This window comes from Sapajus apella, unplaced genomic scaffold, assembly GCF_009761245.1.
Source record: "Sapajus apella isolate SASKATOON/1434 unplaced genomic scaffold, GSC_monkey_1.0 scaffold270, whole genome shotgun sequence".
NCBI classification, from domain to species: domain Eukaryota; kingdom Metazoa; phylum Chordata; class Mammalia; order Primates; family Cebidae; genus Sapajus; species Sapajus apella.
Genome location: NW_022437210.1, coordinates 1 through 72,089, shown reverse-complemented (window position 1 = coordinate 72,089; position 72,089 = coordinate 1). Strand labels below are relative to the sequence as shown.

The 72,089-nt window shown below is 43.0% G+C and overlaps 1 protein-coding gene and 3 pseudogenes across 12 annotated transcripts; 2 read left to right on the top strand and 2 right to left on the bottom strand.

Annotated features, from left to right (window-relative positions):
• Positions 1-18,102: 18,102 nt before the first annotated feature.
• LOC116545443 lies at positions 18,103-22,940 on the top strand (annotated as a pseudogene).
• A 1,659-nt stretch (positions 22,941-24,599) lies between these two features.
• Positions 24,600-25,262, bottom strand: LOC116545449 (annotated as a pseudogene).
• Positions 25,263-30,169: 4,907 nt separating this feature from the next.
• LOC116545445 (patr class I histocompatibility antigen, A-126 alpha chain-like) lies at positions 30,170-62,703 on the bottom strand. Of its 11 annotated transcripts, none has more exons than XM_032271975.1 (8): positions 62,625-62,703; positions 62,228-62,497; positions 61,712-61,987; positions 60,865-61,140; positions 60,611-60,727; positions 60,138-60,188; positions 59,984-60,031; positions 30,170-30,216 (listed from the first exon to the last, which is right to left on the bottom strand). In XM_032271975.1, exons 1-8 carry the CDS (start codon positions 62,686-62,688, stop codon positions 30,185-30,187), a joined length of 1,134 nt encoding a protein of 377 aa, XP_032127866.1. In that variant the 5' UTR covers positions 62,689-62,703; the 3' UTR covers positions 30,170-30,184. The 11 variants fall into 11 exon arrangements, 10 of the variants coding, with proteins under 10 accessions (XP_032127866.1, XP_032127867.1, XP_032127869.1 ...); XM_032271976.1 differs by having other exon boundaries at positions 60,138-60,170; XM_032271977.1 differs by lacking the exon at positions 30,170-30,216 and adding an exon at positions 59,663-59,818.
• On the top strand, positions 52,547-54,458 carry LOC116545448 (annotated as a pseudogene). Its single transcript, XR_004266318.1, has one exon. The product of XR_004266318.1 is annotated as a cyclin-G1 pseudogene (transcript).
• Positions 62,704-72,089: the final 9,386 nt, after the last annotated feature.

Genomic DNA, 72,089 nt, shown 5'->3' with positions numbered 1-72,089 from the left:
CTTCTCATGTGGGCATTTATTGCTATATATTTTCCTCTAGACACTGCTTTAAATGTGTCCCAGAGATTCTGGTATGTTGTGTCTTTGTTCTCGTTGGTTTAAAAGAACATCTTTATTTCTGCCTTCATTTCAGTGTTTATCTAGTCAACATTCAAGAGCCAGTTGTTCAGTTTCCATGAAGCTGTGCGGTTCTGAGTCAGCTTCTGAATTCTGAGTTCTGACGTGATGGTACTGTGGTCTGAGAGACTGTTTGTTATGATTTCCATTCTTTTGCATTTGCTGAGGAGTGATTTACTCCCAATTATGTGGTCACTTTTAGAGTAGGTGTGCTGTGGTGCTGAGAAGAATGTATATTCTGTGGATTTGTGGTGGGGAGTTCTGTAAATGTCTATTAGGTTTGCTTGGTTCAAGCCTGAGTTCAAGTCCTGGATATTCTTGTAAATTTCCTGTCTCGTTGATCTGTCTAATATTGACAATGGGGTGTTAAAGTCTCCAGCTATTATTGTGTGGGAGTCTAAGTCTCTTTGCAAGTCATTAAGAACTTGCCTTATGTATCTGGGTGCTTCTGTATTGGGTGGGTATATATTTAGGATCGTTAGCTCTTCTTGTTGCATTGATCCTTTTACCATTATGTAATGTCCTTCTTTGTTTCTTTGGATCTTTGTTGCTTTAAAATCTATTTTATCAGAGATGAGGATTGGAACTCCTGTTTTTTTTTTCCTTCTTTTTTTTTTTTCTCTCCAGTTGCTTGGTAAATCTTCCTCCATCCCTTTATTTTGAGCCTTTGTGTATCCTTGCATGTGAGGTGGGTTTCCTGGATACAGCACACTGATGGGTTTTTACTTTTATCCAATTTGCCAGTCTGTGTCTTGTGACTGGGGCATTTAGCCCATTTACATTTAGGATTAATATTGTTATGTGTGAATTTGATACTGCCATTTTGATGCTAGCTGGCTGTTTTGCCCATTAGTTGATGCAGTTTCTTCATTGTGCTCTTTACCACTTGGTATGTTTTTGGATTGGCTGGTACTGGTTATTCCTTTCTAAGTTTAGTGCATCTTTCAGGAGCTCTTGTAAAGCAGGCCTGGTGGTGATGGAATCTCTGAGTACTTGCTTGTTCGCAATGGATTTTATTTTTCCTTCACTTATGAAGCTTAGTTTGGCTGGATATGAAATTCTGTGTTGAAAGTTCTTTTCTTTAAGGATGTTGAATATTGGACCCCACTCTCTTCTGGCTTGTAGGGTTTCTGCTGAGAGATCTGCTGTGAGTCTGATGGGCTTCCCTTTGTGGGTAACCCAACCTTTCTCTCTGGCTGCCCTTAGCATTTTCTCCTTCATTTCAACCCTGGTGAATCTGACGATTATGTGCCTTGGGGTTGCTATTCTTGAGGAATATCTTTGTGGTATTCTCTGTATTTCCTGGACTTGAATATTGGCTTGCTTTGCTAGGTTGGGAAAGTTTTCCTGGATAATATCCTGAAGAGTATTTTCCAGCTTGGATTCATTCTCTCCATCACATTGAGGTACACCTATCAAACGTAGATTAGGTCTTTTCAAGTAGTCTCATATTTCTTGGAGACTTTGTTCATTCCTCTGTACTCTTTTTTCTCTAATCTTGCCTTCTCATTTTATTTCATTGAGTTGATCTTCGACCTCTGATAGCCTTTTTTCTGCTTGGTCAATTCAGCTGTTGAAACTCATGTATGCTTCGTGAAGTTCTTGTGTTGTGTTTTTCAGTTTCATCAATTCACTTATATTCCTCTCTAAGTCGTTTATTCTCATTAGCATTTTGTCAAATCTATTTTCAAGGTTCTTAGTTTCTTTGCATTGGGTTAGAACATGTTCGTTTAGCTCACAGAAGTTTCTTATTACACACCTTCTAAAGCCTGATTCTGTCAATTTATCACACTCATTCTCCATCCAGCCTTGTTCCCTTGCTTGTGAGGAGTTGTGATCCCTTGTAGGAGGAGAGGCGTTCTCATCCTTTTTGCCCTGGTTTCTTCCCATCTTTGTGTATTTATCCACCTGTCATCTTTGTAGTTGTTGCCTTTCAGATTGGGTCTCTGAGTGGACATCTAGTTTGTTAGTGATGAAGTTATTTCTTTCTGTTTCTTAGTTTTCCTTCTAACAGTCTGACCCCTCTGCTATAGGACTGGCAACCCATGGGGCTCCTCTGCCAGGGAATCTCTGGTATGTGGGCAATAAAAATCTGTCTGGAAATGTGGCATCCACTCATCCTCTGCCCTTTCACTGGGAACTGCAATCCTGAGCTGCTCCTAATCAGCCATCTTGGATCCCTCCTCAATATGTGGATTTTTAAATTACATGTAAAATGTGCAGTCTTTACTCAAAAAAGCTACCAATGTGGTTTGCATTCAAGTGAAGAAAGTAGACATACAGAGAGTAGGCTGATGTAATCATAAGTAGCCTAGTAAGTGGAATTGGATTTAGTGATAGGAGAGATTTGAAAGTATATTTATGCATATTTTGATTGTTTCATTTCCTATTGTGAGCATGAATTATTTTTACACTAACAATTCAATAATAGAAAGTTAAGAATCTTGAAAGCTCTGCAGTCAAATAAACAAATAAACATAGTAACAAATGATAAAGAGCTGTCTTGAATGTCTTCCTAGAGAATTGGCTGAAGCACACGCATGTAAAGGAAGGCAATGGCTGAAGAATCAAGGCAGGACAACAGTGGGAGATGAGAAGAAAAATGTAAAACATGTAAAAGATAGAAGACAAGAAGATGACTGATGCATGAAGTGGACATTAATACTGTGAAAACCACTTGGGGAGTCAGAAATGACCAGGTCTAAGTGAGAGGGAAACTGGCTTACAGCCCAAGATGGCCAGCCATCAGGGACACGGGACACAATCAGAAGGGCTGTCTAGTCATTCCCTTTCTTCTTCCTCCAGCACCCCAGAAAGATTATTGCCTAATTTACAGCTATTGCACATTAGAATAGAATCAGTACAATTTATAGGATTTCAGGCAATAGACAGAAATTTCTGGAGCTCTTCTTGGAGTAGTGAGCTGTTTTCCTGTACCAGACAAACAGACTCATCTGGTATTTCAGGAATAAAGTATTTAATATAGAAATAAGAGCATACATTAATGTTTGGAAACCAGGGGTAGCAAATATTGGCAAAGTCATGTGACAGGCAGAATAATGGTCTCCTAAATATGTCTGTCCTGAAACTTATAGAAATGTTTCCTAATGGAGCAAAAGGAACTTTTCAGATGTGATTAAGCTGAGGCTCCTGAGATGTGAAGATTATCCTGGATTGTCTAGGCAGCTTCAATGTAATCACAATAGTCCTTGTGAATGAAAGGAGTAGGGAGCAGCATCAGAGTTAGAGATGTGACAACAGAATCAGAGGTCAAAGTGATGTGTCTGCTGACTTGGAAGATGGAGGAAGAGACCAAGAGCCAAAGAACGCAGGCAGTCCCAAGAAGCCGGAAAGGGTGAGGAAAAAATTTTCCTTTAGAGCCTCAGAAGAAATGCAGCTCTGATGACATTTTGATTTTAGCCGATAGTGACCAACTTTTGACTTCATACCTCCAGAGCTGTTAGAGGATAAATCTTGTATCAGCCATTCAAACTAAATTTTGAATGCAAATCAGCCCCATATTTATTAATTTTTAAAAATGTCAATAGTTTTGGGGGGAAAGGTAGTTTTTGGTTACGTACGTGAGTTCTTTAGTAGCGAATTCTGAAATGTTAGTGCACCGTCTCCAGAGCAGTGTACTCTGTACCCAGAATTGTCTTTTATCTCTCACCCTCTTCCCAAGTTCCCCACAACAAGTCGCCACAGTTCATTATATCATTTTGTATATTTTTGCATCCTCATAGCTTAGCTCTCATTTATAAGTGAGAACATTCAGTATTTGGTTTTTCCATCCCTGAGTTACTTCACTTATAATAATAATCTCCAGCTCCATCCAAGTTGCTGTAAAATACATTATTTTATTCCTTTTCATGGCTCAGTAGTATTCCATGGTGTATATATACCACATTTTCTTTATACACCCACTGATCAATGGGCACTTAAGTTGCCTCAATATCCTTGCAATTGTGAACTGTGCTGCTATAAATATGCATGTGTGTGCATCTTTTCCATATAATCACTTATGTTCCTTTGGGTAGATACCCAGTGGTAGAATTGCTGGATCAAATAGTAGATCTAGTTTTAGATTTCTAAGGAATCTCCATACTTTTTTCCAAAGTGGTTGTACTAATTTACATTCTCACCACTAGCAGTGTAAAAGTGTTCTCTTTTCACCACATCTATGCCAACATCTACCATTTTTTGACTTTTTAACTATGCCCATTCTTGTAGAAGTAAGGTGGTATCTTATGGTCGACCCCACATTTATTTAGAAACATTTATTAGGCAGTTCTATGTGTCAGGCTCCCCTAGGCCTCAGTCAGTGAAACATCAAAGATTCCACAACAGGATTGAAAATGCAGGCTACTATAGTTAGTATGGGAAAACTGCTTCCAGGGGGATGCAATGTCTAGATAGAGACCTGGATGAGGAACAGTTAATCCAGGTGAATGGCAGGAGAAATCTCTTTGGGAACCGGTATCACAAGCACAGGCTCAGAAGAAAGAGCACGCAGGGAGTCTGGGGAACCGTCAGCAGTTCAGGGTGGAGATTAGAGAGAAAGGAGCACAGGGGCAGAAAGCAAGATTGGAGCCATGAGTAGGTTCAGTGGCTGGGGCTCATGGGTTTGGGGAGAACCTTGGCTTTTATGCCGAGGACAATGTGCAGCATTGGCAGCACTAAAGTTAGGAAGAACCTTGATCAGATCTGCTTTCCAGAAGAATCATTCTGGTGACGTGTGAAGAATGAACTGAGAGATGCTAAGCTGGATACATGGAGAAGAAGGGGTTCAGGGAAACCCTGGAGGGAACTATAGGGAGAATATTAGGATGGAAGAAAGGGTAGAAAGTGTTGGGAACCAACCAAACCCTGTACATGGGTGCCCTGTGTCCTGGTGTGACAAGGGAGTGAGAAAAGAAAAAAAGACAAAGACACAAGAGTAGAATTTTACGGCATGAGTCCAGGGGTCCAACATACTCTCCAGTGGGGTTATCCGCACAGGGCGATACATGTTGCCACTGAGCTCTGGGCTTCATGTGCTTTTATTGGGTGCATTATCTCATTAATCTTGCAGGCTTTGGGGAGGGGAGTTGAGAAGGAAGATAGCCTGAGGAAGAGCACTTGCCTGCAGCATTCAATAGCAAATGTGGTTCTCCTAAGAAACACCAACTAAGGACACTGAGATTTTACCACCCATTATCTATCCAGGTGTTTTGGTAAGAGAGGTGCAGTCCATAAGGCACCATAAAGTCCGACCACACACACATGCGTCAAGGGGCTTTTATCTCTGGAGTGTTATGGGCAAAGAGCAGTTAGAATTGCTCCATATTCTGAGAACACAGGCAGAGCCTGTGATGTTCCCATGATCTCTGCCCTGCAAGATTTCAGGCCTCACAAGCATCCATCTGCAAAGCCCCTCCTGAGTCTTGTGAGCAGAGGTTGCATTCCTTCCTCGAGTCTTTTGCATAAGCCCTCTTTATAAGACTCTCATGCAAACTCTATGTTGGGAAGAGATGTGGGACCAAAGCAGTTTTTCCTGCTCTGCAACAACACGGCAGTGTTCTGCATTCATAGGGCGCTCTCAGATGGACTTTATCATAGGCCTTCTGTTACGGCTTGATCTCTGCTTTTATTCTACTGCACCATAGTTTGGATTTGATCTGTGGAACACAGGTCTGCCCTTGGCCATCACTTCCTGTAAGAAAGGACCCTGAGTGATCAAGATCTAGTGTTTCACACTTGGAAAATGAGGTGGAAAAGGAGAAAGGGCCCCATGTGAACAGCACCCCACCTGGAAAAATGACATAAAACAGGGAATTCGGTCCATAACATAAGAGGTTGTTGGGCTCACATATTATTGAGTGATCAGGGAGGAGTTTAGTTGAGTTCACCTCTACAAACAGGTATTGAGTGCCAGCTATGGTGTCATCAGGGACATAAGGAAATCAAAGGTATATGCTTTATATGTTTGTAACCAACATGTCTGCTCCTGCCTCAGAACTGTGCCAATCCCCAACTTTCCAGGATGCCCACTAATTTCGTCTAGTGCCCATGTGAGAAGTGAGCTGAGGCTTGGCAAGAGGAATTTAGCTTATATGGTCCAAAAAATAGTAGAAAGATTTCTTTAGAAGACACCAATTCCCTAATGAAATTGACTCGTTAATCCATACAAGAGAAATAAACCACTAAAAAATGAACTGAGTGAAGGAAAAGAAATAAACAAAGTGTAATTACTAGAAGTAAGTTTGTGGGAGTCTGCATGAAAACAAGCTTGAAGAAGTAGTGAGAGCAGAAGATTTGCCTGACAGGATGACACTCGATAGAAAAAAACAGATAGGTTTAGTGGTGGTGCTTCTTTAGAGATACAGGAGGTGTGAAGAGTAATAGAGAAAATATTTAAAGATAACGCCATCCTTGCTTCACGGAGAATGCAAGACCAGTCTTTCCAGTGGGCATTTCTGTTCTTGTATCCAGGGCTTTGCTTTCACAAACACAGTTCAGCTCTGCAGATCATCTAGCCCAGCCCGGGACGTGGGTTTGTAATGATCTTGTTCAGTGACGGCCCAGCCTCTGCATATAGACCCTAAGATGATGCCCAGTGATTCTGTCTCTTGGCATCTCATCCAGCTGAGGACAGATGGACCTATAACTTGCTTCTAACCAGTAGGATGTAGCAAAAATGATGTCATTTCTGTAATGAAGCCATGTGACAGCCCCACTTCTGCATTACCAGATGACTCTGTCTTCTGCGTTCTTTGTTTGCAACTTTTGATGAAGCAGAAAGGCCTGTGTGTGTGGGAGAAACTCCACAAGAACCAAGGCAAGGGTCTGAAGCCTCAGCATGTTCTCATATAAACATAGAATTAGAAACAAATTAGAGAAATAATTATATAGTTATTCCTATATATATATATATAATAAAATAATCACATAGCTATTCACACGTAATCATAAATATACACATCTATATAATCATAGCATCTTTACTCTTACTTATAAGTCTCAGGTTAAGAAGCATGGGACTGAAGTGGCATTGGAAAAGAGGTGACCCTAAGGTAAGATGCTCTAAGTCCTCTGTCACACTCACATAAGGGTTGCTGGAGGACACCTCCGCTGTGGGACAGTGTCAGCACTGTGAAAGCACCCGCTGTTTAGCCAGCTGGGGAAGGAGACATCAAGGATGGCTGAGATGTCTCCTTCTTCGGGGGAGTGAAGAGAAAACTCAGCTCTTCCAAGCTCTTGTGGCTGGCCTGACCACTGTCAGGGAGGCCCACAGACATCGGGGACGTAATTGTCTCTATGTGGTGCTGTGCTTCAGCGGTCACGTTCCATGTCTACTTTCAAGTTCTGCTTCTGCACCTGGTTCCTCTTTTTCTTAGAAGATAAGGATGAGAGGTGGCCATGAGGTCAGGGAAACTCCCGCGGAATTCTCAAGAGAGGAAACTCTTCAGAGCTGCGGCTTTCGCTTAGTTTGTCTTACCCACCCAGCTACCTGTCCTCGAGCTGAAGATGCTTAAGTTTAAATCAGAGACTATGAATATTTTCCCCAAGTGACATAATCCTTGTCTTTCTCTCCTGGAATCATGGGTCCATCAGAGTGATCCACTCTCTTCAGTCTCCTTCTCTCACTCCAGTCTCTCTCCCTGAACTGGACTCTCCACCACCCTCACGTTCTGGAAAAGTGCGGTGGTGTGAGCACGGCCCTGGGGCAGGATTGTCGGGATGCAAACCCAGCTCCACTCCTACTTGTGTGTGAACTTTGCTCCTATTTTTCATAATCTATAAAAGAGAAAATAACAGGTACAAGCTGATGTGTAGTCAGAAAAAATTGGTATTTTTAAAGTGCTAAGACCACTGATTGACACATAGCACAATAAAAGTGTAAAATATTGTCACTATTGTCATTCTTTTGGGCTCTTTTTCTTGAGCTCTTCCTCTTCTCTTTGGGCTCCCATGAAAATTTATCCTGTTGGATGTTGATGTCAGTAAGAGACCTCCACCTGGGAAATGCTGGCTCAGGGTGGGGCCTTCCTTTTAGTAAAGGGAAAAACTGGTGGTGGACCAGCAGCTAGTGGGTCAGAGACCATTTTACTTAAAAAAATCACCTACCTAGGATTAACTCCATTTTGATAAGGACATGCATCTCACAGATAAGTCCAATGTCATTTGTCAGGAGACTGCTTTGATTTGTTTGTGTAGAACTTACTCTAATGCCTTTCACAGAGTCTTGCAACACATTTCAAATCCCTGGTTCTCATTTCACACCGTCTGCCTCATGGGGTGAAGATGATGAGCAGTGTCTTCATACTGTACTCCCACGTTTTTCTACCAGAGTCATAGTCATATATTACATATGTAGGTATTTTTCCTAGAAGTTTGAGTGTATAGATAAATATTTTAATCTGGAATAGATATTATCTAACATTTTTATTTTTATTACCTCTAAGTTACACATGTTTAAGTAAGTGGTCACTACTGATACCTATGCATTTTCTCTCTTGGTGACACTGAGATAAAAATTGTACTCTGTACTTTGGTTTTCAGCAATTACTAATTAGGTAATTTGGATCATCCCTCCCATTGAGTACTACTGAACAAGTGAGAAAAGAGTACATATTTGAAAAATCTGATCGAAGGTACGGATGTGCTAAACAAGCAGTGAAGATTTGCCAGGCCAGGAACCAGGAGAAGGCAGAAGTCTAGAAGCACAAGTGGCGCTGTGGGGCTGCTTTCGTCTTGGGTGATGTTTGCTGGTCTGGGCAGTGTCTGAGACCCTTGAGGGCTGGGGAGATAAAGGCTACATCTAAACGCTGCAGGGTGCATATGGGGTACCATGAATCTCTGGGTTTAGGATGGGTCCCAAACGGCTGACCTGCAAGAGCAACCCAGTCAGTTCTCACGAGTGACAGCTCAACTTTTGTTTGGTTGGTCCAGCAGTTTTCACTGCTCTTAGTCAACATTGTAACTGAGGATCTTCCCAGTGTTGTAAAGGAAGAAAAGAAATACACATGAAAATGTTTGAAAAGAAGGCACAGAACTCTTATAATTTGCAAATGGTAATATGCTGAATGCAGAAAATACAAATGATTAGAACATTCTTGTAGTAGCAGATTTGCATGGTAGGTAGAAAAAATTATAGAGCTATTTTGCAAAGATGGAAAATAAAATTTTAAAAAATTGATACAGCATAAGTGCATACATATAAACTTCTAAAACTAAACCTAACAAATTCTGGGCAAGGTATCAATTGAGTTACTTAAAAAAACCTACTAAGTAATTATAGAAGAGTGTAATTAAGGAAGACAATGAATTAACTGAAGAGATTTACCAAGATCCTGGCTTGGATGATTCAATATTATAATGACATTAATTTCCTATAATGCTCTAAGAACTCAAATACATCTCAATCAAATGTTTATCAAGCATTTTTGTGACGGTAAGCTGATTTTAAACCTTATATCAAAATATGAAAGACAAAAACTAGCTACAACACTCTAAGAATAAGCAGAGGGAATTTCCTTAGCAGATATTAAGACTTAATGTTAGAGTTATTTTAATTAAGAGAGTCCGGGTGTTGAGACAGCGGCAGTAAACCAGATCTTTTGAACAGAATAGAAAGCCCTGAACATGTGTAAAGCAGAGGTAGCATTATACATCAGATCAGTGGATAAAGTATTTAGTAAATAATTTAAGAACAATTGGTTATCTATATGGAAAAATGCAATTGAACTCATCTCTTGGAAAATGTTCCTCTGGGAAAGACCTGTAGAAAGAGTATACCTTAAACAGAATTATAGGGTCTTTTCTCAAATGCACCAGCTTTCTGCTCATTTGAGGGCCTCTGACATATCAACTGGCTTTGTTTTAGCTACTGGGTAAGAATTTCTGAATATCCAGGACTCAAGATTGGTGGCTATTCAGCAGACCTAGCAGTTTTTATACCTGTATGTATCAAGTGGCACCTTCATGCCTTGGTGAAGGGCCATCCTCTCAGCCCTCCAAAGAATGTGCTTAGGAGATGGCTAAGCAGGTTGCACATAGTGGATACATTCCCACTTTCCCATCTCTCAGAGCTTTGTTCAGACATCTTCCTTTGCAGCATGCCTGTGATAGGGATTGTGTTGATATAGGCTAGTGGTTTTCACAAACTGCTGCATACAGCAAAATCTGAGATGATTGAATAAAATCAGGGCTCCAGCCTGTTAAACTAGAATAATATCTGGGCCTCTGTAGTTTTACTACAATTCCCAGATGACTTTGATACATACCAATATTATTGAGAACCGCTGCTGTGAGCTACTACTTTTTAACTTGGCTGCTGATTGGACCCAAACCTGGAAAGTTTTATGAACAGTACTGTTTCCAGGATCCTACTTTTGCTGAATTAGAGTTAATTGGTTTTACTTGTTGATCTAGACCTGGGGCTATTTAAAATCTCCAATGTGTCATGGTGGTACATGCCTGTAGTCCCAGCTACTTGGGAAGCTGAGGCAGGAGAATTGCTTGAACCCAGGAGGCAGAGGTTGTGGTGAGCCGAGATCATGCCATTGCATTCCAGCCTGGGTAACAACAGCAAAACTCTGTCTCAAAACAAAAACAAAAAACAAAACTCCCATGTGATTTAAAGTGCAGACAAATTTGGAAACACTGTACTAGTCCACAGCTGTATTCAGGTTTTAATGAGCTAACCTGGTTGACTATTAATATCACTCTTAGGTGTTCAAAACAGCACATTCAATCTGACATACAGAGTGAAGATCCCATATTAAGGAATCTAGGCCAATCACTTCTCATTTCTCCCTGTGTCAGTACTAAAGCCAGGGGGAGAAATCCCTCCAACAGTGCTCCTCCATCAATCTCTCCATGGAGTCACTCCCATTTAGCCGATCCCAAATAAAAGCCAGACAGGAAGGTTGCCTGTGGAGGTTGGGCAGAACATACAACACAGTGTCCAGGAAACAGAGCAGGAAGAGAGTGTTTGGATCCGGAGGGCACAGGGAAGATACCAGCAGACCTGTCCTCTCCATTGCATTCAAAATTACACTGGATTTCCTAGCAAGTGCAATCAGGCAAGAGAATATATAAACTACATAAATTAGTAGAAGCGTTAAGAAAAATCATTGAATTAAAACCATACAAAAATTATTTACATTTATACATGCAACAACCAACACTGAAATTCAACAAAGAAAGAGATACTATGAACCCTAGCACAATATTTCAAGACCTTTGGAATAAATCTACTAAATGATGCACAAATAAAAATAGCAATACTTTATTTAGGGATATTTAATAAATAAACATTCCATGTTCATTAACTATAAGTCTCAATGTGGCAAAATTTGTCAATGGTCTCCAACTCTGATTACTGAACGAAATATCTATTAAAAATAGAATTTTTAGAGCAACTTGGAAAGGTGCTTATGAAGATAGGAAATTTTCCAGTGATAGAAAAAACAATCTTGAAGTGAAAACTGGAAGGAAAATTTATGAATTTACTTCACTGGGTAGACAGACATATCATATGTCTGTGTGATGTCTGCACATGGTCATCCCTCTGTATCTCTCTGTGTCCTAATCTTCTCTTTTTATAAGGACACCAGTTACATTGAATTAGGGCACACTCATATGACCTCATTTTACCTAAATGACCTCCTTAAAGACCTCTCCAAATGTAGTCACTTTCTCAGTTACTGGGAGTTAGGAAATCAACATGTCAATTTGAGGGGATGCAGTTTAGCCCATAACAGTCTGAATCATCCTTAAGATTCCATTTTCTAAAGAACAAAATAGAATAAATCTCTTTAGCTTGACTCTGGTGGGTGAAGGGAGAGCTCTTGGTGTAGGGTTTAGTCTTTATAATGAACCATTCTGTCTGGGCAGCTGGTTTAGCTCTGGTAATGCAGGAGTGTGATCCTCCTCCCCATTCAAAAGGTCAAAGTAGAGCAGGTTCTTGTTCATGGTGCAGTGAGTGAGAGAAGGGAAAATGAAAGAGAGCATTCTTTCACCATTTTGTGGCATGCATGTATCCAAGTCTCTGGTGTTTTAAATAATTAAAACTGAGACCTAGACCACTTATCTGTAAAATAGAACTGTGGAGAAGGGAAGCACATTATTCCCACCACTGAAGAGATCCCTAAAAAGAGATTTGTGAGCCCCTAATTTACCAAAAACGACACAAAATTTCATCAAAATAAGTGAAATTGTGGCTGGAGATGGGGCTTTATTTAGAGTTTCGACTCCACACCTACTTCCTAAGACATGGTCCTTCCCCAGGATACTGTATGTTAGGAACAAGCAGTTCCTCTTAAAAAGTTTTACTTCCTTGTTCTTTGGAAGGAGATGAGGGAAGGAGATGTTCTTTCTTCTCCAAAGCAACTTCCTTATCCTTATACCTCCTTGCCTCTAGTTACTTAGTCACCACTTTGTCAACAACGCTTCCCACCAGTCCCAATCTATAGAAAAATATTCCTCTCCGGTTACTTCTTTGTTCCTGACTTTGCAAGTAATCTTTCCCACCTTTGCTGTTCCTGGACATGCCTGGACATGTCTCCCCCCCACACACATTCATAACTGACCCATGCCTCCTTTATTTGGAAATTGCTAAACAATAGCCAGTTGCATTCCAACCCCAGCCAATGGGAGAAAGACACAGAGCAGGGACTGTCACAGGGATAAAAACTCCTTCTCTGCTTTTTTTTGGTGTGCTCTGCCAAAAACATGAGTAGCACCCTTCCGCACAAGTAAATTTCCCTTGTTGAGCAATCCTTCATTTAAGTGCTCATTTTCTCTGTGACTCTGATTAATTGTTTCCAAGATAGAGAATCACAGGACTTAGACTTGAGTGGTAAGGCATGATGGTATTCTGCCTTTCTGGGAGATAGGATGTTTTGGATTGCATGTATTTTCCAAAGAGGGCTGCAAAAATATCTTCCATCACACTTGGTTTTCTTTAGTCTGATCCTTCACTCCCTCATCAAGAGATAAGTTCTCTCCACCCCCTTAAACATGACTAGATCTGATATCTGCATTGCCAATAAAATATGGCAGAAGCGTGGTTGCATCAGTTCTGCACATGGCTATTTTTTTTTTCCATTTATTTATTTTATTGCATTTTAGGTTTTGGGGTACATGTGAAGAACTTGCAAGATTGTTGCATAGGTACACATGTGTCAGTGTGATTTGCTGCCTTCCTCCCCATCACCTACATCTGGCATTTCTCCCCTTGCTATCTCTCCCCAACTCCCTACCCCTCACCGTCCCTCCCTTATTTCCCTCCAACTGACCCCAGTGTGTAGTGCTCCCCTCCCTGTGTCCATGTGTTCTCATTGTTCAACACCCGCCTATGAATGAGAATATATGGTGTTTGATATTCTGCTCTTCTGTCAGTTTGCTGAGAATGATGGTTTCCAGGTTCATCCATGTCCCTACAAAGGACACAAACTCATCGTTTTTGATGGCTGCATAATATTCCATGGTGTATATGTGCCACATTTTCCCTGTCCAGTCTATCATCGATGGGCACTTGGGTTGGTTCCAGGTCTTTGCTATTGTAAACAGTGCTGCAATGAACATTCGTGTGCATGTGTCCTTATAGTAAAACGATTTATAATCCTTTGGATATATACCCAGTAATGGGATTGCTGGGTCAAATGGGATTTCTATTTCTAGGTCCTTGAGGAATCGCCACACTGCCTTCCACAATGGTTGAACTAATTTACACTCCCACCAACAGTATAAAAGTGTTCCTATTTCTCCACATCCTCTCCGGCATCTGTTGGCTCAGATTTTTTAATGATCGCCATTCTAACTGGCGTGAGATGGTATCTCAATGTAGTTTTGATTTGCATTTCTCTGATGACCAGTGATGATGAGCGTTTATTCATATGTTTGTTGGCCTCATGTATGTCTTCTTTTGTAAAGTGTCTGTTCATATCCTTTGCCCACTTTTGAATGGGCTTGTTAGTTTTTTTCTTGTAAATCTGTTTTAGTTCTTTGTAAATTCTGGATATCAGCCCTTTGTCAGATGTGTAAATTGCAAAAATTTTTTCCCATTCTGTTGGTTGCTGATTCGCTTTAATGACTGTTTCTTTTGCTGTGCAGAAGCTGTGGAGTTTGATTAGGTCCCATTTGTCTATTTTGGCTTTTGTTGTCAATGCTTTTTGTGTTTTGGTCATGAAGTCCTTGCCTACGCCTATGAGCCAAATCAAGAATGAACTGCCATTCACAATTGCCACAAAGAAAATAAAATACCTAGGAATACAACTAACAAGGAACGTAAAGGACCTCTTCAAGGAGAACTACAAGCCACTGCTCAATGAAATAAGAGAGGACACAAACTGATGGAGAAACATTCCATGTCCATGCTTAGGAAGAATCAATATCATGAAAATGGCCATACTGCTCAAAGTAATTTACAGATTCAACGCTATCCCCATCAAGCTACCAATGACCTTCTTCACAGAACTGGAAAAAACCGCCTTAACATTCAAATAGGAAAGGAGGAAGTCAAATTGTCTCTATTTACAGACGACATGATTTTATATCTAGAAGACCCCATCGTCTCAGCCCCAAATCTCCTGAAACTGATAAGCAACTTCAGCAAAGTCTCAGGATACAAAATCAATGTGCAAAAATCACATGCATTCCTATACACCAATAACAGACTTAAAGAGAGCCAAATCAAGAACAAACTTCCATTCACAATTGCCACAAAGAGAATAAAATACCTAGGAATACAACTAACAAGGAATGTAAAGGACCTCTTCAAGGAGAACTACAAGCCACTGCTCAACGAAATAAGAGAGGACACAAACAGATGGAGAAACATTCCATGTTCATGGTTAGGAAGAATCGATATCGTGAAAATGGCCATACTGCCCAAAGTAATTTATAGATTCAATGCTATCCCCATCAAGCTACCAATGACCTTCTTCGCAGAACTGGAAAAAACCACCTTAAACGTCATATGGAACCAAAAGAGGGCCTGCATAGCAAAGTCAATTCTAAGCAAAAAGAACAAAGCGGGGGGCATCACACTACCAGACTTCAAACTATACTACAAGGCTACAGTAATCAAAACAGCATGGTACTGGTACCAAAACAGAGATATAGACCAATGGAACAGAACAGAGGTCTCGGAGGCAACACAACATATCTACAACCATCTGATCTTTGACAAACCAGGCAAAAACAAGCAATGGGGAAAGGATTCCCTGTTCAATAAATGGTGTTGGGAAAGCTGGCTAGCCATGTGCAGAAAGCAGAAACTGGACCCCTTCCTGACACCTTACACTAAAATTAACTCCAGATGGATTAAAGACTTAAACATAAGACCTGACACCATAAAAACTCTAGGAGAAAATCTAGGCAAAACCATTCAGGACGTAGGTGTAGGCAAGGACTTTATGACCAAAACGCCAAACGCATTGACAACAAAAGCCAAAATAGACAAATGGGACCTAATCAAACTCCACAGCTTCTGCACAGCAAAAGAAACAATCATTAGAGTGAATCGGCAGCCAACAGATTGGCAAAAAATTTTTGCAGTTTACCCATCTGACAAAGGGCTGATATCCAGAATTTACAAAGAACTAAAACAGATTTACAAGAAAAAAACTAACAAGCCCATTCAAAAGTGGGCAAAGGATATGAACAGACACTTTACAAAAGAAGACATACGTGAGGCCAACAAACATATGAATAAATGCTCATCATCACTGGTCATCAGAGAAATGCAAATCAAAACTACATTGAGATACCATCTCACACCAGTTAGAATGGCGATCATTAAAAAATCTGGAGACAACAGATGCTGGAGAGGATGTGGAGAAATAGGAACACTTTTATACTGTTGGTGGGAGTGTAAATTAGTGCAACCATTGTGGAAGACAGTGTGGCGATTCCTCAAGGACCTAGAAATGGAAATTCCATTTGACCCAGCAATCCCATTACTGGGTATATATCCAAAGGATTACAGATCGTTCTACTTTAAGGACACGTGCACACGAATGTTCATTGCAGCACTGTTTACAATAGCAAAGACCTGGAACCAACCCAAATGCCCATCGACGATAGACTGGATACGGAAAATGTGGCACAAATACACTATGGAATATTATGTAGCCATCAAAAACGTTGAGTTTGTGTCCTTTGTAGGGACATGGATGAACCTGGAAACCATCATTCTCAGCAAACTGCCAGAAGAGCAGAAGATCAAACACCACATGTTCTCACTCATAGGCGGGTGTTGAACAATGAGAACACATGGACACAGGGAGGGGAGCATCAATCTCCAAGTTCTTCAACTTTGGGATTCAGACTGGCTTTCTTGCTCCTCAGCTTGCAGATGACCTATTGAGGGACCTTGTGATCGTGTGAGTTAATACTACTTACTAAATCCATATATATATATGTCCAATTAGTCCTCTTCCTCTACTTCCTCTAGAGAACTCTGACTAATAACAGGCAGGTAGTCTCAGTCCCATCCACCTTTGACCTCACAGCAGTGCACCTCAGCCTTCCAGGAATTTACCCTGGATTGTGTCCTAAAATAACCTCTCCCCAAACACAGTAAGAAGATGCAGCACTTACAGATACCACAGACACACATGTCTTCCATTTCTAGTTAAGATGTTAAAAATTCTGACAATCAAGAATGGGGGTTCAGGGGTGGTGCTCATGCAGAGGAGGGAAGCCATGGGGTGGGGGCTGTCAGGGGTGGGAGCGGTGGTGTCTCCTTCACCCCCACCCTCATGTCCTCTCTGGAAGGACAGATGGTCACATTCCAGAATTGGTGAGTTCTTTACTGCATCTGTTCAACTGAAGAGAAAATATGGCATGGTAAGTATAAGGCATGAAAAGTGGAAAGTGAGGCAGGAACACATGGCACACATGTAGATGCTGGTGTACTGTGTGGGTTCAGAGGACAGACTCGGGGATGAGAGAGGGGAAGGGATGTAATATGATGAGAGAGGACAGAGACCCCACACAGAGGCCAGGAAAACAGCCCAACACAGCATCAAAGGCCAGGGGGCATGAACCAGTCAAGTGTCCATTACACATCAGGTGCCCATGACCTACATCATGGGATTGAAGAAAACACACGAAGAAACAGGTAGGACCTAAGGGTTTCATAAGCTCAGCACTCACTGTGGAGAAGACGTCTGTCTCATCAGGCAGCTCCTAACACTCACCTCAAAGCGATGCTGCCCATCACTGAGGATCCTGGCATCATTCTCATGTGATGCAAATGTGATGGACAAGCCCTGACCAAACCAGCCTCCTCTGGTCACCTGAAAGGGGACAGAGAGTAGAAACAGAAGACCCCCAAAGAGGGAAGATACTCACAGGGGGGAAAGAGGATGTAAGGTAAAAAAAGATGCAAAAAAATAAGGAATGGGAGAGTGGGTGTCCTTCTGGGTGTGGGGCTAACCTGATGCAGATAGGTGTCGGAATCCTCATGCATGTCATAGATAAAGGCAGTGTTCATCCCCTTGATGTCTGTGACTTGGCCAAATAGGTTGGTAACCATAGAAAATCTTTTGGGGTCATTCTTGGACACACGTGCAGAACAGCAAACAATTGTAGTCACCTGAGGTGGTTCCTTGGCTTCCCGTTCAGTTTTCCTTAGGCCTCAGCTGCTGCCATCACCGCTGGCTCCCCTCCCCATTCCCCTAAATTCCAGATGGGTGTGAGGAGGTCAGGGTGGGAAGAAATAGTGGATTGTGGATTGAGGTGCCATTTCCTACCACTGGCGGTGGCAAGGGGACAGATTCATAAGCTGGCATTGAAGAGGCTCCTGCCCTTTGCACAGTGTGTTTGGTCACCCCAGTGCTCAGGCTGAACCCTGAGAAGAAAGAGGAACTTGACTGTCTACAGAAAGTGACAGTCCTGAGGAGTGTAAGTGCCTGCAGGGTGATCACTAAGGTCACCTGAGAGGGCGAGACAGGAGTCTGGTCCTAGACTCAGGGAACTTCTCCAGCAATTATGCAGCCTGTCATCTGTGCCCCGCATTTCCCTTGCATGTCTGACTTTGGCTTGGAGGAACAGGGTCTGAGGAGTGCGGGGTGAGGAGGTGAGGTCTGGGTGAAGCTCGAGTTGCCAGTTGGCAGGGATAGACCTACCAAACTGGTCCTTGTTGTTTGACCCATTTTCTTGTGCCAAGAGTCCTGGAACGTCGGGGCTGGGGAGCGGAGGGCAGAGGCCTGGCAGAGCCGGTGTCAGCAGGTCTCCTCCATTCTGACGTCACCACTTCAGAACACCTGGAGGAAAGCTGCTCCTCTGTGGAGTCCTCAGGTGTCCATGCAGCTTCTTCTGTTGTCAGCCTTGCCTGTGTGCCTGCGGTGTGTGCCGAGAAGAGATTGGTGGGGAAAAGCATCACCAGGCACTTGCTTGGGCAACCTCTTTCCCCCCTGAAACACACCCGGCCCACTACCCACAGAGCCTGGCCACTGCAGGGAAATTAGAACCATGGCTGTGAAAATCCTCCATGAGTCCAGCATGTCAGGTTCCCAGCCTGAGTCTAGAGGTGCCTCCTTCAATCTCTCTGCCTTTAGAGAGGAGGTGACTCATTATTTTTTCACTGCTTTGGCAGCATCTGTGATTCAACAAACTGCAGCTCTAGCTGTCTGAAAATCCCCCTTGCCTATGTAAACCAGAGTCTGCTGTTATGGCTTGCACTCAAATAACTCAAGCAATTTATTTAGGAATTGTACAGTCCCTGTGGGGAAAGGGAGGAAGAGTTAGATACCATTGCATCTTTCTACCTGCTAAGCAATTTAAAGTGAGATGTTGCTTTTTTTTTTTTAAGATGGAGTTTTACTCTTGTTGCCCATGCTAGAGTGCCATGGCATGTTCTTGGCTCACGACAACCTCTGCCTCCCCAATTCAAGAGATACTTCTTCCTCAGCCTCCCAAGTAGCTGGGATTACAGGCATGCGCCACCATGCCCAGCTAATTTTGTATTTTCAGTAGAGATGGCGTTTCTCTATTTTGGTCAGAGTGGTCTTAAACTCCCAATCTCAGGTGATCTGCCCACCTTAGCCTCCCAAAGTGCTGGGATTACAGGTGTGAGCCACCACACTTGCCTATGAGATGTTGCTTTTTAAAGCCATGGTCCCTCCTGCTTACCTCTTGCCTCCTGCCTTGACAGATGCATGTCTGTCTTCCCTGGAGACAGCTTCAGGCCCAAGGTAGGCACCTGAGCCTTGCACCACGCCCAGGGAGGGGAGGGGAAGATGCAAATAAATGGGGCAGCTGGAAAGAGGCAGGTGGCACTGATTTCTGTGTTTGTTCCAGAAAAAGGAAGGCAAATGTGACTGTTTTTTTTTTCCAGAATCCAGTGGACAAATTGCCAATATTGACAGAACTGTGAGAGATCAGTGTGGCATTCAGCCTTGGGACAGTAATACAGTCTGTGCAAACCACTGCTTCTTGATCCCCACATCTGATAAAGAAGAGGATGGGCTGGCCTACCCGAATTCTAGGTATAAAACTCAGTGTTTCATGTGATCCAGAGCCTCACCACTGCCTATACAGACGTGGGCAAGCAGAGAAGAGGTCTCGAAAATCATGTTAAACAAGCAAAGTCATACTTATGGGACTTATGGTGCAGTGGCACCCTCTTCTGCAGCCTCTTCTGGATTGGCTAATGGAGGTACATGAGGTCTATAGACTTCACAGGGAGATAGTTTACTTTGCACAGGATTGCTTTGAACAATACATGACAGCACAGAATGTTGTAAAAACACTTTTACAGATGACTGTGATTTTATCTTTATTTACTGCAGCCAAACTTGAGGAAATCTGTTCTTCAAAGTTGCAGCAGTGTGCAACTTTGGGGCTTGTTTAGGACATAAAATTCTTACTGTGGAATGAATGAGTATGAAGGCCCCTGAGTGGTGTTTAAGTCCCCTGGCCACTGTGTCCTGGCTGAATGTATACATGCAGGTGGCGTCTCTAAATGACTTATATAAAGTGCTATTGCCACAGCATCCCCAGCAAATGTTTACAGATTGTGGAGCTTTCAGATCTCTGTGTGCTGGATGTTGACTGCTTAGATTTTTCTTAGGATGTACTTGCTGCCTCTGCCTTGTATTTTTCTTCACTTGAATTGACACAAAAGATTTAAGAGCATCAGTGGTGTGACAGAGAGAACTGTGTCAAGTGGATGGTTCCATTTGCCATGGTCATAAGGGAGACTTGGAGCTCAAAACTGAAGCACTTCACAGGGGTTCCTGCTGAAGATACACACAGCATACAGCCCCACAGACACAGCTTGGATTTGCTGGACAAAGCCCAAAGAGAGTCACATCGTCTGAACAAAATAGGATTTCTCCTCTCCCCATTGAGGTCCTCACCCCTCACCACAGAGCAGTAAGATACACGACAGAGGACAGGGAACACTGTGGCCACACCAGCATTCTCCACCAAAGACAGTTGTGTGGAAGGGGCTGCTCAGCTCTGTTCTGTCTACGGCAGCAGAGGCGTGTGTTAGCTTTTACAGACATGTAAATGGAAGATTGCATCTATTCTGCAGTAGAAGTATTTCTGTGGATGGCATTGGACAGGGAGAAGTGGTTTTTATTGACTGCTTAGACTTTTTTTTTTTTTTAGATGGGATTTCACTTTTGTTGCCCAGGCTGCAGTGCAATGGTGAGATCTTAGCTCACTGCAACTTCTGCCTCCCAGGTTCAAGTGATTCTCCTGCCTCAGCCTCCCCATCAGCAAGGAATAAAAAAACACCTACCACCACACCCAGCTAATTTTTTGTATTTTTAGTAGAGATGGGGTTTCACCATGTTGGTCAGGCTGGTCTCAAACTGCTGACCTCAGGTGATCTCAAACTGCTGACCTCAGGTGATCCACCCACCTCAGCCACCCAAAGTTCTCAGATTTCAGGTATGAGCCACTGTGCCTGGCTGCTCAGACTTTTAAAATAAGTGAGTCAAATACATCTGCCTCCTCCAGACACCAGTGAGTGCTCCAGAGGCTGTCAAGGAGGATGACACTAGACTTGATTGGTTGTTGACACATAGCACTGGCTTGAAGGTGAGGAGCAGAGCTGTTGTTGTTGGTCTGTCCTTGGGAGTTCTGCGCTGTGTGGCACTAAGTGGAGCAGGTGGTGGCTGTGAGCAAAAGCATTTTGTGATGCAGAGCCCACAGCTAGCTGGACTGGGCCTGTGCTTCTTACACTATCAGTTGACAATGCACAATACCTTTTACGAATGTTTGTTTTCTAAGTGATGCTACATCTATCCTTTTATTTCTTTTCTTTTCTTTTTTTTTTTGAGATGGAGTCTCGCTCTGTCACGCAGGCTTCCAGGCTGAAGTGCAGAGGCACGATCTTGGCTCACTACATTTTCTGCCTCCTGAGTTCAAGTGATTCTCCTGACTCAGTCTCTTCAGCACCATCGATGGCAGTGGTGCCGAAGTCATTTCCGTTCAATGGGATTCTTAGGTATAATTTCTTTCCTAGTCCTGGCTAAAAGTCAAAAAGAATCTGTAATCAGCATTATTTAATACTCTTTTCTCCTTACCCAAATCTTATTGTAAAGAATAAATGTACTAGGCATGGTGGCTCATGCCTGTAATCCCAGCATTTTGGGAGGCCAATGCAGGCAGATCACCAGGTCAGGAGTTTGGAACCAGGCTAGCCAATATGGTGAAACCCCACCTCTACTAAAAATACAAAAATTAGCTGGGCATGGTGGCACACACCTGTAATCACAGCCACTCAGGGTGCTAAGGGAGGAGGCTCATTTGAACCTGGGAGGTGGAGGTTGCAGTGAGCTGAGATCGTGCCATTGCACTCCAGCCTGGTGACGTAGTGAGACTATGTCTCAAAAAAAAAAAATTAAATTTGTTTGGAGAACTTGTTATTGTAGTGGCCTAAAGCTGTGATTTTAAGAAGAAAAACACAGTAAAGTTCTATGTAGCCGAAGGGCATGGTGTCGGTATGGTCACTGGCCATTGATGGTACCACTAAGTGCCTTACTAATGGTCACTGTCCACCTGAAGGCCTAATGTGTACAGTTCACATCATTGTTATTAGTATTATTTTGAGATGGAGTCTTGCTCTGTCACTCAGGGTGGGGTGTAGTGGTGCAATCTCAGGTCACTGCAAACTCTGCCTCCTGAGTTCAAGTGATTCTCCTGCCTCAGCCTCCTGAGTAGCTGGGATTAGAAGCATTTCATCATATTTTGTTGGATATTATTGAGGTGGTGGCCTTATTGAGTCTTGTTTTTCACTTCTAACAATGCTTCAGCATGTATGCCTACATACAAGGGAGGCTGAATGAATAAATAACATGTATTTTTTTTAAAGCCATGCCTTTGGATTAGGGCAAGCTCTAAGATATTTAAGTGAATTCCCTGAGGAATGTGAACACTGTAAACAGGTGGGTGCATTATTCTCTGCTGCCCTCTCCCCAAAGAGCCATCATTCACCTTCCTCCACCCTACCCCCTGCACTGGGAGGTGACCACAATAGGCATGGCCTGTGCTCCTTCACCATCTTGCTTCTCTTTGTTGAATAACACCACCAAATGATGAATAACACCACCTGCTGATAACAGGCATGTGTAGAAGATGGGAGTGTGGAGGAGAAGTAACTCAGGGTTTCATTTCCCTCACTCCCTCTGGGCAGCTCTGCGGTTCTGTAATCACTTCAGGCCTCTACCTACAGCCACAGGCATGTGGGGCTGCCCTAGTGAAAGCTGCAGATTTCCCTGAGTTCTGGAAACTGTTCCCTTCCTTGTGCTTTTGTCATCCCAGGGAGCTTCTCTGCCTTTGTCGCTTTCTTAGCCCTGCTGGCACCTGTGTAAAAGGTGCCATCTCAGGCCTGGCACAGTGACTTCTTTCAAGCTGTGCTAAGATATTACAAACTATTAAGAGAACATGGAGGTTGGGCGCTGTGGCTCATACCTGTAATCCCAGAAATTTGGGAGACCGAGGTGGGTGGATCGACTGTGGTCAGGAGTTCAAGACCAGCCTGATCAACATGGAGAAACTCTGTCTCTTCTAAACACACAATTAGCCAGGCATATTGGTGCATGCCTGTAATCCCAGCTACTTGGAAGACTGAGGCAGGAAAATTGCTTGAACCCAGGCAACAGAGGTTACGGTGAACCAAGATGACACCATTAGACTCCAGCCTGGCCAACAATAATGAAACTTCATCTCAAAAAAAAAGAAAAAAAAAAGTGTCATCTCTTTTCTGCCAGGTCCCTGACTGACCACAGGGTTCTTCTACAAAAGGATAAGTAACAAGAATGTATTTAAGACATTGCACTAACATGTCTATTCACGATGTTAATTCAAAAAATTGACTTATTACAATTAAAGGGGAAAATAGGGTGTTCGAGAAACAGAGCAGGAAGAAAGGAAGATGAAGATGGAAACAATCAATTTGGGGTGTCTGAGAAGCCCCAAGTGCAGAGGCTACCTGAGTCTTTAGAGGAAAAGAAACAGAACACAAGACCCAAGAGCGAGAGACAGAGCCTGGCCAGAGCAGGATGGTAACGGCTCTCCTACAGGGTACTATTCCTGTAAATCTCTGATAAGAGGGATGAGGTCAGCATGTGAAAATACAGACACACACAACATGGAGCCAACAGAGGATGGAGAGCTGCCATTCTCAGCCCTTGGCCTCCATGGACTTGGAGAAAGGCTTAGCCTGGAGAAGTGTGAGGCCTCCGACCTGGAGCAGCACCCACCCCTAAAGATCAGGCACAAATCACAGCACAAGGAGGGATCCAGACAAATAGACAAGAAATGACCACAGCAGGAACTTTGTGGAGCATAGAGCGAGGGCGCACACCACTCAGCACCTGCCCCTCCACCCACCCTTTTCTCCCCAACCTGCCCCTGCCTCAGCACAGCAAATCCTCAGAATCCAAAAAAGAGAATCTTACCTCCATGTTCCTTTTTTTTTTTTGAAAGAGTTTTGTTCTCGCCACCCAGGCTGGAATGCACTGGTATGATTTCAGCTCATGGCAAACTCTGCCACTCTGTTCAAGTGATTCTCTCACCTCAGTCTCCTGAGTAGCTGGGATTACAGGTGCCCACCACCATGACTAGCTAATTTTTGTATTTTTTAGAGATAGGGTTTTGCCATGTTAGCCAGACTGGTCTTGAACTCCTGACCTCAGGTGATTCACCTGCCTCAGCCTCCCAAAGTGTTGGGATTACAAGTGTGAGCCACTGTGCCCAGTCTCCATGTTCCCTTAATAGTTTGTAATATCTTAGCACAGCTTCAAAGAAAGGATGTGAGAACAATAATTCATAGAGCAAGACATCTATTTAGGGCGAGTGAGTGACAGGGGAGATCTGGGAGGCAAACACTGTAACCCTTTCATTGTCAGAAAAGGAAGGCTGATCCAGGGAAGTGGCCCACAGGACTGAATATTGGGACTATGTGGAAGGGTTTCTTGAGTTCTGACTGGAGAGTTCAATCCATTTACATTTAAAGTAATTACTGATAAGGAAGAACTTAGTTCTGTAATGGTGATGTTGGTTTTATGCATGTCTTATAGCTCTTTCATCCCTCATCTCCTTTATTCCAACCTTCCTTTGTGTTTATTTTTTATTTTTTTCTTTTTTGGGGGGTGGGTGGTAAAAAAACCTTTAATGAAGATTCAAGGTTTGTAAGGAAGACACAGAGGGCCGGCGCTCAGCCCCAGCCTCCTAACATGCACATGGCTCCCTGAAGGTTCCCCAGTCGATGCTGCTGCTGCTGTTTTCAAACCTTATCGCATCTGTGCTCATCGTTAAGTGTCATCATCAATGAGCAGTTCATGGTGGCACAAGGGACAGAAATTTGTCTTGCTTAGCCAGGGCAGAATGCAGCTGGAATGGAAAAGGTTATGGCAAGGCATCTTAATGGCAATCTTTTCCTCCTCAAATTCCAAAAGACACACGGGGCACTTGAGCTCAGCCTGAGAGCCTCTGATGACTATCCTGGGGAGGTTCTCAACAACAGTCTTGGCAGATGATGGACACAGATGGTGGTCCCAATCTACTACCAACCCCAAGGCTTCAAAGTCCATCTTATTGAAAAGTGACCTTACGGGCTCCAGCAGCATGTTGGTTCAAGTCTCCTGCTTGGGGTCCGATGGCTCACAGTTGTGTTTATCGAAATAGGATGCCATGGCTGTCCAGCCATCTCACACAGCTCTTGGATCCTGTGGGTTTTTTCTAGTGACATGTTTCAATTGCATTCTCATTTTCTTTTGTGCATATTTTCCTTGTGATTACTGTGGTATTACATGTAACAATATAGTTATAACAATCTTGAATTCAAACCAACTTCAATCACATAGGAAAACTCTGCTCCTTTACATCTTTTTCCATCCCAGATTTTACATTATTGATGTCACATATTACACCTCAGAAGTCTGACAGGCTGGAAATTCACAATGTTGCAGTCATCAGTCTGAAATTTGTAGACCAGGCTGGCAGACTGGAAATCTAAACTGTAGTTGCTACTGTCATCTTGAGGTGGATTTTTTTCTTCTCTTGGAAGCCTCATAGTTTGCTCAAAGGCCTTCAACTCATTCAAAACGCCTCATCCACATTTTTGAGGGTAATTTTGTTTTCATAAAATCAACTGAGGCTAAGTGCAGTGGCTCTCACCTGCAATCCCAAAACTTTGGGATGCTGAGGCAGGTGGATCACCTGAGGTCAGGAGTTTGAGATCAGTCTGACCAACACGGTGAAACCCCATCTCTATTAAAAATATGAAATAACTGAATGTGGTGGTGGTGCATGCCTGTAATCCTAGCTGCTTGGGAGGTTGAGGCAGGAGAATCAGTTGAGCCTGGGAAGTGGAGGTTGCAGTGAACCGAGATTGTGTCATTGCACTCCAGCCTGGGTGACAGAGTAAGACTCCGTCTCAGGAAAAAAAAAATCAATTGATATCAGATTTTAACCAGAACTGTAAAACACCATCATAGCAACATATACATTTAGTGTTTGATTAAATAACTAGGTACTATGGTTTAGTCAAATTAACACATAAGACCAACCATCCCATGCTTGTGAACTTGGCACCCATAAATCTTTTCCTAAACCATACTTAGTCTCCAAATAAAAACAATTATAAAGTCATAATTTTGCCAATGATAATACAATATCTTACATCCAACTAAAAACACACCAACATTTTCCCCAGAAAAAGATTCAAACTGAATGCATGATATGCACTCTTCTCTTTGATATACTGTAAACTAAATACCATGTTTAATAAAAGTTAAACCATCATTAATAAAAGGGAACTATTATTAGCACATCTTATATTTTGTTGTAAGATAAGAAAACAATGAAAACAAAGGTGTTTGCTTAATACATGTATGGATATATACACACAAACATAAATATCTTTATAAAAATTAAGGAAGTAATAGAACATTTACCGTCTCTATTTCTGTAACTGGTCACATGGTTACAGCTGGTAACTTATTTATTTACTTATTTATTTATTTGAAACACGGTCTTGTTCTGTTGCCCAGGCTGGAGTGCAGTGTCATTGCCTTGGCTCACTGCAACCTCCAACTCCTGGGCCCAAGTGATCCTCCTACCTCAGTCTCCTAAGTAGCTGAGACCACAAGCACACCACCAAGACTGACTAATTTTTTGTATTTATTTCAGTAAAGATGGAGTTTCAGCATGTTGTCCAGGTTGGTCTCACATTCCTAGACTTAAGCAATCCACCCACCTCAGCCTCCAAATTGCTGGCATTACAGGCATGTGCCACCATGCTGGCCACAACTAGTATTTATAAATAGGTTCTTTCACTAACCATACCATATTTCCATTACTTTCAGCAAGTCCCTCTGCTGATCAGGTTTCTTTTCTTGCTTGGGTGACTCAAAAATTTATTCCTGAAGGGTTTGGGTCATTAGTAGTCCTGCCTGATTTGGGCTGTTGTAGTTTTTATTGACTTTAATTATAGGGCAGAGTATTACTAAGAGATGCTCTAACACCTCACCTGTATTCTAAACAGTCTTATTTGCTACCAGTGTGTAGTAGCAGACCAATTTCCCCCTGATGACCAGGAGCAATCACCCCAGACAGTGCAGTAACCCCTTCCTTTGCCCGTTGATTCAGAAGCATGAGGAGCTGAAGGGGCTGGGTGGCTGTCTTAGCTTCCAGCTCAGTGGAATCATTTCTGTGTTCCCTGAGGGGGCATTCCTCCCTTTGGAAAACCTTTAGACCCTCAGGACATAATATTGTGGGGACAGGAAGCAAAGATTTTGCAAGTGGGACTCCATGGGTAACAGTGAATCTTGCGACTCTCATTTTTATTTGGTAATTTCTGGACACATGGATCTTGGCTATGGGATGAACAGAACCATATAATGGACGCTGATTCAGAGCATATGCAATTCTGGAGAAAGTTGTATAAAAACCAGCACGTTATTGCCACCTGGCTGACACTGTAACTGCATGCTCAAAAAGCCATACTGCCCTTCTGTAAAACCAGCTGCTTCAGCATGATGGAGAACTCAGTAAGACCTGTGAATTTCATGGGCCCATTGTGACACTTAATTTTCTGTGAATTGCTTAATCCCAAGCAACACTGTATAGGATACCATATAGTAAACATGGCAATCTAAAGTCCATGAATGTTGCTTTGGCAGAAGCACTACTTGCGGGGAAAATAAGTTTGTATCCCGAGGAAACATCTGTTTCAGGAAGAACAAACCCCTGCCCCTTCCTCGATGGTAACTGTTCAATGTAATCAACCTGCTCCAGTGGCTGGCTAATCACCTCTGGGAATGGTGTCATATTGGAGACTCAGTGTAGGTTTCTGCTGATGGCAGATTTGGTACGTACCCAGCAGTGGTTGTAGCCAGGTGGGCTTTGGTGAGTAGAAATCTATGTTACTGAGCCCATGCATGATCTCCACCCGTACTACCGTGGCCATTTTGTTCATGAGTCCACTAACCAAAGAGGATGACAGGTATACAAACAATGAGTCATCCTATCCACTTTATCAAAACCTCTCCTGCTGAGGTCACCTTTTGGAATTAGTCACATGAGAGACAGGTATCTGTACATTTTTTGTACATTTAGAAAGGTCTATCAACATAGCTTATCCCCAGAACCTCTTGCCAACAATTTTCCAATCATGTTCTTTAAAATTCTCTGACCATCCATCAAGCCAATGGCTATAGCCTATGAACCCATATACAGTCACATCTGTGTTCATGTCTCTTTTCAAGCAAAATTAATAACCAGCTACACTACTCAAAGTTCTGTCTACTGGGAATATCTCCTTTCAATACAATTCTTCAGGATGTCCCAGAAGAGATGTCTGCATACCATACAGAACTATCTATACACAGATCTTCTTTTTCCCTTCCTGAGTCAACTAATTATAATGAACTCTCCTATGAGGCCATAGATACAGGCTAGGGGAGAAAGGTAATGTAGCAGAACTGGAAGCCATGAGCAATTGAGCCATTTCCTGGTGTCCTGTAATTGTGCCTTCTGGGCTTCCTTCAACCTGATCTCCAGTATACCAGTTCCTTTAAAAGCTGATGGAATGCTGCTGTGCACACTCAACATTATGGCTTGTGGGTCAGACAACACCAAATTAATGATGGGTAGCTCAGGTCGCATAGCCATTTGGTGGCCCTTAGTGACTCATTCAGTCTCTACTAAGACCCAGTTGCAAGCCAAAAGCTTTTCTCAAAGGGAGAGTTGTTATCTGCAGAGGGTGGCAGGGCATTGCTCGTGGCTCCCAGTCCTGCCACATTACCTTTTCTCTCAAAGCATGCATCTAAAGTTATTCTGTGATTCACTTACAGGAGGCTGCCAAAGGCTCCAAGTAGTTCTCTATCTGCCTCTGTCAATTCAATCTCTGTTGGATCCATTGGATCATTTTATTCAAGTGGCAGAGTAACTTGCACAGCATCCTGAACCTGTTGCAGAGCCTTCTTATGTTCTGGGCCCCACTGAAAACTAGCAGCTTTTCAGGTCACTCAGTAAATGGGCTAGAGTAGCACACCCAAATGAGGAATACACTGCCTCTGAAATGACAGTGTAGTGGGTATTGTGCCTGCTTGTTGGCTGTAGGAGGAGCCAGATGCAACACATTATCTGTTACCTTAGAAGGACTATCTTAATCTGCCCCCATCAAAATTCTAGACCCCTAGAATTTTCTACCAGGAGGGTGGGGGGTTCCTTATTTTTATCAGATACATTTCCCATGCTCTGACACACAAACTTATTTTTAATAAGTCTAGAGTAGTTGCTTCTTCTTGTTTACTAGATCCAGTCTGTGTAATGTCATCCATGGAATGGGTCATGGCAGTGTCTTAAGGATGGGAAACGTGATCAAGTTTCTTGCAGACTAAATTATAATATAGGGCTGCAGAATTGATATATCCCTGCAGTAGGACAGTGTACATGTATTACTGGTCTTGGCAGTCGAAAGTAAAATCTTTAAAATTCATCTGTTTTCCACACTGATCAAATAAACGAGTTGAATGGGCATCTGAGGGGAATTGTTTTGCCTGTATACTTTAACCTTTTGATGATGGCACTAATCACTGTACTCCCTCCAGAAATGCAGTATTCCATGTGGTTTACTATATTTCTAAATAGAATTAGTTCTACTGGATTCCACTTATTCATTTTTGCCTTCTCTCATGGGGAGGAATGATAGGTGCAAGTAAATACAGCACTTTCAATTGAAACATTCAGGTATTTGCATTGGGATTCATCAAGGAAACAACTCAACCCATGGAACTTTAGATACTACAGGTTTCTGGCTCCCTGCCAAAAGTAATTGCAACCCTGGCAAAGTGGGAGGTTAGATCCCTATACATACCCCCAGGAAAGAGGCTGAATCCACAGTTCGAAACAGTGATGATCTGCACGCCCCACTTCCATATGGCTTCACAGGATGAGATTCTGTTGGCTGGGAATTCCAGCCACCTGCAGCAGTGTTGTACCTACCTGGGACAGAGCTCCTCAGGGAGGGGTGGGCCTCCAACTTTCCTGTTTGGTTGACTATGCCATTCCAGCCTTCAAGCTTCACAGTGTCCAAGGAAACCAGGAGTCAAAGTAGACTCCCAGCACAGCATAGCTGCTCTACAAAAACCATGGCCAGACTATGTTTTTAAACAGGCCCACAATGCTGTTCTTCCTGACTGGGTAAGATCTCTCAACCAGGGTCTCCAGCACCTCTTACAGGTGTGTTTGGGCTGGCAATAGGCCTGTACTTCCCTGAGATAGAGCTCCCAGAGGAAGGGGCAAACTGCCATCTTTGCTGTTACATAACCTTCACTGATGATACCTCCAGGTACTGGGAAATCTGAGGAGCAGGCCCCTAGCAAACTGCAGCAGCCCTACAGAAAAGTGGAGACAGACTGTTAAAAGACAAAATAAAAGAGGAGAAAAACAAAACCCATTCAAAATCAGCAACCTCAAAGATTGAAGGTAGATAAGCCTAAAGAGATGAAAAAGAATCAGTACAAGAATGCTGAAAACTAAAAAGCTAACAAGGGTTCAGAACCAGGCTAAGGCTGAGATGACTAAAACAACAGAAGTAGAATCCAGCATATGGGTAGGAATGAAGTTCACTGTCCTAAAGAAGTACACTGTAACCCAATTCACAGAAGCTAAAAATCATGATAAAATATTGCAGGAGCTGAATGACAAAATATCCAGTTTAAAGAAGAGTGTAACTAACCTGACAGAATTGAAAAACCTACCACAAGAATTTCATAGTGCACTCACAAGTATTAATAGCACAATAGAGCAAGTGGAGGAAAGAATCTCAGTGCTTGAAAACTGGCTTTCTGAAGTAAGACGGGAAGACAAGAATAGAGAAAAAAGAATAAAAAGGAATGAAAAAAAAACTCCCAGAAACATGGGGTTATGTAAAAAACTGATTCTATGAATGATTAGTGTATCCAAAAGAGATGGGCAAAATGGAAGTGGTTTGAAAAACAGTTCAGGACATCATCCATGAGAACTTCCCCAACCTAGTTAGACAGGCTGACATTCAAATTCAGAAATGCAGAGGTCCTCAGTAAGTTACTCCATGAGAAGATCATCCACAAAACACATAGTCATCAAATTCTCTAAGGTTGAAAATGAAAGAACAAAAATTAAGTGCAGCCAGAGAGAAAGGCCAGTTCACCTCCAAAGGCAAGCCAATCAGACTAACTGTACCTCTCAGTGGAAACCCTATAAGCCAGAAGACATTGAAGGCCAATATTGTACATTCTTAAAGAAAAGAATTTCCAACCCAGAATTTCATATCCAGCCCAACTAAGCTTTAGAAGCAAAGGAGAAATAAGATTATCTTCAGACAAACAAATGCCGGGGGAATTCATTACCACCAGACCTGCCTTACAAGAAGTCCTGAAGGAAGCACTAAATTTGGAGAGGAAAGACAGTTACCAGCCACTACAAAAACACACTCAAGCAAGTACACAGACTAGTGATACAATAAAGCAACCACATAAGCAAGCCTGCAAAGTAACCAGCTAACATCATGATGACAGAGGCAAATCCGTACATACCAATACTAACCTTAAATATAAATGGGCTGAATGCCCCATTTAAAAGACACAGAGTGGCAAGCTGGATAAATAACCAAGACCTATCACTATGCTCTCTTCAATACACTCATCTCACATGCAATGACATACACAGGCTCAAAATAAAGAGATGGAGGAAAATTTACAAAGCAAATGGAAAATAGAAAAAAGCCAGGGTTGCAATCCTAGTTTCTGATGAAAGAGACTTTAAGCCAACAAAGATAAAAAAGGCAAAGAAGGGCATTACATAATGGTAAAGGGTTCACTTCAACAAGGAGATCTAACCATCCTTAATATATATGCACCCAACATAGGAACACCCAGATTCATAAGGCAGGTTCTTAGAGACCTTCAAAGAGACTTAGAAGCTCACACAATAATAGTGAGAGACTTTATTTGTTTATTTATTTATTTATTTTTGAGTCTAAGTTTCTCTCTTGTTGACTAGGCTGGAGTGCAATGGTGCGATTTCAGCTCACCACAACTGCCACCTCCCAGATTTAAGCAATTCTCCTACATCAGCTGCCCAAATAGCTGGGATTACAGGCATGTGCCATCACGCCCAGCTAATTTTGTATTTTTAGGAGAGACAGGGTTTCTTCATGTTGGTCAGACTGGTCTCGCACTCCCAACCTCAGGTGATCCACCTGCCTTGGCCTACCAAAGTGCTGGGATTACAGGCATGAGCCACAGTGTCCAGGAATAATGGGAGATTTTAATTCCCTACTGACAACATTAGACGTATCATCAAGACAGAAAATTGACAAAGATATTCAGAACCTGAATTCAGCTCTAGATCAAATGGACCTGATAGATATCCACAGAATTTCCACCCCAAAACAACAGCATGTGCATTTTTCTCATTGCTACGTGGGACTTACTCTAAAATCAATTGCACAGTCAGAAGCAAAACCCTCCTCAGCAAATGCAAAATAACTGAAATCATAACAGTCTCTCAGACCACAGTGCAATCAAATTCAAAATCAAGAATTAGAAACTCACTCAAACCATACAATTGTATATAAATTGAATAACCTGTTCTTGAATGACTTTTGGGTATATAATGAAATTAAGGCAGAAATCAGTAAGTTATTTGAAACTAATGAGAACAAAGATACAATGTACCAGACGGCTGGGGAAAAGCTAAGGTAGTGTTAAGAGGAAAATGTATACCAATAAATGCCCATATCAAAAGTTAGAAAGACCTCAAGTCAGCAACCTAAAATCACAACTAAAAGAATATGAGAATGAAAAGCAAACATATCCCAAGCCTAGCAGAAGATGAGAAATAACAACAACAACAAAAAAATTAACAAAGGCATTATCTCCTTAAGGAGACAGAAACATGAAAAAATATTTGAAAGATCATTGGATTCAGGAGGTTATTTTTAAAAATTAATAAAATATATAGACCACTACCTAGATGAATAAAGAAGAAAAGAGAAAAATTCAAATAAACACAGTCAGAAACAATAAGAGGAACATTACCACTGACCCCATGGAAATACAAGCAACCACCAGAAAATATTATAAATAGCTCTATGCATAGAAACTAGAAAATCTAGAAGTGGATAAATTCCTGCAAACATATATCCCCACTCTCCCAAGACTGAACCAGAAAGAATTGAATCCCTGAACAAATAATGACTTCTAAAACTGAGGAAGTAATAAACAGCCTAGCAAACAAACAAACAAAAAAAACCCCAAGACCAGATGATTGACAGGTGAATTCTATTAGATGTGCAAAGAAGATATGGTACCATTCCTACTGAAACTATTACCAAAAAATGAGGAGGAAAGACTCCTTCTAACTCATTCTATTAGGGCAGCATCATCCTGATACCAAAATGTGGCAGAGATGCAAAAAAAAAAAAAAAAGAAAACTTCAGGCCAATATTTTTGAACATTGATACAAATTCTTCAACCATATCCTGGTAAACAGAATTCAGCAGCACAACAAAATGCTTATCCACCACAATCAAGTAGGTTTCATCCCCAGGATGCAAGGTTGGTTCAATATATGCAAATCAATAAATGTGATTCATCACATAAACAGAACTAAAGATGAAAACCACATGATTATCTCAGCAGGTACAGAAAAGGATTTACAAACTTCAACATCTATTCAGGTTTAAAAAACTCTCAATAAACTAAGTATTGAAGGAACAGACCTCAAAATAGTAAAAGCCATCTATGATGAACCCAGGGCCAACATCATACTGAATGGGCAAAAGCTGATATTATTCCCCTTGAAAACACATACAAGACAAGGATGCCTTCTCTCACTACTCCTATTCAACATAATATTGGAAGTTCTGGCCAGGGCAATCAGGCAAATGAAATAAATAAAAGATATTCAGATAGAAAGAAAGGAAGTCAAACTATTTCTGTTTGCACATGACATAATTCTGTATGTAGAAAGACCCAGAGACTCATCCCAAAAGCTTTGTAAGTTGATAAATAACCTCAGCAAAGTATCAGGATACAAAATCAGTGTGCAAAAATTACTAGCATTTCTACATGCCAACGACAGACAAGATGAGAGCCAAATCAGGAATGAACTCCCATTCACAATTGCCACAAAAGGAATAAAATACATAGGAATACAGTGACCTTGGGAGGTCAAAGATCTCTACAAGGAGAACAACAAACCACCATTCAAAGAAATAAGAGATGATGCAAACAAATGGAAAAATTTTCTATGCTCATGGATAGGAAAAATTAATATCATGAAAATGGTGACACTGCCCTAAGTAATGTAAAGATTCAATGCTATTCCTACCATTGACCTTCTTCACAGAACTAGAAAAAACTATTTTAAATTTTACATGGAACCAAAAAATGGCCCAAATAGCCAGAACAATCCCAGGCAAAAGGAACAAAGCTAGAGGGATTATGCTACCTGATTTCAACTATACTTCAAAGCTAGAGTAACCAAAACAGCATGGTACTGGTACAAAAACAGACACATAGAACAATGGAACCAAATATAAAACCCAGAAACAAGACCACAGCCTAAAACTATGATCTTTGACAAACCTTGTTGGCAGCATTTGAGAGCAGGTCCTAAGCCTGACTGCTGGGAGTGGGGAGGTTCTGAACCATAATCAATGGCATGAGCAAAACGTGCCTTAATGACATATTCCAGCTGCAGCAGATAAGGGTGCCAGAGCCTGTTTCTTACCACTAAAGAATGCTTTGTTCCCTGTCAAGAATATTTTTAGTTAAATGGCGATTATTACTTGCTTGCTGTCAATAAATGTGTGGGTCAGTCTCTGTTGGAGGCTCTCAGTTAGGAATGCTGAGGCCCACTGTCTGTCCCATACCTTTTTACTCTCTATCTCTGTGTCTGCTTCTTAATTCCTTTAGTGCTGCCTGGGTTGGGATCTACCCAACCAAGCTGGTCTCAGCATGTAGTGCCCACATGGAGCTCGAACCCAGGACAAAGGGTCACCAGAGTTACGGTTGCAGAATGTGGAACTAAGCTGGAGGACACCTGAGTATTCTTAAAGCTATCCCCATGGTAAGAAGGGAAACTCAGAAGTGCCAGGGTAACAAATGGGACAAAGGTCGAGCAGGAATGAGGCTTATTTGAGTCTACTTTGGCAGCTCCTCAAAAAAGGGGGAATTAAAGTTAATCTCTGTCAGCTGTTTTCAATGAATTTGTGCTTTCTTACTCAGTTCTTCTGTTGCTTTCTTTGTCTTTCATTGCTTTATAAAGAAGGAGCTAGGGATATTCCAATCTCGTAAGAAGGAAGACTTGGGGGAAAAGGAAAAATAAAAGTGGGGCTGGGAAGCCACAGCAGGAAGCTCTGCCCAGGCTGACAGCTAGACCTGAGCAGGAGAAGGGAGCAGAGCAAGCCAAAGGTGTCTCCTGTAGCCAGGTATGGGGATGTAGGGAATGGGACAAAGCTCAGAGAAAGCTCAGAGGCTTTCAAGCCAACAGGCTCAGACCAAAGCCAGCAACTGCTTCCCAGGCATCGAGAGAAAACAAAAAGTAGCACCTGGGTGGGGCCAGCACTGGTGCCTGCCCAGACCTGCACTGCTGCCTCTGGCTCCACAGATATCCCACGGTGAAGTTTTATGTGTTCTTTGTAAACAAGTAACTTACCAAATTATAATTCTTTGCTAAAATTTAAGTAAAATTTAAGGATTTATAAGATTTTTTTCCCTAATATTAGACACTATAATTTCAACCCTACCTTTAAATGTGACTCTTTTAAAATCTAATTTAAGTAAAACAGTAACCTTTGGGGAAAAAAATTACAGCTAGTCCATGAATTAGCAAGAAACATTTAGAAGCAAGCCATATAGATTTGCTCCTCAGTAGAAAAAAGTTTCCTAATTAACTGGTAAGTTGCAAAATCTGCTTTCTATCTTAAAAGGCAAAAATATTGGCACAAGCCTTACCCATAATTTTGTAAATTTAGATAATAAATTTCAATCAGCTATAAAGGAAGACCCAGGAATTAGTTAAAAAGCAATTAAAGGCTAAGCATGTAAAACCACACCCTTTAAAGGAGAACTTTAAACCAAATTACATAATATTAAGTTAAAAAGTAAAAATTTCAAGCCCATTCTCAGAAAGTAAAAGAAAATTGTGTGTAATTGTGGTAAAAAACATATGCATAAGACTGATTAGAGATAGTCTTTGCTCAGCTAGTCGCTGTTTTCAAAACAGTTTGCCAGTTTAAAGTCCATAAACTTAGCTTAAAAACTCAATTGCTAGCTATTCTCCTGTGGCTTTAAGCACATGATTCAAGTATATTATTTAAGTCTCTGCTTCCAGAGATGTTTTCAGATTTCTCTTTAAAACTTCCTGTTACCAATTTCAACTTGCCATCTTAATAATTAATGGAGCAAGTTGCTAAGTTAATTCTAGCATCACTAAAATTCCTTTAAGAAAAGAGGAATTTGAAGCAATTTTCTTCTTCATACTTTATACCTAATGATTTAACACTGTTTACTACTAGGTCAGGTAAACTAGAAAAGAACTGTGAGCAATTTGCAATTTGCGTTCACTATTCCTTCCATAAATAATCAAAACCTGCTAAAAGATATCATTGCAAAATGTTGCCACAAGGCATATTAAACAGTCCAATAATTTGCCAGACTTATGTGGGGCAAGCAATTGAACTTACTCATAAAACATTTTCACAGTGTTATATTATACATTATATGGGTGATATTCTTTGTGCTGCCCCCTCTCAGGAAATATTGTTCCAATATTATAATCACTTGCAAAATTCAATTTCTAATGCTGGTTTAATTATAGCTCCTGACACTATTGAGACCACTACCCCTTACTTTTAACTGGGGACATTAGTAAATGATACTACCATTGTGCCACAGAAAGTAACCATACCTGGGGATCGATTTAAAACCATTAAATGACTTTCAAAAATTACTAGGGGACATTAATTGAATACAACATGCTTTACGCATTCCTACCTATGCCATGAGTAATCTGTTTTATATTCTTAGAGGAGATCCTCGTCTCTCTAACCCTCAGCAATTAACAAAGGAGGCTGAGACAGAGGTATAGCTGGTTGAGAAGCAAGTGCATAAGGCTTAAATAAATAGACTAGATCCAGAAGAAACTAGATTTATTAATTTTTCCAACTCAGCATTCACCTACTGGTGTTGCTGTCCAAGAGCAAGATTTGGTGGAATGGCTTTTTCTTCCTCATACAAATTCACACTCCTCTTGTTGCAGGAGAGGCCACAGGAAACAGATCTCTCAGACACCGAATATTGGAGGAAGGAGTTTATTCGGCCGGGAGCCAGGTGGTATATTTGCCTAATATCCAAACTTGCCTAACAAAGGAAGTTTCCTTCTTTATATAGGCTTATACTTTAGATGTTACATGTGGAAGAATCTTAGGTTTATAGCTTAACATATGAAAAGGGTCTCTGTTTACAGTCTTAGGAATTACATATGAAAAAGGTTTCAGTTTACAGTCTTAGGAATGAAAAGGGGAAGTTGATCTGAGATGCCTGGGTCTCCCTCTTCACTCTGATTTCTTGTTTGGATCAAATTGCTACTCTGATAGGAAATGGGAAAATTCAAATTGTTAAATTCCATGGATATGACCCCAGAAAAATTATTGTATTGCATCCAAAGGCACAAATACAACAGGCCTTTATAAATAGTCTTACTTGGCAAACCCATTTAGCTGATTTTGTGGGTGTTCTTGATAATCACTTTCCTAAAACAAAATTGTTAAGCAGGTGCTTTGAATGAAGAGACCCCCCCCAAACAGGCTTGTGTCAGCAACATAGCTGTTTATTCACCTTGGTGCAGGTGGGCTATGTCCAAGAAGAGCGTTAACAAAGGGCAGTGGGATAGGAGTTGGTTTTATAGGTTTGGGGTGGGCAGTGGAAAGTTACAGAGTAAGATTAGTTACAGTGGTGGGGGTAGGGGCAAGGAGTATACATCACCATCAGTTCAGTTACAATGGTGGGTGGGATAAGAGTAGTTAAGATTGTAGGGTGGGGTGAGGAGTATTCACATTATCATAATAACAGTTGAAGATGGCAGGATGGGGTGAGGGGAAGCTTATGTCAAGGGAAGCTCCCCTGGGCAATCAGGGATAATAGTCAATGCAGGCAGGGAGTGGGTGGGGGGAGGTCAGCCAAGGCAGGCAGGACTTTAGACTCTCTGGGTCTGGGCTTGCACATGAAGGCCTGACGACAATTATTTCAACTTTTTAAATTAACTAAAGGGATTCTCACTAGAAGAACTAAATCTAAACCAGTTGAAGTTGCTGAAAATGTCTTCACAGACAAATCTAGCAATAGTAAAGCTTCTAATTCTGGATCAAAAAGTAAAATTTTTCAAACACTGTGTACTTCAGTCCAAAAAGCAGAGATATAGCTGTAATTGAAGTCTTAACTGCTTTTGAGATGCCTGTTAATGTAATTTCTGATTCTTCATGCATGGTTCATTCCACACAATTAATTGAAAATGCTCAGCTCTGATTTAATACAGATGAACAACTGATTATTTTATTTACCAAGTTACAAACTGCAGTTAGGAATAGAATGCACCCTTTTTACATCACTCATATTAGGACTCACACACCTCTTCCAGGACCTTTAATGGCAGGGAATCAAACGGCAGATCACTTGGTTGATACAGCACTTTTAAATCCCGAACACTTTCACACTTTGACTCATATAATTGGCTCTGGTCTTAAACGAAGGTATAATATTACCTGGAGAGAAGCTAAAGCCATTATTCAACAATGTCCAACCTGCCAAGATGAGGAAGGAGACTCAGGCATCTAGGATCACCTCCCCCTTGACTTCTACACTGCATTTCAATAGAAGAAAAGGCTGGCTAACTGGCACCTCCTAAATCACCTTCCCGTAAATAGCAGGCATGGTGTGGGGAAATCTCTCTGGAAGACATTGTTTTTACTTAAACAAGATCAAACCTCCACCCTACTTGTCCATTGACCAAGACCCTTTCATATGTGATTTCTAAAACTGTAAACCCAAGATCCTTTCAGTTGTAATTTCTAAGGCTGTAACCTAAGATTCTTTCATGTTTAATATCTAGAGTGTAAGCCTATATAAAGGCAGAGCTTCTCTTTGTTAGGGGAGCTTGGTCATTCAGACAAATTGTCACCTGGCTCCTGGTTGTAATAATAATAATAATAAATACCTCTTCCTTCCCAGTTCAGTGTTTGAGGGGTCTGTTTCTCATGACCAATTCTGCTTCATTTGGTTCCTTGTCGAGGAAATGAGTTTTGGTTGGCAGACAGCCAGAAAAGCCTCCCAGGTGATTTGCCTAGCCCTTCAGAGCACCCCTGGGGGGGCTCCCACCCACTGGGGTGACACAGTTCCTGAGAGTGCTCTCAGGCAGGTATTTGCCTGGTGGAAATCCTCGCCAGAGCAGAGCAGGAAAGCCCCCACAGTGTCGATCCACCCAGTGGCTGAACACAGAGAAGGAATGGGTATTTGGAACATTCAGACAACAGAAACACACTAGGATTGGTCCTGGGAAACTTGCCCACCTCCATTAGGTGGAAGTGTGGATCACCCATGTGTGCCATATTTGGCACTTTTGAACTTGGCTCACTCTATCTCTCTCTCTCCTTTCATAACTAACCTTGGAAGCTTTTGCTTATGGTTTTGATTTGGGTGGAGGGAGGAGAGTGATTGTGTGTGTGTGTGTGTGTGTGTGTGTGCGTGCGTGTGTGTGGAGGATTCAACTGGACTCATCAGCAGTGAAAGGTGGGAGGATCAGACCCCATTAGAGGGGGGGCCTCATACTCCTAGCAATTTGTATGGCTGGTTGGAATTAGAGATGGCCACATAAGGCTAAGTGGACGAGCCTTTGCTATTTAGGCATTGTAAAAGGATTGAAGCCAATGTAAATCAGAGAGTGTGTACTGTGTCTCACTAGGTGGGAACTGCTGTGGGTGAAGTAACACTCTCTTAACTGTGAGAACTGTTTTTTGGCACATAGGCATGGGTCATGCTCATAGCAAGAGAGACCTTTAGAGACCATGCTGAAAAATTTCAAGAAGGGATTTAGTGGAAATTATAGAGTAGCCATGACACCAGAGAAATTAAGGACTTTATGTGAGGTAGATTGGCCAGCATTTGGGGTAGATTGGCCCTCAGAGGGGACCCTAGACAGGTCTCTTGTCTCCAAAGTAAGACATGAGGTTATATGCTGTGAGCCAGAACACCTTGATCAATTTCAGTACATAGACTCATGGCTGCAGTTAGTTTTAAACCCTCCAATGTGGTTAAGAGGACAGCCAACATCTGTTTTAGTGGCCAAGTGACAAACTGCTGGAAACCACCCCCACCCAGCCAAGAGACTTGGACTCCCAAGGTCTAGGCAGGTTCAGTGGCAGAAACAATGACTCCCAAGGTCCTGGCAGATCTGGTGGCAGAAGAGTTTTTGCCAATAATGCTCCTCCTCCTCAAGGACTCCCTGCCCATGTGCCAGAAGCCTCAGCACCCCTATCAAAGTTGCACACCCCTAAACCACCCAGAGTAGACAAAAGAGAATACAGAAAAATTCTTCCCATTGCCACCCACTTCCCAGAAGGAACTCCCCCTCTGGCAGCCCATCTGTGACCCAAGGCAGGGGTGCAGATGCCTGTAAGAGAGCAGAGGCACACAGGAGTGAGTGAGGATGGCCACATGGTAGAAAGGTATGTTTTCATGTACCTGCCATTCACCTTGGCTGATCTTATCAACTGGAAAAATAACAACCCATCTTATACCAAGAAGCCACAGGCTCTCATTGACCTACTGTAAACTGTTATTCAGACTCATAACCTCACTTGGGCTGACTGCCACCAGGTGCTTGTGTATCTTTTTAACACAGACAAAAGGAGGAGAGTACTCCAAGCCACTTCTAATTGGCTGCAGGAGCATGTTCCTACAGATTATGAGAACCCCTGAGAGTATGTCAGTGTCCAGTCACTGAGGACAAACCCCCAGTAGGATCCAAACACCCCAGAGGGCATACAATGTTTAATCTGGTACAGAGAAGCCTTGCTGGAAGGCTTAAAAAAGGGGGCCCAGAAAATTACAAACATTAATAAAATCTCTGAGGTTATTCAAGGAAAAGAGAACAGCCCCACTCAATTTTATGAAAGCCTGTGTGAAGCTTACTGCATGTATACTTCTTTTGATCCTGAGAGCCCCGAAAACCAACACATGATAAATATGATATTAGTCAGTGTGCAGAAGACATTTGACAAAAACTGCAGAAACAGGAAGGATTTGTCTGCATGAATACTTCACAGTTATTGAAAATAGCTAACCAAGTGTTTGTAAACTGAGAGGTGGTGAGCTGTAGAGAGAGTCATAGAGAAGCCAAGCGCCAGGCTTGACAAAATGCCAACTTAATAGCTGCCGCTATTGAAGGAACACCCCCAAGACGGTGGGAAAAAGGGGGTTCCTGGAAAGCCTCCCCGTCTGCCCACTGGCACCTGCAACATGACCAGTGTCCTTACTGTAGAGAAGTGGGGCACTGGAAGGACAGGTGTCCCCAGCTAACAGGAAAACAGGGAGACCCTGAGCATGAGGCTTCAGACAAAAGTGAAGTGCCTCTGCCCAATTTAATGGAAGAACCACTGGACTGAAGGGGACCGGGTTCCATTGCCCCCAAGGAGCCCATGGTCAGAATGACAGTGAGGGGCAAGACCATTGACTTCCTCATCAACATAGGTGCTGAATATTCAGTGGTAACCACCCCTCTGGCCCCCCTGTCAAAGAAGACAACTAATATTGTTGGAGCTACTGGAGTGTCAGAGAAACAATCTTTCTGTTTGCCTCGGGCTTGTGAGATGGGGGGGCATAAGGTAATTCACCAGTTCTCATACATGCCTGATTGCCCTTTGCCCCTGCTAGGAAGGGATCTGCTCAGTAAGCTACAGGTAACCCTAACCTTCACTGAGAATGGCATCTTACAGCTGGCATTGCCCAAAACTGGGGTCATAATGGCCCTCAACATGCCTTGTGAGGAAGAGTGGAGATTCTTCTTAACCAAACCAGACCAGGAGATAGAGCCTGCATTAGCAAAACTATGGCCTAAGGTCTGGGCAGAGGACAATCCACCTTGACTGGCAATCAACCAGGCCTCTTTGCTCATCGAAGTCAAGCCCAGGGCTCAGCCGGTTAGACAAAAGCAATATCCAGTTCCCCAAGAGGCCCTAGAAGGCGTTCAGGTCCATCTAAAGCACTTAAAAGACCTTGGAATTTTAGTTCCTTGCCAGTCTCCATGGAACACCCCCCTCTTGCCTGTTCTTAAACCAGGGGCCAAAGACTACAGGCCAGTGCAGGACTTGCACCTGGTTAATCAGGCTACAGTGACTTTGCACCCAACTGTGCCTCACCCATACACACTGCTAGGATTATTGCCAGCAAACGATAGCTGGTTCACTTGCTTGGACTTAAAGAACACTTTCTTTAGCATCAGGCTGGCTTTGGAAAGTCAGAAACTATTTGCTTTTCAATGGGAAAATCCAGAAACAGGTGAGACCACCCAGCACACCTGGACCCAGCTCCCCCAGGGGTTCAAGAACTCTCCCACCATCCTTGGGGAGGCATTAGCCTGTGACCTCCAAAAGTTTCTGGCTAAAGACTTAGGCTGTGTCCTGCTCTAATACTCTGATGACCTTTTATTGGGACACCCCACAGCAGTCGGGTGCACAAAAGGAACAGATACCTTACTTTGGCACCTGGAGGACTGTGGGTTTAAAGTGTCTAACAAGAAAACCCAGATTTGCTGACAGCAAGTGCAATACCCAGAAGGGGGAATGCAGCCTAGCCATGACAGTGAGGGGCAAGACCATTGACTTCCTCATCAACATAGGTGCTGAATATTCAGTGGTAACCACCCCTCTGGCCCCCCTGTCAAAGAAGACAACTAATATTGTTGGAGCTACTGGAGTGTCAGAGAAACAATCTTTCTGTTTGCCTTCCTCAGAGAGGAAGCAAGTCATTTGCAACCTGCCAGAACCCAAGACTAGAAGGCAGGTGAGGGAGTTCCTGGGAACCATGGGTTTCTGTAGATTGTGGATTCTGATCTTTGCAGTACTGGCCAAACTCCTATAATATGTGATAAAGCAGTGAGACAAGAAGCCCTTTGAATGGGGATCCCAGCAGCATCAGGCTTATTAGGAACTGAAAACAAAACTTATGTCAGCTCCAGCTTTGAGGCTGCCTGATTTAACAAAGCCCTTCATGTTATATGTGGCAGAAAGAGAAAAATGGCAGTTGGGGTCCTAACCCAAACAGTGGGACCTTGGCCCAGGCCTATAGCTTACCTCTTCAAGAAGCTGGATGGAGTTTCCGAGGGATGGCCCCCATGCTTAAAAGCCCTGGCAGCAACTGCTCTGCTAGCACGAGAAGCAGATAAGCTAACTCTGGGACAGAACTTAAATATCAAGGCACCTCATGCAGTAGTGACTCTAAGGAATACCAAAGGGCATCATTGGTTAACAAATGCTAGGCTGACTAAATACCAGAGCATGCTATGTGAAAATCCCTGCATCACGATTCAGGTCTGCAACACTTTAAACCCTGCCACTTTGCTCCTGATGTCAGAGGGCCTGGCTGAACACAACTGTGTTGAAGTCTTGGACTCAGCCTATTCCAGCAGGCCTGATCTTTGGGATCAACCATGGACAGTAGTAGACTGGGAGTTGTATGTGGATGGGAGCAGCTTTGCTAATCCATGAGGGGAAAGGTGTGTAGGCTATGGAGTGGTAACTCTGGACACTGTAACCGAGGCCAAGTCCCTTCCTCAGGGCACCTTGGCTCAGAAGGCTGAACTTATTGCTCTGACCCGAGCCCTAGAGCTGAGTAAAGATAAGGTTGTAAACATTTACACTGACTCTCAATATGCCTTTCTGACTCTCCAAGTACATGGAGCACTGTACAAAGCAAATGGCCTGTTAAATTTAGGGTGAAAAGAAATAAACTTTCCACATGAAATTTTGCAGTTGCTAGAAGCAGTCTGGGAGCCCCAGAGGGTAGAGGTCGTGCATTGCCGAGGACATCAGCGGGCCCACACCTCCGTGGCCCTGGGAAATTCCCTAGCTGATTCAGCAGCTCGTAAAGCAGCATCTGCTCCCTACAGAGCAGCGGTTACAGGCCCTCTGATTCCCCAGATACCTGACTTGGTGCCTGCTCACTCTAAGGAGGGAAAGGACTTCCTCCAGACAGAGGGGGGTGGCAACTGATTGAAGAAGGATGGATCCAGCTGACAGATGGAAGAATAACAGTACCACGACTATTAGGGGCAGTGGTTGTACAAGCCATACATGAAAACACTCATTTAGGTCAAGATTCACTTGAGAGGTTGTTAGGCTGGTGCCTTTACATCTCACACTTATCAGCCTGACCAAAACTGTGGTGCAGTGTTACATTATCTGTCAACAGCACAGCTCAAGGCAAGGTCCGACTATTCCCCCTGGCACTCAAGCTTATGGAGCAGCTCTGTTTGAAGATCTCCAGGTAGATTTTACTGAAATGGCCAGGTGTGGACAACAAGTATTTGTTGGTCCTGGTGTGCACATACTCTGGGTGGGTAGAGGCCTTCCCTAATAGAACTGAAAAGGCCCATGAAGTAACCCGTGTACTGCTTCGAGATCTTATCCCTAGGTTTGAACTGCCACTGTGCATCCAATCAGACAATGGACCAGCATTTGTGGCAGATTTAGTCCGGAAAACAGCAACAGTCTTGGGTATCACCTGGAAACTGCATGCTGCCTACCGACTTCAGAGTTCCAGAAGAGTGGAAAGAATGAACCAGACCATCAAAAACAGCTTAGGGAAAGTGTGTCAGGAAACAAGATTAAAGAGGGTGCAGGCACTTCCCTTGGGGTTATTCAAAATTAGAGGTACTCCCTCTAGGAGGACAGGATATTCCCCCTATGAAGTCTTATATCATAGGCCCCCTCCCACACTCCAGGCGCTCCCAGGAACTTGGAGTGGGGAGAGACTGAGTTAGGATGCCAGTTACAAGCTCTAGGGAAAATGGTTCAGGATATTTCAACCTGGGTAAATGACAGATGTCCTGTAAGCTTATTCTATCCAGTTCACCCTTTCTCAACAGGTGATCACATATGGATAAAGGACTGGAGTGCAGCCCCTCTGAAGCCATCGTGGAAAGGACCCCAGACCGTGATCCTGACCACCCCCACAGCCGTAAAGGTAGAGGGAATCCCAGCCTGGATCCACCACACCCGTGTGAAACTGGCAGCAGCTGAAACTTGGGAAGCTACACCAAACCCAGACAATGACTGCAGAATCACCTTAAACAGGACAACAAGCCCTGCTCCAGCCACATTCCAGAAGCTGACTGCTCCACGCATGGCTGAAGCATGAGGAAATTCATCATAGGACTTGTTCTTCTTAATATTTGGACTTGTACAGTAGGGGCATTCACTAATTTTGAAGAATGCTCTCAGTGTGTACACCAGGTTACTAAGGTAGGACGTAAAGTTGCTGCCATTCTTTTGTTCTACAGTTATTATGAATATACAGGGACGCAAAAGGGAACCTGTTTATATAATGGTACTCAGCATAAGGTGTGTAATCCAGGGGATGGACAGCCCGATGTGTGCTACTTAATAGCTAAAACAGAGGAGAAGGGAAGCCCAAAGCAAGTCACTCTAAGGTTTGATGCCTGTGCAGCCATCAATGCCTATCCTTCCAGTGGGGGGTCTATGGTTCCCTCAGATGGGAACAAAGTTATGCAAAAGAGCATAAATACCTCTGCTAGAAAATCTACTGGTGCTATGACTGCCTCTATTGGTCATGTGTCACCTAGGCCACTTGGAAAAACAATAAAAATGATCCTGTTTACCTTGTAAAAGGGAGAGAGTGCAGTGCTAGGAATTGAGGGAAAAGGACATGACCCTGGAGTCAGCATCCAGATTCAGGGAAAAATCCAGAAATGCTCAACGTGACCAGTATACCAGCACTTTTATAATATATTAAATGGGCCAATGCTGGAGCTTCTGAAAAAGACAAAGAATTTGTTCCTCCAACTTGCTGAAAATGTAGCCCATTCCCTCAATGTCACTTCTTGCTATGTATGTGGAGGGATGACTATGGGTAACAGGCGGCCATGGGAAGCCCATGAGTTGTTACCCTCTGACATTGTCCCCAACCTGACCTCAGTTCAAAGGGTTCAAACCAAGAATTTTTGGGTTTTAAAGGTTTCAATTGGACAATATTGTTTGGCCAGAGAAGGAACAGACATTACTATTCCAGTAGGGAAGCTTAGCTGCTTAGGGAGGCGATTGTATAATGAATTAGTGGGCACAGTAACCTGGTGGAGCTCAAACTATACAGAGAAGAACCCAATCCTAGAATTTCCAAAATTACAGGATGCTTGGGATTATCCTGGGTACCAGAGAGATTGGACAGCCCTGCCTGGGTTGTACTGGCTATGCGGACATAGGGCATACATACAGCTGCCTGAGAAATGGACAGGTAGCTGTGTCATAGGCATCATTAAACCTTCTTTTCTCCTATTATCCGTTAAGACAGGTGAGCTGTTAGGGTATCCAGTCTACTCCACTCAGGAGAAAAGAAACCTGAAGATAGGCAAATGGACAGATGATGAGTGGCCACCAGAGAGAATTACTGAGTATTTGGGCTGGCCACATGGGCAGAGGATGGCTTATGGGATACTGGACTCCTACTGACATGCTCAACCAGATCATACCGTTGCAGGCTTTTTGGAAATACTCACTAATGAAACAGGCAAAGCTCCATCCCTTTTGGCCAGACAAGAAGCTCAAATGAGAAATGTGATTTATCAGAACCGGCTGGCCCTAGATTATTTACTGGCAGCTGAAGGAGGAGTCTGTGGAAAATTCAATCTAACCAACTGCTGCCTACACATAGATGACCAGGGTCAAGCAGTGGAGGACATTGTAGGAGACATGACCAAACTGGTAGGTAGGGCACAGATTTAACCCTTAGTCCTTTTTTGGAGGTTGGTTCCCATCCTTAGGAGGATTCAAGATTCTCATCATAAGGGTCATAATAATAATAGGTGTTTGTTTGTTACACCCTTGTTTATTCCCCTGTTCCTTCAGATGATTAGGGGATTCATCATTACTGTAGTTAGCCAAAAAATGACATCACAAGTATATTATATGAATCATTATCAGTTTTTTCAGAAGATCAGAAAGTGAGAATGAGAGTGAGACCTCTCACTAATATTACAGAGTGGTGAGGGTCTCAAAGGGGGGCATGAGGAAGGAGGCCCAGGCATCTAGGATCACCTCTCCCTAGACTTCTACACTGCATTTCAATAGAAGAAAAGGCTGGCCGACTGGCACCTCCTGAATCACCTTCCTGTAAATAGCAGGCATGGTGCGGGGGAATCTCTCTGGAAGGCATTGTTTTTACTTAAACAAGAGCAAATCACCACCCCACTTCTCCATCAACCAAGACCCTTTCATATATGATTTCTAAAACTATAAACCCAAGATCCTTTCATATGTGATTTCTAAAACTGTAAACCCAAGACCCTTTCAGTTGTGATTTCTAAGGCTGTAAACCTAAGATTCTTTCATGTGTAGTATCTAGAGTGTAAGCCTAAATAAAGGCAGAGCTTCTCTTTGTTAGGGGAGCTTGGTCATTTAGAAAAATTGTTGCCTGGCTCCTGGCCATAATAACAATAATAATAATAATAATAAACACCTCTTCCTTCCTAGTTCATTGTTTGAGAGATGTCGCCGTCGATCCTGCTTCAAAATGATTCATTCTGTGTCCTTTACGGGGTTAACCCCCGTGGATTGGAACTAAACTGTCTTTGGGAAATGGATGTTACCCATGTTTCTTCTTTTGGAAAACTGGCTTATAAGCACATATGTGTAGATACATTTTCTCATTTTGTTTGGGCTGTTATAGTGAACCCCAAGTTTCTCTTCAAAGAATCAGTATGTCAGTTCATTCAGCTCTCTTATTCTTTAAGTCTCTATTTAATTTCCTTGTAATTCCAGTAAACAACCTTCTCAACCAGTTCTAATCAGTAGTTCACATCTGCTCCTCCTCCCCACTCCATCCTGAGTCATTCCAGTCACCTGATCACTCCTGGCTGCCTACTATGACACACCTGTAACTGTCCTTCCCACCAAAACACCCACCCTGCCACTCCAGTTTAGACCCCTGCTCCTTTTAAAATAGCCATTCAAGATTAATCTAGCTTGTGCAGTCTAACCATAGCCAATAGGGGATGACACAGCAGCAGGGATGACCCCCATCAGGCATAAGTACCACTTCACCCCTTGTCCAAGCATGCGGTGGCCATCATTGCTCCATCCGTGCACCCCACACACTCCTATAGAAGTAAACTGCTTTGCTGAGAGGACATAGCTTAGAGTGCTATTTCTTTTTCAGCATCAAAATTTTATTTATAACAGGGCCACACGCCAAACTAGGGAATCTTCTGCCTGTATTAAACAGCATCTGTTGCAGTTCTTTGCAGTCATGGGCATTCTAGCTTCTGTTAAAACAGACACTGCTCCATGGTTTACTAGTCAACTTTAGCTACATTCTTCTCACAGTGGAATATCAAACATATCACTGGCATTCCAAACAATTCACAAGGACAAGCTATTGTAGAATGAATGAATCTCTCCCTAAAACAGTTACAGAAACAAAAGGAGGGAAGAGACAATAGGACCCCACATATGCAATTGAATATATAGCATTACTAACTTTAAATTGTTTGAGCCTGCCTAACGGACAGATATTATCAGCAGCTGAATAGCATCTACAGAAACCAGCTGCAAAGGCAGAAGCCAAACAACTGGTTTGGTGAAGAGATCCAATAACAAAAAAGTTGGGAAACAGGCAAAATAATAACATAGGAAGAGGCTATGCTTGTGTCTCTCCAGGGCAAAACCAGCAGCCTATCTGGGTACCATCAAGACACCTAAAACCTTATCATAAGCCAGATACCAAGAAAGAGGTTTTGGGAGGAACCCGAGGACCTCCCAGTTGCAGCAATGGTGAAACTGATGCTGAGGAAGACACCAGGACAAACAAGCAACACCCATCAGGTGCAGCTACCCACTTGGGGCCAAATTAAGAAGTTGTCAAAGACACCTAAAGAAAACTTGAGAAGGATGGGACAGCCAGTTACAATGAGTAATTTAATGGCAGCTATGAAGGCTGTGCTCACCATTGCCTTGCATATTCCCCCAGTAACTGCTGAAATAAAAAACAATTATACTTACTGGGCATGTATTCCCTTTCCACCACTTCTACTGCCAGTAACTTGGTTAGACTCCCCAGTGGAGGTACACACTGATAGTTTTTGGACGCCTAGCCCTGCAGATGATAGAGGCCCGTCTCACTCCCAGGAGGAGGGAACAGTTATGACTATCTCCTTAGGATTTGACATCTACCTATTTGCCTGGGAAAGGCGCATGGTTGCCTACTTCCGAGTCATCAGCCTTGACTGGCAATAGTGCCTATACATAATCAATCTGTGGCCCAATTACTTATGCTCTCTAGTCATAGTATTTACCACAATGTTTATGCTCCCATAACCAAAGTCTACTGCCCTCAAAAACCTATCTGTAAGGTGGATGGGACACGGTCAGAAAAAACGAAGGAATTTGCTTGGGAAGATTGTGTCGCAGGGCAGGCAGAGGTGTTGCATAATGATTCATATGGAATCATTATTGATTGGTCCCCTAAAGGAGTATTTATGAGGCCCACCTCTCAGTCTATAGGTAATGGTCACCCTGTATCTAAACAAAATGATCAGACGGTGGAAATCGTAAGAAGTACCATAAAAAAGTTTGTGTTATTTGGGCATATGGTGGTATAACGGAAGCTCAACCTCAAATGATATGGCCAGCTATAGGAGCCAAACATAAAGAGTTATGGGAAATATTAATGGCATTGCGAATGGTAAAGATTTGGGAAGGACAATATACTAAGCCAACCCAATATAATTCTAATTACATATTAAATTTGGTTCACAATGATACAGCTTGGATACAGAGTTATGTCTGACCCCCCAAAATTAAAGGCAGACAGCATAATGGGTGGTCTTCTAAGTTAAAAAATATTAATTTGGGAAAACCGTGTTTTGGCAGAGGCTGAGGTGCTGCACGATAATTCCCCTGGAATTGTTATTGATTGGTCCTCTAAGGGGATATTTAGCATTAATTGCACTAGTCAGCCCTCTTGTCATGACACCATATTACTTAAATAAAAAAAGTAATAACAGTTTGAACTCAATACACACTGAAACAAATGTTCCTATTATTTGGAAAAATGGAGGCATGGTAGGAACACGACCAAAAATGATTTGGCCAAAATTGGAAACTAAATAAAAAATCTTTGGAAATTATATATGGCCCTGAACCAATAAAGGTCTAGAAAGAAAATTATACTGGATCCCATTACAACCATCATTATTCATTAGAATTTGTAAAGATAAAACTCTTTGGATTTAGAGCTACGTTATACCTCCTTATCTTTTAGTAGTGGGAAGGTTACAGATCAATTTTCTTAACTCCAAGCTAACATGTCAAAATTGTAAGTTGTCTTCTTGTGTTAATGCCTCTATGTTTGACTCTTCTAGCTCCATGTTACTGGTGAGAGCCTGAGAGGGAATATGGCTACCAGTAAATCTATCTCATCCCTAGGAAACATCCCCATCAGAACATATTCTCACTGAAATTTTACAAAAGGTTCTAAAATGTACCAGGAAGTTCATTGCAACTTTAATCTTAATCATTATTGGATTGATTACTGTCACAGCTATGGTTGCGGTAGCTGTAGTTGCTTTGCATTCAACAGTGCAAACAGCAGACTATGTAAATAGTTGGCAGAAGAATTCTACTCTACTGTGGAATCCTCATACCAAAATAGACCAGAACATAGCTAATCAGATTGATGATCTCCGTCAAACTGTCGTATGGTTGGGAGATCGAGTAATGAGTTTAGAATGCAACCAAAATGTGACTGGAATACTTCTGATTTCTGTGTTACTCCTCACCTTTATAATGAATCAGAACATGAATGGGAGTTAAGAGACATTTACAGGGTCATACTGGAAATTTTTCTTTGGATATTGCAAAACTGAAAGAGCAGGTATTTCAAGCCTCCCAGGCACACTTAACAGTAATGCCAGAGACTGAAGTGCTTGAAGGAGCCCCCTGATGGATTAGCAGCCATAAATACGCTCAAGTGGATAAAAACACTGGGAGATTCTGTGATTTCGAAGATGGTTGTTCTTCTAATCTGTATTTTTTGTCTTTGTATTGTCTGCTACTGCAGATCCCGAATCCCGCGAGAAGTAGCCCACTGTGATAAAGCTACCCTTGCCCTTATCGCTTTGCAAAATGGAAAGGGAGCATTTGAGAGCAGGCCCTAAGCCTGGCATAAACAGGCCTTAAAGAAACTGGTCATAAACAGAATATCTATAGCACTGTGACATCCCCATGATGGCAGTGATGCACATTGCTAGAGATTGTTGGTTTACTGGAGCTGGAAAGAAAGACCTAATGGCTCTTGGGCAGAAGACCGCTGGGAGAGGGTGCTTCTGAACCATAAACAATAGCATGAGCCACATGTGCCTTACACATGTTCCAGCTGCAGTAGGTAAGCGCACCAGAGCCTGCTTCTTGCCACTAAAGAATGCTGTGTTCTCTAAGGAGAATGCTTTTAGTTAAATGATAATCATCACTTGCTTGCTGTCAATAAATGTGTGGGTCAGTCTCTGTTCGAGGCTCTCAGCTGGGAATGCCAAGGCCCCATGTCTGTCCCATAACTTTTTGCTCTCTATCTCTGTGTCTGCCTCTTAATTCCTTCAGCTCCACCTGAGTTGGGATCTCCATGACTGAGCTGGTCTCAGCAAAGCTGACACAAACAAGCAATGGGGAGAGGATTCCCTGATTATAAATAGTGCTGGGAAAACTAGCTAGCCATATGTGGAAGATTTAAACTGAACTCCTTCATTACACCATATACAAAAATCACCTCAAGATGGATTAAAGACTTAAATGTAAAACCCAAAACTATAAAAACCCTGGAACACAACCTAGGCAACACCGTTCAGGACGTAGGCATGGGTGACGATTTCATGACAAAGATAGCAAAAGCAAGTGCAACAAAAGCAAATATTGAGGCTTCGAGCTGAACCTGATCAGAGCCAAGTCATCTCAGCAGCACTGCCGAGACCTCCACCCAGGACAGCCCCTCCCTAGGCCTCTCTCCTCTTGCCTGCAAGTCCCCTCTCCTCCTAGGCATCCTGGATCTGATATCCTGGGGTAAACCACCTTTGGTGCGTTGGACTGAGCTGCTTCTATTTGGCTGTAAAATCAATAGAAGAGAAAAGGAATGTCCCATTGCCAACTGACTTGATCTGAATAAGTCAATACAGGTTTACGGTGTCAGACTTGATGAGGATGGAAAAGATTGTTTTGGAGAAAGTGTGTTGGAAAGTCAAAGCTACTACTGCCATTCAATTTCTGCAACTGTGTTATTCACTCCTTCAAGAGAGCTTGCCATTTGAAAGGAGAAATAGCATTAATTTTAAAAGACTAGAAGCTCAACTTAAGGCATGTCATTGCAGGATCGTATTTCTAAAGCAAAGCCTTCTGTGTTGGCATTGTCTATCGCTGGATTAGAGATCCAAGCACAGAAGTGTGTACAGTTAACAGAAGGAGCGGAATGCCTTCACAAACATTCCAACATAAATTGCAGAGATTTGACCTTCTGGCAAGAGTTTGTATCCAAACGTTTAACTGAATATTCATTAAACAAGTGTTCCAAACCAAATATTCAGAAGCTGAAATGGATTGTTTCTGGGCATACTGCATGGCAATTGAAGCATAGTTACTACAGAATAACTCACCTTCCAACAATTCCTGAAATGGTTCCTTAAATGGATTATTACAGCACCAAAAAACTTCTCTGAAGCCCTTCTCCACAAGTTTGTTCTATAGATTCCATAATATTACAATGGATTTAAGCTATGAAGCCTCAAAACATCATGAGATAAGCATGATGGGCTCAGACTTCAGAAAACTGCCTAATTAATGTTACACTGTAGTGGAATTATGTTTAGATTTGAATTTGTCTGTGAAGCATTCAAATCGAAGCTAAAAGCCTAAATATGAAATGCTAATGACAAGCCTGAGAAGGTAAACTGTGAATTTTCATTTCTATCATTGATCTAACTTAAGTATTGGATCAATATCTTTAGGTGGTATTGAAAATGGCATCAGAAGAGCCATACTAATACCATCAACTATCGGTCTTCCCACAGCTTCAATCACTCTCATTATCCTAATCCTACTCTTACTTAATTTAAATATTAAATTTTAAGTTATGAGGTTTACTTCAAAAGCAACATTTCACAAATGCGCTTTTAAGGCATAATAAGGGTTAACATTCTAGGCAGTATAAACACACCCCATGATGCAAGTAATAGATAATCCAAAGATGTGGACTTTATTCCTATATAAGAATTACATTTAAATTTGAGGGCATTTTATATAAAGAAAAATACAGACCTAGAAAGTTTGGCATATTCATTAAGTTATCTTCAATATTTTTTTCTAGAAAACAGGTGACATTTGTATCTATAATAAAATTTTTATACAGAACTTACTGCCTCAAACTGAATCCCATAAAAAATTAGTTTCTGTTGTATTAGTAACTCAGAATGAATTATCACTTTGAAAATTTGCTTTCCCACAGTAAGGTAAGTTCAGGCTAGATTCAACACTCCAGATGATTTTTAACTAAAGACTATTTTTAAATTAGAAGTGATGGCAGTTTTTTAAAAAGAGAATATACTTCCACTGATGCCCTTACTGTGCTAAAACAAAGTCTTAAGAAAAGCAAGTAGAGACCCTCATAACTATGAATGAGTCTGCTGAGGTAGTATTTAAGATTCTCCATGTCAGTCAGTACATGTAAGAAGTGCAATGTTAAAGTGTTGTAAACAGTTACTCAGTGCACTGTATAGCCTGAGTCCATCCAGAATTAGTTGTAACCAATTGGCTGTAACCAATTTGACATCACGTATGGATCAATACACAATGAAAAACCAAAGAACCACTGTCTTATCCTTAACTTTTATAAACTATGTTTTACGGGTAACTTTTTAGTTTTCCCAAAAGGCTGATAAATTTCAATATTTTGAATATGTCATTGTTAATTTTGAGTTGGCAGAAGTAAACTAACCAACTACCATCATGTTTTAGTACTAAGGGATATACCTTTCAATAAAATTACTGAAATGCAAAAAAAAAATAGCAAATATTGGCAAATGGAATCTAATTCTAAAAAGTTTCTGCACAGCAAAAGAAATTATCAACAGAGAAAACAGACAACCTACAGATGGGGAAAATGTTTTTGCAAGTTATGCCTCTGACAAAGGTCTAATATCTAGCATCTATAAGGAACTTAAACAAATTTACAAGAAAACAACAACCCCATTAAAAAGTGGGCAAAGAATATGAACAGACACTTCTCAAAAGGACATACATACAGCCAAAAAACACAAGAAAAAAAGCTCAACATCACTGATCATTAGAAAAATGCAAATCAAAACCACAATGAGACACCATCTCATACCAAGCAGAACAGCGATTATTAAAAAGTCAAAAAATAACAGATGCTTGCAAAGTTATGGAGAAAAAGGAACCGTTATACACTGTTGGTGGGAGTGCAATTTAGGTCAGCCATTGTGGAAGACAGTGTGGTGATTTCTCAAAGACCTAAAGAGAGAAATACCATTATACTCAAAGAAATATAAATAATTCTATTATAAAGACACATGCACACATGTTGAGCAGCACTCTTCACAATAGCAAAGACATGGAATCAAATTAAGTGTCCATCAATGGTAGACTGGATAAAGAAAATGTGATACATATATGCCATGGAATACTATGTAGACAACAAAATAAATGAGATCATGTCCTTTGCAGGAACATAGGTAAAACTGGAAGTCATTAGCAAATTAATGCAGGAACAGAAGAGCAAATACTGCATGTTCTCACTTTTAAGTGGGAGTTTAGTGACAAGAATGAATAGAGACAGAGAGGGGAACAACACACACTGGGGCCTTTCAGAAGGTCCAGGGTGGGAGGAGGGAAAGGATCAGGAAAAATAACTAATAGGTACTAGGCTTAAACCCTGTGTGGCTGAATAATCTCTGCTGCAAACTCCCACGACACAAGTTTACCTATAAAACAGCCTGCACTTGTGCCCCTGAACTGAAAATAAAAGTTAGAAAAAGAAACCAATCTGTAGATTCTGCTAATTGCTGAGTAAGTCTATTTCAATTATGCAAACCAGTGCTGAGGAGATAATCACAGGGTGGGTCGGGCCCCACTGTGAGAATGGTTCATATATGTGTTAGGCCTTCAGGTTTTCTATTCTTCCTAATTTAATCTTGACAGGTTGCACGTTTCTAGGAATTTATCCATTTCCTCCAGGTTTTCCAGTTTGTCAGTACAGAATTGTTCATAATGGTCTCTAATGATCTTTTATATTTTTGTAGTATCACTTGTAGTGTTTCTGTTTTCTGATTTTGTTTGAGTCTACTCTCTGTTTTTCTTGGTTTGTCTAGCTAGTAGCTTATCAATTTAGTTTATTTTCTTGAAGAACAAAATTTCCCTGTATTGATCACTTACATGGTTTTTAAAAGTCTTTAGTTCTGTTCTGATCTCTATTATTTCTTTTCTTCTAATTTTAGATGTGGTTTGTTGCTTTTCTAGTTCCTTAAGTTTCATTGTTATATTGCTAATTTGTAATGTTCCTACTCCTTTTAGGTAGGCATTTACTGCTGTAAACTTCCCCTTTAGCCCTGTTTAACTGTATCCCACAGGTTTTAATATGTTGTGTTTCCATTTTCATTTGTTTCAACAAACTTTTTGATTTCCATCTGAATTTCTCTGTTCACTCAATGTTTATTCAGGAGCGTGCTGTTAGTTTCCATGTATTTGTCTAGTTGCCAATGTTTCTCTTGGTGTACATTTCTAGTTTTATTCCACTGTGGCCAGAGAAGATATTTAATAGGATGTCAATTTTTGAAAATTTGTTGAAACTTGTTTTGTGGCTTAATATAGGCTCTCTCCCGGAAAATGTTCCATGTGTTCATGAAAAAAATGTATATTCTGTAGTGTTAGATAGCATGCTCTGTAAACATCTGTTAGCTTTATTTGGTCTGAAGTTTAGTTTAAATCCAATGTTTCTTTCTTGATTTTCTGTGTAGATGATCTATCTAATGCCGAGGTTTAGATGTTGAAGTCCCCACTATTCTTGTAGTGGAATCTATCTCTCTTGTCAGATGTAGTAATTTCACAGGCTGCTATTTGTTAGAAAAGAAAACGATTTGGGGGCTGCGTTTCATTAAAAGAAAAACCTTACTGAGGACTTCTGTACCCTCACTATCTGCCTAAATAATTTCTTCTTAACTCCTATATCACTGCCAGAATCTGAGCCAGAATGAGGTGACAGAGAGAGCTGGGACTGCGCAGAATGCATTTTAGTAAAGATGGCTGAGTGGTAGTGGTGATGTCCAGTTTCCAGGTGCAGCAGTGACATCTGTCCTAGCGTCAGTGTCCAGTGTCCAGCACCAGGGTGTCAGAGGTGTGAGCAGTGGCGTCTGTGCTCAGCAGCAGGGGCAGTTGTTCCTAGGAGGGAACTGATCCAGGGTGGGCTGTGGATTCTGTTCCTGGATGTGCAGTTTTTAGCCTGGTTCTGTGGCCTTCCCCACAATAAAATTAACCACCAACACCAGATATATGACTTCATGTGTAAATTAGAGAAATTTATTTTCATAGTTTGCTCCAAGAAGTGAGTGAGAAATCAGTGTGTGGCCCAGTATCAGAGGGCAGCACTCAAAGGTGTTCTTTGTGTGAGAGCCACATCCTGAATTGTCTACCTGGCTTCTACACATTGGTGGAGAGATCAACAGGGAATCACATCTCATAACTGATGATATACCTCCTGTCTTTTGTTTCTGAGAGAAAAATATTCTTTTACACAAGGTTGAAAATCTACCCCATTCACCCACCCTGGTCACTCTGATCTCTGATATCAGTGGTTCCCAATATAGCTCCCAACAGGGAGGGCAGAGGCTTAGAAAATACTCGGGCTGCCTCCCAGAACTCCTGTCTCAGAGTATTACGCACAAGACCAAGACATCACTTACATAACAAGCACTACAGGCAGGCTGATGCTCAGACATGTGGGATCCTGGTGTTCCTGATCTGGAGACCAGAAACATAGGCTCCAGTCTTGTCATAAATCCAGAATCTCTTGCTCAAACCTAGACTTCTTGGATCTCAGCACCATGTCCAGGTGATCCCTGTGCACATCGGAGGTCAGAACTGTGCAGTCTGCTCTGGGTGTGGTCTGATCAGTTCCCTTAGAACTGGACGTCCAGGGTTCAGTCCTTGTACTCATTCTCTTCCGTAGCTAGTCACTTCCCTGGTGCCCTCATCCATGCTTAAGGTTTTAAGTGTTGTTTATATGGTGTGACCTCCTAAATCTATTTATCCAGCCCAGTCTAGTTCTCATTTCCCCTAAACTCTGGAGTTGTCTGTCCAACTGCCACCCCAGCTCCCTCACCTGCATTCCTAGTAGACATCTCCTCCACTGAGTGCCTGGGATGCCCCCTCCTCACTATGCTCCTGCCAGAGTCTCCCCATTTCCACAGCAGCTCCACCCTTCCTTCTACTCACTCGTTTTACAACTGTGGGTGTCCTTGATTCGTCTTTCTCACACCACAGATACAATCCATTGGCAAATGCTGTGAGTCCATCTTAAAATGCATCCAGAATCCCCTCACGTCCTACTATTTCCCCTGCTCACACCCCAGTCAAGGTAACAACATCTCCAGCCTGGAATACTACACTTGCTTCCCACTGTTTTCCCTTCTACCTCCCTTGTTCCTCGCCTCTCAATTCTGTTCTCAGCACAGCAGTCAGAGATCCTTTTAAAAGAGAAGTTGTACCATGTCTCTCTTCTGCTCAATACTGTCTGCTACCTCCCCATCTTACTCAGAGCAAGGATCAGATGCTTCCCCACACCCTCCAGGCCCACGTGCCCTGGCTGTATCTTTGACCTCACCTCAGATTATCTCTGTCCAGCCCTCCTGGGCTCCTTCCTCTCCTGGGAACTCAGACACCTTCCTGCCATAGTGCATTTGCACTGGAGGTTCCCTGCCTGGAAAGAACTTTTCCAGATATCCTGACACTCCTCATGTCCCTCAACTCTTTCCTCAAAGGTCACCTTTGCAACATGGCACACACTGACTACCCCAACACAACAGCCACCTTCCCTGCGCCCACTGCCCACACCCTGGATCACCTACCTCACAGCACTTCCCACCTTCTAACACTTTCTTTCCTTGCTCTGATTATAGTGTATCTATCATCTGCCTCTTCCCACTGGAACACATGCTCCACAAGATTAGAGATTTTTCTGATTTTACTTCAATGATCCTCCCCATACGGAGAACCACTCTGTCCTATGTCTGGCTGACAATGAAGGTTACTGTAGAGCATCTCCTATTCTAAAGGCAGTATCTTTATTAACATAGACTCAGACCAAGTGCTGTTTCTTGGCAGCTACAGCACAAGGACCCCTCACACTGACATTGAAGCCACCTGTACTTATCTCAGCAGGGCTGCTAGTGTATCCTCCCTCCCTAATCCCTCCCCCCACACCAACTCCCAACCCACACACACCTGCATACTGCAACACACAATCACGCTTCTCTCTTCAGGAAATAGTCCTTGATGATGGGTCCAATTTCACAAACAAATGTGTCTAAATTAGCCTCTGCTTTAGATTCATGAGTTGGGATTGGAGCCAGCACCAAAATCACTGGAACCAGGGCAGGGAGAGAGGGCAGGAGAGCAGAGCAGAAGAGGAGCCCTAGAAGGAGGTCAGGAGCTAAATGGGTCTGAAACTTTGTCTCAGAAACACAGAGACTCCCATGTGCAGGGGCCGCCCTGGGTGATGTGTGAGCCTATGTGGTCACAGCTTCAGCTGAAAAAGTTTCCACTAAGGGGACAAGGACAATGGAGCAGTGAAGCTGACCCAGCTGAGGACTGACCACATAAAGCCCATGATGGACTCAGCAGCAACTGGGCACAGGCCCAGTCCACACTCGGCTCCTCACAGCCTTCTCCATCCCCACCTGCAACAGACTCACCACAGCGAACATGCGGACTCTGGAAGGTTCTCAGGTCTTTATTTCTCTCTCAAATTTTAGGAATTGAATTATTTAATTAACCCATCAACCTCTCATGGAAAATATTTGAGAAAACAAATTTATATTCAGATTTTTATTTTCCGTAGGGAAGTAGGAGGTTGTAGCTCAATGAACCATGAAGTTGAGATGGAGATGGAAACACCCAGCCCCACCTCTCTGGAACAGGAAAGATGACTGGGGAGGGAACAGATCAGCGTGGGGACAGGAGTCACGGTGGACACGGGGTGGGCTGTCTCTCCACCTCCTTATGTTATGCTAACAGGGACGCAGACACATTCAGATGCCTTTGCAGGAAGAGATGCCAGAGGCTCTTCAATTCACAAAGGGGAGGTGTGAAGAAATCCTGCATCTCAGTCCCACACAAGGCAGCTGTCTCAGGCTACAGAAGACAATAGTCATGAACAAATTCAGGTTAGTCATGGTAAGTGATGACACTCTGAACAGCCCACCACACACTCAAAACATCCCAATCAAATAATCACCATTACCCCGTCCTTTCCCCTCTGCCTTACCCCGCACCCACTTCAGACCCTCAGAATCTCACCTTTACAAGCTGTGAGAGACACATCAGAGCTCTGGGCACTGTCACTGCCTGGGATAGAACAAAAACAGGACCTGGTCAGAACCAGCAGGAGATGTGGGACAGGAGGAATTATGGGATGGGTGAGCTCCTCCACACTCCCACCCCCACCACTTACACGCAGCCTGAGAGTAGCTCCCTCCTTTTCCACCTGTGGGAAGAAAATGTCCTGTGAAGGGCAGGGAGAAGGGAGGGCCATAAGACTTTAGAGGAACCTCCTAGTCTTGGACCCAAGAGAAGTTTCGAGAACCATGATTACACACCCAGGGCAGGATCAGTAAACACCAAGAAAGTGGTTGTGGGTCCTGGACCAACCACCCTCTTAAGGTCTGTCCTTAGCAGGGACCTTCCCCTGACTCGTGATTGCTGGAATCAGGTCCCCAACACCATAATCATCAAGGTGATACATCTGTCCTTCATTGTCACATGTGCTTCACAAAAGAATAAGTGCTGGCACACAGGGCCCCAGGCTGGCTGGGCCCAAGTGTGGAAGATGCTTCCCAGTAATGAGGCAGGCAACACTTCTACCTGAGGTTTAAAATACCCAGCGTGACAAGAAAACCCAGACCACACCCCTCACCCCTTCCCTACCTGAGCTCTTTCTCCTCCACATCACTGCAGTGACCACAGCTCCAGTGACCACAGCTCCTAGGACAGCCAGGCCAGCAACAATGCCCATGATGGGGATGGTGGGCTGGGAAGACGGCTCTGGGAAAGGAGGGGAAGGTGAGGGACCCTGATCCCAGACCTCAGCCCTGACCCTGCTGAAAGCTCCAGAAGAGCTCCTGCTTTCCCTGAGAAGAGATGTGACCCCTCATTCCCTCCTTACCCATCCCCCTCCTTACCCCATCTCAGGGTGAGGGGCTCCAGCAGCCCCTCGTGCTGCACATGGCACGTGTATCTCTGCTCTTCTCCAGAAGGCACCACCACAGCTGCCCACTTCTGGAAGGTTCCATCCCCTGCAGGCCTGGTCTCCACAAGCTCTGTGTCCTGAGTTTGGTCCTCCCCACCCAGCTGCCAGGTCAGTGTGATCTCAGCAGGGTAGAAGCCCAGGGCCCAGCACCTCAGGGTGGCCTCTTGGTCAGAGGTGGGGTGGTGGGTCACATGTGTCTTTGGGGGTTCTGATGGGAAGAGTCAGAAAATTTAGGCAATTTGCATCTCTCATGGGACACTCCAGCATCATCCATGTGACCACCCTGAGAATGGACAGGACACCTGGGGTGGGGAAGGGAGCACAGAACCCAGACAGCAGCCTGGACACAGGCACCTGGGATAATCTATTCTTTGAAAAGTTCTAGTATCTGAGGGAAGAACAGCGACTTCTGGTCGTGACCTGACTGGAGGCCGAGGGACTGAGAAAAGCTGGAATCGGACCTTCAAACACATTGAGTGTGAGGCAGAGAACAAAGTCTGAGAGAAAAAGTCACGGTGCCCAAGGCTGCTGCAGGGGTCAAAGGGGACTCCGATCAGTATTCCAGGGACTGTCTTCCCCTCCATTTCCTCAGAGACGTCATCCCTTACTTGTCCTAGAGAGCAGAGGGGGCTCTCAGAGGAAACTCAGGAATACTCATGCCATTCTCCATTCAAGGGAGGAAGATATTCTAGCACTGATCCTGTTTCCTCCCCTCCTCCTGGGAGACCATCCTGGGAGATCTTTAGGAGATGGGGACGGCTCCCCACTGCCCCTGGTACCCGGGCGCTGCAGGGTCTCCTTCCCGTTCTCCAGGTGTCTTTTGAGCCACTCCACGCACTCCCCCTGCAGCTGTGCCCTCAACTGCTCTGCATATTTCTCTGCCTCCAACTTGCGCCGGGTGACCTGAGCTGCCGTGTCTGCGGCTGTCCAGGAGCGCAGGTCCTCCTTCAGGGCGACGTGATCCTTGCCGTCGTAGGCTATGCGGTAGTACCCGCGGAGGAGGCGCGCATCGGGCCCCAGGTCGCAGCCAAACAACACCTGGAGGGTGTGAGACCCTGCCCCGCCGTTGCAGTCAGCGCAGCACGCCCAGCCCCGCCCCTACCAAACCACAGGGATTTTGGCCTAAACTGAACATGAAACTGGATACAGGTGCCTTGGGGCTCTCCCGCGTCCAGGGTACGGGCGGGTTCTGCAGCCTCGGGGTAGATCTTGGGTCCAGAGACTCAGGGCGACCCGGGCCGTCCGTGGAGGATGGGGAGGGGTCGTGACCTGCGCACCGGACCGGGGTCACTCACCTGCCTCGCTCTGGTTGTAGTAGCCGCGTATGTCCCGCAGGTTCACTCGGCAAGCCTGTGCGCAGGCCTTGGCTATCCCTGTCAGCCCGTCCCAATACTCCGGCCCCGCCTGCTCTGCCCACTGCGCCCGCGGCTCCATCCTGGGAATCGCGGCGTCGCTGTCGAACCGCATGAACTGAGTGTCGTCCACGTAGCCCACGGCGATGAAGCGGGGCTCCCCGCGGCCGGGTCGGGACACAGCGGTGCTGAAATACCTGAAGGAGTGGGAGCCTGGGGACGAGAGGGGCTGAGACCGCCGACCCTCCTCTGGGGGCAGCTCCCCGGGTCCTGCGTCCCCTCCCAACGGTCCCCTCACTCCTCCCCGCAGAGATCGTTTCCCTCCCGATCCCTAACTCACTTGCCGAGGTCTTGGACAGGGCCAGGGCCCCTGAGAGCAGCAGAAGGAGGGTTCGCGGCGCCATGACTCCAGCTTAGGCGTTAGGGGAGAATTTGAGTCCAGGTAGGTGACTGGGGGCGTCAGAACCCGGGACCGCGGCGACGCCGATTGGCTTCTCTAGAAACCCGGCACCCAAAGGAAGTGAGAACTGGGGAGGCGTCATAAGTATCCAGGAAGAAGGACTTGACTGGTTGGGAGAAGTGGAACTCAGGGGAGTGGGAAATCCTCAACTCTGTGCCTCCCCAATACAGACACGGCCCTCGGCGCCTGAGACCCTGAGAGCCACGCCCAGGAACTAGGACTTTGTCCTGATCCCTCTTCTACCCCAAGCCTCGTTGTCACACTGGCCAAGGATCTGTCTGTGGAAACCAGAGGGAGATCCCCAGGCTGCGCCCAGCCTCTTCCCCTTCATTTATCCTCCTGGAATCCCCCTCCCTGAACTGGACTCCCTACCTCCCACTCCTTACCTCTCCACTTGGATTCTTGCACAAGGAAATTCACCACGGGGAACTGGATGCCAGAGAGTGAGCTCGCCCTGGGAATGGGGGTGTATGTAGGGACAGGGGTTTTCTCTCTAAACCTGGTGAAGTTTTGTCTGAAGCTACCAGATAGAGGTTCTCATAGAGATCAGTTTCCTTTTTGTTTATTAATACAATAGGTAGCACAATATTGGTAAGCCCTGAATAATTAGAATTCTAATCGTAAAAGACCTGTGTCAAAACAGCATTACAGTTAAACTCTCAAAGCTCCTAAGTTTTACTTTCCCCGTCTATGGATCTGTGACTCTTGATTGTTGCATTTAAAATTATCTCATTCCCTAGCTGGAGTTTCCCTGTGTGAGTCCAGAGCATCTCCTGAATACAAAGAAGCAGGTTTGCTACTGTATATTGATCGGGGAGCCTGTAGTCATCACCTCAAAGTTGCCAGTGGTCGGTGCAGTCCCAATGCTCTTCAACAATGCTCTAGCACTGCCTGCTTTTGTGAACTAGGCACATGTAAGCAGTGTGCATATTTTATTCAGACACTTGCTATTTTTGAAGTCCTTTTTTTAAAAAATCATAGGGAAGCCATTAGCTTTTAGGCAGTCCCACAAATTGTATTAAATACCGAAAGCAAAGAACCCCCTCCTAGGCCCTTCCACTGCTTTAGAATTCTTTCCTCACCTCCTGCTTCACCAGCCCTTCTCTCTGCCCCTCTCATCCCTCAGACCCTCCTGTCCCCTCAGTTCCTGTTGCCCAGTCACTCTCAAATTGTGGCACTGTAGAGAACAGTTCCTTTTCCCTAAAAACTTTCTTTATGTCCCTTTCTATTTAATCCTTGCCTCTCACCGTCACTACCTTCCCTTTACTCAACAACTGCTCTGCTTTCTTTGACTGCAAGAGTGAAATTTCTAGAATTTCATGGACATGCAATCATGTGTAGTCCTTTGTTTGGTCTCTCACTCAGCATAACAATGTTTGAGATGATGCCATTCATTCCTTTTTTGTTGCTCAGCAGCTGCCCAGTTTTGCTGGACTCCCAGTTTGCTCATTGGTTTCTCTATTCTCCAGTTGATAGACATGGGAATTACTCCAGTTAGTGTTTGTTATCAATGAAGCCATTATAAATAACTGCTCACAAGTATGGCCTTACATTTTTACTTCTTTTAGATAAATGCATATTTATGGAATTGCTGGGTCATGTGGTATTGGATGGGTAGCTGTATAAGAAATTGCCAAACTGCTTTACAAATTGACCGCAACATTTTTTACATTTGCACCAGCAGTATCAGACCTTCCTATTTTTTCCATATTCTTGCCAGTATTTAGACTTATCATATATCTTTTTAATTTTACCTATTCTAGGTGATGTGTGGTGGGTGGTTTCTCATTGTGGTTTTAACCTGCACTTCTTGATGACTAGTATTGTTTGCTATCTTTTCATGTTCATCTAAGTGACTTATTACATACATATTATGAACTTTTTGGAGAATTCAATGATTAATTCAGAGAATTTTTCCAAATTCCCTAGTGTTTTTTACATATGTAATGAAGCTGGTGACAAAGAAAGATATTTGTTTCTTCCTTTTCTATCAATCTTTTTTCTTTTAAAATTATTTGTATTTAATAGAGATGCAGTCTCACTATCAGGCTGGTCTCAAACTCCTGAACTCAAGTGATCAGCCTCCCAAAATGCAGGGATCACAGGTGCGAGCCACAATGCCTGGTCCTTCTATTGGTCTTTTATTTCATTGTCCTGCCATGTTGCACTGGTTAGGATGCCTGTTAGGTGTTTAAACAAGAATGATGAGAACTCACATGTTTGTTTATAAGGAACTTAAACAAATTTACAAGAAAAAAACCCAGCCCCATAAAACAGTGGGCAGAGAATATGAACAGACCCTTCTCAGACGACATTTATGTGGCCAGGAAACATATGAAAAAAAGCTCAATATCACTGATCATTAGAGAAATGCAAATCAAAACCACAATGACATATCATCTCTTGCTAGTCAAAATGGCAATTATTAAAAAGAAAAAACAGATGCTGACAAGGCTGTGGAGCAATAGGAACACTTTTACACTGTTGGTGGGAATGTAAACTGGTTCAACCATTGTGGAGGACAGTATGGCCATTCCTCAAAGATCTAGAACCAGAAATACTATTTGACTCAGCAATCCTATTACTCGGCATATACCCAAAGAAATATAAATCATTCTACTATAAAGACACATGCACATGTATGTTTATTGCAGTACTGTTTGCAATAGCAAAGACAGGAAACCAAATAAAATGTCCGTCAATGATAGACTGGATTAGGATAATGTGGTACATATATACCATGGAGTACTACACAGCCATGAAAAGGAAGGAGTTCATGTCCTTTTCTGGGACATGGATGAAGCTGGAAGCCATCATCCTCAGCAAACTAACACAGGAACAGAAAATCAAACACCGCATGTTCTCACTTCTAAGTGGGAGCTGAACAATGAGAATACATGGACACAGGGAGGGGGACATCACACACCAGTGCCTGTTGGGGAGTAGGGATTGAAGGGAGGGTACTTAGAGGATGGGCCAATAGGTGCAGCAAACCACTATGGCAGACTATGTAACAAACCTGCAGGTTCTGCATGTGTCCTGGAACTTAAAGTAAAATAAAATAAATTAAATTAAAAAAGAAAGTGCATGTCTTACATGTACACATATGTTCATTGCAGCACTATTCACAATAGCTAAGACTTGGAATCAACCTAAATGTTCATCAATAGTAGACTAGATAAAGAAAATGTGACTGCCTGTAATCCCAGCACTTTGGGAGGCCAAAGGGGGCAGATCATGAGGTCAAGTGATGGAGAAAACCCTGGCCAACATAGTGAAACACCATCTCTACTAACAATACAAAAATTAGCTGGACATGGTGGCATGTGCCTCTAGTCCCAGCTACTTGGGAGGCTGAGGCAAGATAATCGCTTGAACTCGGCAGGCAGAAGTTGCAGTGAGCTGAATCATGCCACTGCACTCCAGCCTGGCGACAAAGTGAGACTTCATCTCAAAAAAAAAAAAAAAAAGAAGTGGGAAATATACACCATAGAAAACTATGCAACCATTAAAAAGAATGAGATCATGTCCTTTGCAGGAACATGGATGGAGTTGCAGTCCATTATCTTTAGCAAGCTAATGCAGGAACAGAAAACCAAATACCACATGTTCTTACTTATAAGCGGGAGATAAATGATGAGAAAACATGGACATGCAGAGGAGAACAACACACACTGGGGTCTGCTTGAGGGTGGAGGGTAGGAAGAGGGAAAGGATCAGGAGAAAGATCTAATGGTTTTTCAGGCTTAATACTTGGGTGGATAGTAATGGGTACAGAAATAATCTGTACAAGAAAACCCCCATGACACAAGTTTACCTATATAACAAACCTGCACATGTACCCCTTAACTAAAAATAAAAGTTACAAAAAAAAAAAAAAAAAGAAAGAAAGAAAGAAAGAAAGAAAGAAAGTGCATATCTGGAAAACTGCATATAGTTTGGTTCTGTGTTTTTTTTAAACCAAGTCACACAATTGCTGCTCTTCATTGGAGTGTTGATTCATGTAGGTTTTTGTCATTATTGATGTGATAAGTGTTAGGTCTACTATGTTATTTTCCCAGTTTTTCTTTCTCTGTTCCTCTTGTCCTGACCAATGACTTCTTATTAGAAACCATACAAACAAAAGAAAGTACAATAACATTTTTAAAGTGCTGCAAGAATAAAAGGTCAACTAATAATTTTATATCCAGCACAGATGTCCTTCAAGGAAAGGCAAGATAAGAAGATATTTTAGGTAAAAGAAAATTGAGAGAATTTGTCACCAGCAGATCTGCACAGTAACAACTGGTAAAGAAAATTCTTCAGGCTAGCGGCAAGTGATACCAGGTGGGAAATGAGATTATCAGAAAAGATGAAGATGATAGAAAATGGTAAATATTGAGCTAAGTGCAAAAGATTATCCTGCTCCCTTCACTTCCTCTTACTTTATATACATCGAATTGTTTAAAGATAAGAAAAAGTAAAAAGTTCTTTTTTGTGGGGCTTATAACCTATATAGATATATTACATACAATATCTATATCATAAAAGATGAACTTTTTTTAGAGGATAAATGGTTGCAAGTTTTCTATATTTATGGGTACTAGTACATTATTAACTGAAAATGAACAATGAAATGTTAAGAAAGAGTTAAATTCTGAAGGAAAGTGAGACACACAAAAAAATTTAAAAGATCAGCAAATCTCAGAGATGGTTTTTTTGGAAAAAAAAAAAAAAAAAAAAAAAATCTTAGCCAGTCTTGAGTCTCATCATCCTATGATTTCAGAACTGTTATGAATACAAAGGTAGTCAAAAAACAGTCCTGCCCAGAAAGAGGAGTTATCCCTAAATATGGTGGCCCTGGGACAGCTGGCCCTCCCTGCTGGACCTCTTCCACGTGGGCACTTTCTGCAGTGACTCTGTTGCCTTTCTATTCCACTCTACCCAGTGTCCTGACCCAAGAGACAAGGGGTGTCTGCTGCTGTGTCCACACTTGGAGAAAGAAACCATGGTGGTGTCAGTACAGTATGAGCCAGGATGACAGCTCATGCCTGTAATCCCAGCAATTCAGGACACTAAAGCAAAAGGATTGCTTAAGATCAGGAGTTGGAGACCAGCTTGGACAACATATGAGACCTTCTTCTCTAAAACATAAAATAAAAATAAGTACCCTTACCTGGGCATGGTGGTGGGCACTTATATTTCCAGGTATTGGGGACACTGAGGTGGAAAGATCCCTTCAGCTCATGAATTCAAGGATGCAGTGAGCTATGATTGCACCACTGGACTCCAGCGCAGTCACAGAGGGACATCTTGACTCTAAAAAATACATTGTAAACCTTTGCTCACTATAGGTTATTTTGGTTATTATTTATTCAATGTATATTTTGATTTTATTTTACTGGCAACACAATAAATCAGGACATGCTGAAAGTAGAAATCACATCCACTTTCCAGTGTTAAAAAGCCTAGTCCAGGGAAGTGAGGAGACAGTCCTCATTGGCTTTGAGGATTCAAGGAGAACGAGACGGGCTGGGCAGGAAGCTTTTTACTTGGAACCTGGAGGGAGAGCAATGACACCCCTCTCTCCACCTTAAAGCTCATCCTGGGCATCCACCTCCTGGGAGCAGAAGCGGTGCAGCAGCGCCACCTGGTGGTTCATGCGCTTCCTTTTTCAGATCACGCATAGCCCTAAGATCCACCTCTCCTTCGCACTTGGGATTTCTTCCCTGGACACCAGCTTGAGTCAACTTTCCTGTAAAGCAAAAGAAGCGTGAGGTTACTGGGGGAGGAATGGTGTCATCTTCACCTTTGGCGAGATCCATGTCACGTGTTCAGGGGAAGGGCCAGGACTTACTCCCCATGTAGAGAGAGGCTCTGGCCGCGAAGGCGCCTGTGGAGAGGTGAGGATCAGCTCCCTCTACACTGATGGCCAAGAGCCTGCAGACGGCGGGGAAGGCTTCCCCTCAGCTGTGTCCTATCAGGTTTTTCCAAAAGTCAAGGAGTCGACCTGCATATTGCCTCTGGTGATTTGTGAGCTGCATGCACACTTGGAAATGAGGTCACCCTGCTGAGCGTCCTGGGGCTGCTGGGTGTTCTGGGTGCTGGGTGTCCAGAGAGGAAAATGCGGAGGACGCTTTGTGAAAAACAGGAACTATACTTTATAAATTATTTTTTCATTAGCCTTTGTATTATACAATAAAATATAGGACTCCAAAAGGAAAAAAAAACTGTCTAAAATTTGTGTCCTTTAATAAAAAGTAAACACGCACTACACCAGGGATAGATGTTTGCAGGGCAAACCAGAAGCCCCATCATTTGCCCCAGCCCAGCAGTAAACTCTTTCTCTTCTAACTTTTATGATCACTTCTTTGTTCTATTTTATAATTTTATCATCTAAAATTATAATTTAGTTTTACCTTTAGAAATATGCTTTGTTCTCTTTTATTTTATAGATTCTCATTGAAATGTATATTGTGTGGTAGAGCTTCCCATAGTGTGCATATTGTTGATTGCTCCCCAAGGCACAGTTCAATATGTATTTCTATTACCTGTATTGCCTCTAAATTGGTAATTGGCTATGGAGGTTAGCTAATATTCAGGCTTGATTTCTTTTTCACTTGGACTTGTTTGATGGTAGTACTGGATTCTGTTCTTCCATCAAGAGGAAGAACCAAACATTAGTTTTTTCTTGTATTGTGTTATTAATTATTATTGCTCTTCAATGGCTAAATCTGTTAATTCATGATGGGTTGCAAAAGAGTTATTATAGTCTCAGTCTCTCATTCCTTCTCACTTATTATCTGATAATTTCTATAGTAAGAGATTTACCCTCCTCTTCTGTTTACTACAAGAAACTTGTTTTTTGAGAGACTATGCCAAGCATCTACTTACCTATGACCTAGCAATTGCACGCTTAGTTATAAACCAATAGAAATATGTGTATGTGTGTGCCAAAATATATAAAAATATTATTCATAGCAGCACAATTTGTAAAATCTGGATACAAAACAATTGTCTATCAATAGTGAAGGGATAAGAAGTGTGAGCTATTATAAAGTGAAGTGTTGGACAGCCATGGGAGTGAATAGGCTATGACCACACACGTCAAGATGATGAGACCCAGGGACATGATGGTGACTACATAATACCATTCAACTAGAACTGGCAGAACTAATCTGTGTTAAGAATCAAGAGTGTACTTCTGCCAAGATGGCCGAATGGAACGGCTCCGGGTTGCAGTTCCCAGCGAGAGTAAGCCAGAAGGCAAGTGATCTCCACATTTCTAGCTGAGGTCAGGTTCATCTCACTGGGATTGGTTAGACAGTGAGTGCAGCCCAAGGAGGGAAACTGAGGCAGGGTGGAGTGTCGACTCACCTGGGAAGCCAAGGGGCTGGAGAACTCCCTCACCTAGTCTAGGGAAGCCATTAGGGGCTTTTGTGGACACTCTAGCACTCTTGCTAATATGCTGCTCTTTTCTCACGGTCTTCACAACCCACAGACCAGGAGATTCCTTCTGGTTCCTACAACACCAGCTCCCCGGGTTTCCAGCACAAAACTGGGTGGCTGTTTTAGCCACAGCAGTTTCCTATTTTTTTTCTCATATCCCAGTGGCACCTGGAACTCCAGTGAGACAGAACCGCTCATTGCCCTGAAGACAAGGGAGCTGAAGCCAGGGAGCCAAGTGATCTAGCTCAGCGGGTACCACCCCCAGGAAGACCAGCAAGCTAAGATCCAGTGGCTTGAAATCCTCACAGCCAGCACAGCAGTCTGAGTTCAACCTGGGACATGAGCTCAGTGAGGGGAAGGATGTCCCCCATTGCTGAGGCTCAGGTAGGTGGTTTTAACCTTGCCTGTGTAAATAAAGCCCCTGGGAAGTTTGCACAGCAACTAGACAGAGCCCACAGCAGCTCAGCAGTGCCTCTGCAGGCAGACAGTGACTAGGCTCCCTTCTTGCTGGGCAGGGCATCTCTGAAAAAAAGCGGTAGCCTGTCAGGGACTTATTTTAAAAAGCTCCTACCATCCTGGGACATAGCACCTGGGAAAAGGGGTGGTTGTGGGTTCTGCTTCAGCAGACTTAAATATCCCTGTCCAGCAGCTCTGAAGAGAGCAACAGATCTCCCAGCACAGCACTTGAGCTCTGATAAGGGGCAGGCTGCCTCCTCATGTGGCTCCCTGGCCCCCATTTATCCTGACCGGGAGACACATCCTACAGGAGAGCTCTGGCTGACATCTGGCAGGTACCGTTCTGAGATGAAGCTACCAGAGGAAGGAACAGGCAGCAATCTTTGCTGTTCTGCAGGCTCCATGGGTGACTCCCAGGCAAGCAGGGTCTGGAGTGGACCTCCAGCAAACGTCGGCAGGCCTGCAGCTGAGGGGTTTGATTGTTAGAAGGAATACTAAAAAACAGAAAGAAATAACTTCAAATCAACAGGAAGGACATCCACTCAGAGACTCCATCCAAAAGTCACCAACTTCAAAGACCAAAGGTAGATAAATCCACAAAGATGGGAGGAAACCAGCACAAAAAGGCTGAAATCGCCAAAAACCAGAATACCTCTTCTCTTCCAAGGGATCACAATTTCTCACCAGCAAGGGAACAAAACTGGATGGAGAATGAGTTTTACGAATTGACACAAGCAGGCTTCAGAACATGGGTAATAACAAACTTCTCCTAGCTAAAGGAGCGTGTTTTAGCCCAATGCAAGGAAACTAAGAACGTTGAGAAAACGTTAGATGAAACACTAACTAGAAAAACGACTTGGTGAAGCAGAAAAATCAAGAGTGTCTACTCTAGGGTGGGGAGGGTGGTTCATGACAAAGTAGGTCCCAAAGGTGTTTCTGGGAGGTTGTGATGGCTGTACTTTGGTGTGGATGTTGTTTGCCCGAGTGTTCACTTTGTGAAAATACGCTGCCCACTTGTGGGTTGTCCTCCTTTCTCCATGCATGCTGTGCTTCACTCAAATAGACATTTCTGGTGTTTTGAAGCAATTCTATCTACAGTAAGAAGAATTGCTCCTACTACACATCCTTGGAAACACTGCATTGAAAAAACGAGTGCAATTTTTTTAAGTTCCAGGAAATAAATACATATAAAGAGGAGAATCTGCAACAAGAGCAGTAGGCTTGGGAGCTGACACCAGAACCGCTTTGGAAATGGCTGTCGAGCCAGGAACTAGGAATCAAAACCCAAACAGGCCCATGGGAAGTGGAGGATGTGAAATGATGCCCCAGTAGTGCATGAATGAATGAGTCATGGGCAGTGGCTCATGGCTTGGCTGGCCAGTCACCAACTTGAAGAAAACAGAGTTGGAAAATTGGGAGGTGGAGGAGAGAGGTACACATAGACCTCCTCCTATAGGCAGA

Excerpts from the sequence above, each read along its gene's own strand:
- LOC116545445 (XM_032271973.1), bottom strand. The coding sequence starts at position 62,688 with ATGGCGCCGCGAACCCTCCTTCTGCTGCTCTCAGGGGCCCTGGCCCTG. Across the intron at positions 62,498-62,624 it reads CCTGTCCAAGACCTCGGCAA|GCTCCCACTCCTTCAGGTAT; the intron begins GTGAGTTAGGGA and ends TCTCGTCCCCAG. Across the intron at positions 61,988-62,227 it reads CTACAACCAGAGCGAGGCAG|GGTCTCACACCCTCCAGGTG; the intron begins GTGAGTGACCCC and ends ACGGCGGGGCAG.